The following is a 72,089-nucleotide window of genomic DNA, read 5'->3' as shown; positions in this document are numbered from 1 at the left end:
GCATTTTAGCAGAAAAAACTAAACGCGCGTTAACGCTAGGAGAGCTAAGCACTTGAGTGCAAATTCATTTAAAAGACCAGAATAAATTATTATTCTGGCCAATGAAATTATTTAACACCCAAGAGCTTGACACCTGTAAACACGCCTAAAAACTTATATAAAAGTGTAGAGGACACTCTTACAAGCATTCTTAGGGATCATGTACACTGCAGCTGCTAAACTGACGTTCAGGAGCTGTTCAGCATTTCTTTCAGCAGCCCCTGAACTTTCCCTAATGTTTTCCTATGGGTCCATGTACACATAGTCGTTTACAGTCGTTTACAGGCTGTTGAGTTTACAGTGGTTTTTTTGAACGTACCAAACTTGCGTTCAGAAGTAGATTTTACCCGCGTTTCAAATGCCAAATGCTTGTAAATACATGTAAACGTGGTTAACCGCATTTATAAGCGTTTGCGTTTAGAAGCGTTTTTTAACTATTCCATGTCCAGATACTGTCCAGAGCCTTTTATCCTCATCAGAAATGCATGCAAGGTGTTTTCCATGTATTCAAATGGACCCAGTACACCAGCGCAGTCAGTTCCAGGTTTTACGTGAAGGAAACAATGGTAGAACTTGCTGCATTATGCTCATGATGGGATCCATAGTGAATACAACCAGAAAAGACAGGTAATCTCAAAACATACTACTCTCTCTTCGTCTGCTCTCTCTATTTCTCTCAAAATGTATAAAATAGTACATTTTTAGTGCATTCTGGGCATTTGGGAAGGTCTCCTGAGGTTATCTTTAAAAAATGCTTCTAAACGCAAATGCGCATAAACGCGGTATGCAAACGCGGCTAAACAGATGTTTTTTATCCTACGTTTTCCAGCAGTTAGTTTCCATCGTTCAGAAGAGTTTTCCAAACGCCCGTGTACATGAGCCCTTATCTGCCAAACCATTGTTGCCAAGAGGAGGAGAGTTTTTAAAACGTTCTGTGTGCATGAGGCATTATATTTACACATCTCAACAAATACTACTGTTTGGAGTAAACTGAACTTTTATGCTTCTCCACATTCTATTATTATTATATGTACTTATATAGCGTTGTCAATTTTATGCAGCGCTTTACATTTTACATTCACATCAGTCCCTAATCCTCAAGGGGTGTACAATCTAAGGTCCCCAACTTACAATCACACATACTAGGTCAAATTTAGACAAGATCCAAGTAACCTACCACAATGTCTTTGAAATGTGGGAGGAAACCAGAGGGAACCCACACAGGCACAGGGAGAACATGAAAACTCCAGGCAGGTGGTGCTGTGGTTGGCATTTGAAGCAACAACCCCTAGTACCCTAGTACTAGCCACTGTGCTTCCCTACACAAATAGACATCATAAAAATTTCCTGTATAAAGCAAACCATCCCTAGGATTTCCTATCCTCTCTTGTAAAAACCATTGAGCCAATGTAGAAACCCTCTCTCCCCAAACATCAAAGAGGAATGCTAAACATTCCTGACATGAGTATGCCGCCTTAGGGGGCAGCCCTTGCAAACCTCCATTGTTTAACAGTTTGGCCATATTGGATGTGGCCCAAGAGGTACCTCAAGGGGTCCCCAGTGGATTACCAGAATTTTAAGGTCCATTTGTGTTTTCTTAGTCAAACATTTAAGTTTTTTGCTAAAACTATTTTTAAACCTGCATTTTTTTCTTATTCCTGGGACTGTTTTCACAGGAGGACACCTTCCTCCTTTAGGGAGATTTCTTCTAACATCCTGTTGTGTCTGTGTTCATGGATTATAGCATACAATTTGGGAAGTAAAAGCCAGATGAACAATCTGGCTAGTTTCCATTCATTCCAAAACTAGCAAAATGGTTTGGCTGTAATTCCAGTTGAATAAGAATTAACTGCTAACACTACCTATAAATGAATATTTACCTCTAAGATCTTCTGAGATCTTTATTCCGAGATAAAACACTTTGGGTAAACATGGTGGTAAAGATAGATACCACACTCACAAAAAGCTCCTCAAGCTGAAAAAGTATAATCAGGTAACACATACAGTATACAGTATATCCTTCAGGCACATGTGGCATGTAAATAATTTATTTGGCAGCAGGAACATATCCTATGGATACAAGTAAACTGAGTGTAGAGGAGTGAAGACATACAAATCATTGACTGGATGCCTGAGTTTCTTCACCCGACAACAGCAAACAACAAAGGTGCCTGTTCTCTGTCTACCACCCGGTGCCAACTCTAGACACTGCCTGGGGGACAGGGGTTGGGGGGACTATAACAGGTGGACATCTTTAGTATAGTTTGTCTTGCTACTGTACAGACTGTGTTTTCTGTCAAATAGAGAGTGTCTCGAATATGCAAATATGCTGCAAATGAGCAAACCTGTCAGCTCAGTATCATTTAAAAGACATGCAATTCCTTTTGTAACAAATCAAAATTTGGACTAAATGTTCATTATCCGGACATTCAGATGTATCCGAATTTTCAATTCACTGAATCGAAAATAATATATAATAAAACCAATAATCCGAATTTGAAAATGAATTCGATTTCAAAATGGAAACATATTGCAATAAATACAGTAAGGTATAAAAGGGAAGTAATTTGAGGAGTCCTACTTTTGCTGCTTTATAGAACAGAATAAAAAAAGAAAAAAAAAACAGAAAATAAAATAATAGAAAAAAAACTGAATAGAATAGAATATAAAAGAACAGAATAAAACAGAATAGAATAGAAAATAATAAAATAGAATAGAATAAAATAAAAAAGAATATAGCTGTCTTCTGAAATTTAAATTTCGAATCGATTTGAAATTAACAAATATACGCAACAAATCCGAATATACGAAACCAATTCCGAAAACAATTCATTCTAACATAATGAATATGACAAACCAAAGTTATTAAGTGTTCTTGCATGGCAAGTCCACTTACTGTTTTCTCACATATATATTCTTATTATTATAGCCAAATTTACCACCCTAACTCCTCCCACAGTTTTTACACTACATAGACAGTAATATACCGAAACGTGCGGATTGTTCCCGATTGGTGTGCTATTACTTTGTGGAACGTTTCACCGAATGGTTCACGAAATATCGGCGTTTTTGTGGTAAAATTGGTCCCATAGGAATGAATGGCGGAATATTCAAAACTAGAGTGGGAGCTGACAAATGCTAGAGTGTGAGCTGAAAAATCAGGACATGATTTCTAAACTGCCATCACGCCCTCATTTTCAAGCCCACCTCCACAAATCTTATATCAAAACGTTCAGCTATCCCTGCTGCCACTAACAATGGCCACAGCTAAGCCATAGTCCTCATAGTGTTCACAATATGACCATTTGTTTGCACTCATGCCACCCATTGACATTCATTAAAACTCCACTCTAGCCACCTCAAATTTGAAGGGCAATATCTAAACTGCGACTGTGCCTTCATTTTTAATATTTCAGAGACATACTATGCATCAAAATGTAGGTCTGGGTCTTGTGATTCTCACAATATAAAGCTCTTCGGTGTAGGATTTATAATTTTTAAATTACAACCGTTTGATGAGCTATATAAATAATTAAAAGTTGAAATGCATTTCTCACTCTATCAAGCTTGCCATGTGCACTTTTTAAATTTGATCAATTTGTTAGTGTAATGTTTACTATCTTTACTCACTCCAAACACTCCACACAGTTACTCTGCCCACTCCATAAAGTTACTCTGCCCAGTCCAACCTTTTCACAGTTACTCCAGCCTCTCCAACCACAACAGTTACTCAAGCCACTCCACCCAGTTACTCTGCCCACTCCAGTTGTAGACTACTGGTGGAGGCAAGAACACTTCACACAATTTCCCCCAGAAATTGTAGCTTTTCTAGTTAACTTAACAAATGTAACAAAACAAAACTAATTTTTCCACAGTGCACATCTCTATCATTTAACTTCCTGCCTTCGCTGTCCAGAGGAAGAAGTATTGGTCAATACCTTTCTCTTATATTAGGAAGTTGACAGGACTAATCCTAGTCAGTATTGGAATTCCTTGTCCATCATTTCATGGTAGAGGCACAACAACACATAAGAGTTCCAGAAAATGTTCTTGGCAGATGAAGGCCTCTCATGTACTAAGCACTTACAAAAAGATATATACATGAACATTTTTCCTGTGGGTTTCTGAACTTGAATGTGCACAAATAAGCATGGGTGTCAATATGGGAGGAACAGTTTATAGGGTGATAATGAAGTGGCATGCGTTGCAGCAAAGTCACCTTTCCTACCTGATATAAAACCCCAAAACTCTGAGACATAGTTTAGATTTTTATTAAACAAATGAAAAATCTCATAACTTATTAATGAAGAGCAGTAAATAGATTATTAAAACAATAAGAACATGGCACAATAATAGGCTAAATAAAATAAAATGTTACATGTTATTACATGAGTAGCGAATGATAAAAAAAAAAAAAAAAAAAGAGTGGCATTAATAGAAATTTTAAACCATTTCTTACCTGGCCATTTCTTACAATGCACCTTCTCATTGATGATCCAACCACAACCATACCTGCCTCTTGCTCTTCCTGATTCACATTACCACTGGATACATCCAACAACATAACCAAAAGCCATAAATAGGAATATGCCCCCATGACTCCACCAAGCCACTCCTATCTATTTCAGGCCCCATATTACTGTCAGGAGAATGTTACCTTTAAGTCCTGACACCCATTTAGAATGTTAAAGGAAAGTTGGACAAATCTAAAGCTACACGGAACATTGACAAAAATTAAGACGCTGGTAGATGCTCCAGCAAACTTGCATTGTTCTATTTCATGAGGGGACAGCACATCGTAAATTAATGGAAGGCATTGCAGCATTATTCCTTCCAATGGAGCTGACCCTGGTACTGACATTTACTAATGTGAACATATATGCTACCTTCCTACTCAATTACTGGATAAACCGGCATCTTCTGGCCCATTTAGTAACCAAAAATACCCATTATTGATCACCACAGCCAAAATAGAGTGCAAAATATAAATTTCGAGGGTGTTGGAGGTTGTGAGGGTAACTGAAGACACACATTTCTAAAGTACCTCCCCCCCTTTATAGTTTTGCCAGTGTGCATAAAAGGGACTGAAAGGTCTTGTACTAACAAGTCCTTGACAATGGAACTATTGTATTATGTCTCCATTTATTATGTCTCCATTTAGTGCTCCAGGTTGCACTGTATAAAACTGTCTGTAAAAGGGTGGATGCAGATGTTATTATTCAGTGATACTTTTATGAGCACTAAATATATGTTGGATGCTGCCTGCTTTTTTTCTGTCTGCTCAAACTGCCCTTATCCCAAAGAAAACCAATACTAAACTAAAAAGACATTTTGCTACACTATATTGCCAAAAGTATTAGGACACCCCTCCAAATCATTGGATTCAGGTGCTCCAATCACCTCCATGGCCACAAGTATATAAAATCAAGTACCTAGGCATGCAGACTGCTTCTACAAACATTTTTGAAAGAATGGGTCGCTCTCAGGAGCTCAGTGAATTCAAGAGTGGTACCAAGATAGGTTGCCACCTGTGCTATAAGTTCATCCGTGAATTTTCTTGCTACTAAATTTTCCACGGTCAACTGTTAGTGGTATTGTAAGAAAGTGGAAGCAACTGGGAACAACAGCAACTCAGCCACGAAGTGGTGGTGGGCCCCATGAAATGACAGAGCGGGCTTAGTGCATGCTGAAGCGCACAGTGAGCAGACATCACCAACTGTCATCAAAGACAGTAGCTAAATACCTCCAAACTTCATGTGACCTTCAGATTAGCACAACAGTGCGTAGAGAGAGCTTCATAGAATGGGGTTCCATGGCCAAGTGCAATGCGTCGGATATAGTGGTGTAAAGCACGCTGCCACTAAACTCTGGCGCAGTGAAGACATGTTCCCTGGAGTGGCGAATTACACTTCTCTGGCAATTCGATGGACGTGTCTGGATTTGGCGGTTGCCAGGAGAATGGTACTTGCCTGACTGCATTGTGCCAAGTGTACAGTTTGGTGGAGGGGGGATTATCGTGTGCGGTTGTTTTTCAGGGGTTGAGCTTGGCCCCTTAGTTCCAGTGAAGGGAACTCTTAAAGCTTTAACATACCAAGACATCTTGGACAATTTCATGCTCCCAACTTTGTGGGAACAGTTTGGGATGGCCCTTTCCTGTTCCAAGATGACTGCACACCAGTGCACAAAGCAAGGTCCATAAAGACATGGATGAGTGAGTTTGGGGTGGAGGAACTTGACTGGCTTGAACAGAGTCCTGACCTCAACCTGATAGAATACCTTTGGGATGAATTAGAGTGGAGACTGCAAGCCAGTCCTTCTCAGCCAACATCAGTGCCTGACCTCACAAATGCTCTTCTGGAAGAATGGTCAAACATTCCCACAGACACATTCCTAAACCTTGTGGACAGCCTTCCCAGAAGAGTGGAAGCTGTTATAGCTGCAAAGGGTGGGCCAACTCAATATTGAACCCTACAGATTAAGACTGGGAAGCCATTAAAGTTCATGTGCGTGTAAAGGCAGGTGACTCAATACTTTTGGCAACATAGTGTATTTCTGATCTCTGTTTCAGAGTATACTAGCTGCCTGCTTGTCATGCTAAACCTCTGGTTTCAATGCATTCTGAGTCAATGAAAGAGGGCCCGGACTGGGACAAAAAATGGGCCCTGGCATTTTAGACTGAGCAGCCCATTTTTTTTCAAACCAAAATACAAATAATGACAACTACCGGTTCCTTGATGTCTTTAAGTTATATTTAGCCTGCTTCAGTCACTGTAATTCATCAATCATTCGGAATTATGGAAATACTCTGCTGAGTGCCGGCATCTCTATTGAGCACCACGAGAGGTGACACATTGCAGCGGGAGGATTTTTCGAGCAGAGTAAGTACCTGCCTGTGTCATATTTCCTCCCTGAAGGCCCGCACCAGACCTGATATGGAAGTAGAAAACAGAATCTGGGTATGCACATCGTGTAACAGATTCTGTTTTCTGTCTTCCTTTGCTGTTTTTTACAGGTAGCTACCACTAAACGCCAGCATCATGTTACCGCTGTCTGGTTGGTTGCTAGAGGTTACTGCACATCCATCCCACTCACTGATTGGTGGCTAGAGGTTATTGCACACCATTACTGCTCACTGATTGGCTTCTAGAGGTTACTGCATATCATTACTGCTAACTAATTGGTTGCTAGAGGTTACTGCAAATCAAGGATGAAGATGAGGATGATGATGACAGGGGGTAGGGTGATGGATGCCAACAGTGGGGTACAGAGGGGATGATGATGACAGGGGGTGAGGTGGTAGGAAACTGGCAGTGTAGTACAGGGGAAATAAGGAGTATGATGACAGGAGGTAGAGTGGTGGAATGCCAGGATGATGATGAAGATAATGATGATGTCAGGGGGTCAGCAGGTGACATCATCTGAATGTGTGAAATGGCATACATATCATCAGTGATGAGTGTGTGACATCATGGGAAGCCAGCAGTGGTGATTTTTGGGGCACCCTTGGTTGGGGATGACATCATGAGGCGCTGTCAGTGTCAGGTGGATAAGGACTGTTATGCAGTACCTTGAGGCTCTGTCAGACTGTCTATCCTAGAGAGGAGATCAGGGAGTTGCAGCAGGCATCATCCGGGTGGGTTTTTCACATGGCAGGAGGTCCAAGGAACAGGGGTAGAGGGAAAAGGGGTCACCTACTGACCCTGGGCACTCGGGCAGTGCCAGAATGATCAATCCTTGGCCAGAAAAACATTTTGTGGGCAATACGAGCTCAAGGGGCTGGGGCTGCTGGACCATATGACCGTGCTAAGCAATTGCCAGGAGCCATTGCAAAGATTATGCTTTTAGACAGCTTCCAGGGCTGTGTACGGATATTTCCAGGGTGTGGAGATGAAGTTGCACATAAGTGCAAAGTGGATGGAAACATCAAGGAGGCTGTGAAGAGAGTTTTCATTTTTTTTTTTAGGTGTGAAGGTGGAGATACCCTCTGAAGACAGCTCTGCTTGTTAGGACAACATGTGGTCCAGCAGCCCCGGCTCTAAGGCCAGTCTGGGCCTGATTGAAAGGGATGCACATCAGGATTTCTGAGGTCACTGCCTATTCAATAGCTGCATGCTTGTTTCAGGACATGGACTTAAAAAGTACTGACGTCAAAGCCAGGCCAAGCAATTAGCAGTAGCAGAAGAGGAAGGGGGGGGTACACAGGGTGTGATAGAAGAGAGAGGAGGAGACACAGAGAGGAGGGGAGGTACAGAGAGTGTGATAGAAGAGAGAGGAGGAGATACAGAGAGGAGGGGGGTACACAGAGTGTGATAGAAGAGAGAGGAGGAGATACAGAGAGGAAGGGAGGTACACAGAGTGTGATAGAAGAGAGAGGAGGGGATACAGAGAGGAGGGGGGTACAGAGAGTGTGATAGAAGAGAGAGGAGGAGATACAGAGAGGAGGGGAGGTAAACAGAGTGTAATAGAAGAGAGAGGAGGAGATACAGAGAGGAGGGGGGTACACAGAGTGTGATAGAAGAGAGAGGAGGAGATACAGAGAGGAGGGGGGTACACAGAGTGTGATAGAAGTGAGAGGAGGAGATACAGAGAGGAAGGGAGGTACACGGAGTGTGATAGAAGAGAGAGGAGGGGATACAGAGAGGAGGAGATACAGAGAGGAAGGGAGGTACACAGAGTGTAATAGAAGAGAGAGGAGGAGATACAGAGAGGAGGGGGGTACACAGAGTGTGATAGAAGAGAGAGGAGGAGATACAGAGAGGAGGGGGGTACACAGAGTGTGATAGAAGAGAGAGGAGGAGATACAGAGAGGAGGGGGGTACAGAGAGTGTGATAGAAGAGAGAGGAGGGGATACAGAGAGGAGGGGAGGTACACAGAGTGTAATAGAAGAGAGAGGAGGAGATACAGAGAGGAGGGGGGTACACAGAGTGTGATAGAAGAGAGAGGAGGAGATACAGAGAGGAAGGGAGGTACACAGAGTGTGATAGAAGAGAGAGGAGGAGATACAGAGAGGAGGGGGGTACAGAGAGTGTGATAGAAGAGAGAGGAGGGGATACAGAGAGGAGGGGAGGTACACAGAGTGTGATAGAAGAGAGAGGAGGGGATACAGAGAGGAGGAGATACAGAGAGGAAGGGAGGTACACAGAGTGTAATAGAAGAGAGAGGAGGAGATACAGAGAGGAGAGGGGGGTACACAGAGTGTGATAGAAGAGAGAGGAGGAGATACAGAGAGGAAGGGAGGTACACAGAGTGTGATAGAAGAGAGAGGAGGGGATACAGAGAGGAGGGGGGTACACAGAGTGTGATAGAAGAGAGAGGAGGGGATACAGAGAGGAAGGGAGGTACACAGAGTGTAATAGAAGAGAGAGGAGGAGATACAGAGAGGAGGGGGGTACACAGAGTGTGATAGAAGAGAGAGGAGGAGATACAGAGAGGAGGGGGGTACACAGAGTGTGATAGAAGTGAGAGGAGGGGATACAGAGAGGAGGGGGGTACACAGAGTGTGATAGAAGAGAGAGGAGGAGATACAGAGAGGAGGGGGGTACACAGAGTGTGATAGAAGTGAGAGGAGGAGATACAGAGAGGAGGGGGGTACACAGAGTGTGATAGAAGAGAGAGGAGGAGATACAGAGAGGAGGGGGGTACACAGAGTGTGATAGAAGAGAGAGGAGGGGATACAGAGAGGAAGGGAGGTACACAGAGTGTAATAGAAGAGAGAGGAGGAGATACAGAGAGGAAGGGGGTACACAGAGTGTGATAGAAGAGAGAGGAGGAGATACAGAGAGGAGGGGGGTACACAGAGTGTGATAGAAGTGAGAGGAGGGGATACAGAGAGGAGGAGATACAGAGAGGAAGGGAGGTACACAGAGTGTAATAGAAGAGAGAGGAGGAGATACAGAGAGGAGAGGGGGGTACACAGAGTGTGATAGAAGAGAGAGGAGGAGATACAGAGAGGAAGGGAGGTACACAGAGTGTGATAGAAGAGAGAGGAGGGGATACAGAGAGGAAGGGAGGTACACAGAGTGTGATAGAAGAGAGAGGAGGGGATACAGAGAGGAAGGGAGGTACACAGAGTGTGATAGAAGAGAGAGGAGGGGATACAGAGAGGAGGGGGGTACACAGAGTGTGATAGAAGAGAGAGGAGGGGATACAGAGAGGAGGGGGGTACACAGAGTGTGATAGAAGAAAGAGGAGGGGATATAGAGAGGAGGGGGGTACACAGAGTGTGATAGAAGAGAGAGGAGGAGATACAGAGGAAGGGAGGTACACAGAGTGTGATAGAAGAGAGAGGAGGGGGATATACAGAGTGAGAGACAAGAAAGAGGGGGACACAGAGAGAGGGGGATACACAGAGTGTGAGAGAAGAAAGAGGAAGAGATACAGAGAGATAGAGGGGAATACACATGGAGTGAGAGAAGAGATTGGAGGGGATGAATAGAGAGGAGACAGAGGGGGATAGAAAAAGAGAGAGGGGGAGACACACAAAGAATTAGAGAAGAGAGGATTGGATATGGGGGGGTCCATAGAGAGTGAGAGAAGAGAGGATTGGATATGGGGGGTACATGGAAAGTGAGAGAAGAGAGAAAAGGGGATACGGGAATGGGGGGGGGACATAGAGAGTGAGAGGAGAGAGGATTGGATATGGGGAGGGGGGACATAGAGAGTGAGAGAAGAGAGAGGGGGGATAGAGAGAGAGGGTACACAGAGAGTGAGAGAAGAAGAAGGGATGGGGGGGTACACAAAGAGTGATAGAAGAGAGAGGAGGGGGTACAGAGTGGGATGGGAGTACACAGAGTGATACAAGAGAGAGGAAGAGATACAAAGAGAGAGGGGGGGGGGGGGTGGTTACACAGAGAGTGAGAGAAAATAGAGGAGTATACAAAGGGAGAGAGGGGGATACATATAAAGTGATTGAAGAGATAGGAGGGGATAAATAGAGAGGGGGATAGACAGAGTAATAGAAGGGGGGATACAGAGAAGGAAGGGGGTACACAGCAAGTGAGGGAGATCTGATTAATGTACCATTTGAGTTGAAATTCTGATTGCCATCAATCTAAAACATGAGCACACATGTTGCAATCCTGACATAATGGAACAAAGTGATCAATTAGAACAGTAAATCTTACAGGCCATGGTGCTCTCTTTATTATGCATTGCTATGTTTAGTCCTGGAAATGTGAGAGCAGTATGTATAGACAGGAGGTGGTAACAGAGCCTTCCCCTTCTCACTTACCTCACATTACCTCGGCCAGCACATGCTCCATTACTCTCTATAGGTGTGTCACACAAGGCCAGATACCAGCAAAAAGGTAAACAAGTGATATAGGCAATTTAGGACCAACAGTGTGAAAATAAACACTGGCAGTTAAGGGAAAGAGCAGGCATAAAGCACAATAACCTTCTAAGGTCAATTACTAAGATAAAAATTATATGTTTGAGACCATTAAGTGTGCGAATCTGAAATATCTGCAATGCGGGTCCTGTGGAATGTCAGACAGAAGATAACAATCGGAGATGCTCAGGAGAAGCATGAGGGTTGATGAAAAACATGATAGAATGTAAACACAGGGCCCAACCAGGACACACAGTGAGTTATCATTAGACATTAGGGCTTCATTGCCATCAGAAATAGGACAGATATGCAGAGACCGGTTGCCATAGAAAACACCTACATGTTCCTTTCAGACATTATTATAATGGAGTCCTGACTAGCAGGTTTTACCTATGATCCCAAACACACATACTGTACATACCTATTGTAAACTATGTACACATTTGTATTGCAGACTCGCATTAGGTAAACCTACTGTTCAGTGCACATAGTATGACTCTAGTGAACCGAACAATGGTCAAAGAAACCCAAAAACTTTTAAGAAAAATCACATTTATGTTCTAGGTATCGCGCCAATCAGCTCAGAGGCTGAAGTATGCATTGCAAGCAATCACAATTGTTAGTAAATGCATTGTATGCATGCAGGAGCTGGTCAGCCATGCCAACTCATAAAGGGAGTCAACCTGTCTTTAACCACTTCAAGTCCGGACACTTTCACCCGCTACCTGTCCAGGCCAATTTTCAGCTTTTAGTGCTATCACACTTTGAATGACAATTGCGTGGTCATGCAACACTGTACCCGTATGAATTTTTTAGCATTTTTTTGAGACAGATATTTCTTTTGGTGGTATTTATTCACCACTGGGATTTTTATTTTTTTGCTATATAAATGAAAAAGTCCAAAAATGTTTTTAAAAAAAGTGTTTTTCTTATAAAATTTTGCAAATAAATAATATTTCTTCATAAATATTGGCCAAAATTTATTCAGCTATCTTTTTAGCAAAAAAAAAAAAAAAAACCCAAATTAGTTTATAACCAAAAATTATAAATTTTTCAAAATTTGTATGGTTTTTTTTCAATATTATTTATGTTTTATTTTATTTTATTTTTACCATACTGTTACCCTAGCAGTACAGTGTCACCATAGTGACACTCTACTACTTATGGGAGGGGATGAAGATTTTTTTTTTCTTTTTTTACACTGATTGCTTTTACACCCATAAGGCTGTAAAAACAATCATTTGTCCTTCTCTCTGGATGCATTCTTGCAGCCATTGAGAAATACTGTGAGAGCTGTGATTGGTCACAGCTTGTCCTATGGTACAAGGCTGTTGTGAATAGCCGTGTACCATGTGACCTCTGTGATCATTCACACATCTCACAAGTAGTAAGCAATGATGTCAGGAAGTGACATCTTGCTTACTACTATTCATGTGATCACCGATTGGTCAATCAATGATCACATGAATCGGGACCTCACACAGAGGTCCCATACAGCGATCGGTGTTCTGCTGTGTCCTCCCAGGGAGAGTGCATAGGCAGGGAATGCGGGTGCTGTTTATAAACGGCAATCCGCTTCGGCACTGCTCCCGTCCGTCCGGCAGCAGCGTTTTGGCAGCAAAAACGCCGAATGCTTGTAAAAGTGTCTAATGCTTTAAAAGCTTTTACAGGTGTCAAGCCCTTGGGCTTTAATAATTTCATTGGGCAGAATAATAATTTATTCTGGCCACTGAAATTAATTAGTGCTTAAGCACTAAACTCAACTAGTGTTAACATGCATTTACATGCATCAAATGGTTTTTCTGCCAAAACAGTGCTGCTCCTGGACGCACTGGCCCTGGGTTTTTTCTTTTACAACTCTTAAAAGCTCCTGCCACTAAAAAGCTTTGAACCACCTGCTATCCACCTTATAGCAGAAGGACTGCTACAGGGCGGCATGGCTGCGCTAAATCACATATACAGTCAGGTGCATAAATATTGGGACATCAACACAATTCTAACATTTTTGGCTCTATACACCACCACAATGGATTTGAAATGAATCAAACAAGATGTGCTTTAACTGCAGACTGTCAGCTTTAATTTGAGGGTATTTACATCCAAATCAGGTGAACGGTGTAGGAATTACAACAGTTTGCATATGTGCCTCCCACTTGTTAGGGGACCAGAAGTAATGGGACAATTGGCTTCTCAGCTGTTCCATGGCCAGGTGTGTGTTATTCCCTCATTATCCCAATTACAATGAGCAGATAAAAGGTCCAGAGTTCATTTCAAGTGTGCTATTTGCATGTGGAATCTGTTGCTTTCAACTCTCAAGATGAGATCCAAAGAGCTGTCACTATCAGTGAAGCAAGCCATCATTAGGCTGAAAAAACAAAACAAACCCATCAGAGAGATAGCAAAAACATTAGGTGTGGCCAAAACAACTGTTTGGAACATTCTTAAAAAGAAGGAACGCACCGGTGAGCTCAGCAACACCAAAAGACCCGGAAGACCACGGAAAACAACTGTGGTGGATGACTGAAGAATTCTTTCCCTGGTGAAGAAAACACCCTTCACAACAGTTGGCCAGATCAAGAACACTCTCCAGGAGGTAGGTGTATGTGTGTCAAAGTCAACAATCAAGAGAAGACTTCACCAGAGTGAATACAGAGGGTTCACCACAAGATGTAAACCATTGGTGAGCCTCAAAAACAGGAAGGCCAGATTAGAGTTTGCCAAACGACATCTAAAAAAGCCTTCACAGTTCTGGAACAACATCCTATGGACAGATGAGACCAAGATCAACTTGTACCAGAGTGATGGGAAGAGAAGAGTATGGAGAAGGAAAGGAACTGCTCATGATTCTAAGCATACCACCTCATCAGTGAAGCATGGTGGTGGTAGTGTCATGGCGTGGGCATGTATGGCTGCCAATGGAACTGGTTCTCTTGTATTTATTGATGATGTGACTGCTGACAAAAGCAGCAGGATGAATTCTGAAGTGTTTCTGGCAATATTATCTGCTCATATTCAGCCAAATGCTTCACAACTCATTGGACGCCGCTTCACAGTGCAAATGGACAATGACCCAAAGCATACTGCAAAAGCAACCAAAGAGTTTAAGGGAAAGAAGTGGAATGTTATACAATGGCCAAGTCAATCACCTGACCTGAATCCGATTGAGCATGCATTTCACTTGCTGAAGACAAAACTGATGGGAAAATGCCCCAAGAACAAGCAGGAACTGAAGACAGTTGCAGTGGAGGCCTGGCAGAGCATCACCAGGGATGAAACCCAGCGTCTGGTGATGTCTATGCGTTCCAGACTTCAGGCTGTAATTGACTGCAAAGGATTTGCAACCAAGTATTAAAAAGTGAAAGTTTGATTTATGATTATTATTCTGTCCCATTACTTTTGGTCCCTTAACAAGTGGGAGGCACATATGCAAACTGTTGTAATTCCTACACCGTTCACCTGATTTGGATGTAAATACCCTCAAATGGTGTATAGAGCCAAAAATGTTAGAATTGTGTCGATGTTCCAATATTTATGGACCTGACTGTATATATATATATATATATATATCATTTCTGGGAAGGTGGCACGCACATGCCGCCCTACCCGCACCGCTATTGGCGCCTGGGGATGTCAAATCACCGGATCCCGGCTAGCGATTCCCGGTCAGCACTCAGCGATCGTCGGCAAAACTGACAGGGGAGAGACCTGTGTGTAAACAACACAGGTCACTCTCTTGTCAGCATGAGAGATGCAGCACAGAAATACAAAGCAGCATGTCTTCCAAGTAAAACAGCACACAGCACACAATGTAAAACACTCACAGCACACTGTTAACACTTTGATCGCCCCAGATGTTAACCCCTTCCTGCCCAGTGTCATTAGTATAGTGTCAGTGCTTTTTATTAGCACTGACCACTGTATTAGTGTCATTGGGATGTCAGTGGCAGTTACTCAGTTCCCACCCAGTGTCAGAATGCCCACCGCAGTCCCGTTATAAGTCACTGATCGCTGCCATTACTAGTATAAAATAAAGAAAAAGAAAACTTCTAGTATCTATACCGCCATTTGTAGATGCTATAACTTTCACGTAAACCAATTAACCTCCCTGGCGGTCTAATTATGTCAATATTTTTGAATGTCAAAGCAGTACATTTTTTTGCATGGAAATTTGTTGTTTTATATTGTAGGCCTGTAATTCCTAGGAATAACTCACTTAAATCTGTCCAAACAAGAGTCTAGTAAACATCCCGGGTATGATAAAGTTTGAAACACAAAATCATAAAATTCTAATATAACAAATAATAATAAATAATTATAAAAAATAATATAATAATAAATTTAACTGAATAATGTAATCAAACCAAAAACACTGAAATTTGAAATAGAGCTCCAAGTTCGCACATCACTGAGCTCAGTCGCAGAATCGTTTTCAGTGTCTGATGACGGATTTCCCCACGAATCACTATAGCTCAATTCTGTAAGTGATTCTAATTCACTATCGCTGTTTTCTGCCTGGTCTAAAACCGCTTTTGACCTAAAGGGACGCTTTTTGGATGCCATGGATATTCTCAAGTTTCCAGGCAGAAAGAACCATGCAGGCAGGGCACTGGACAAAGCACAATGTATGTGAAATGCTTTGATACAGTAATGTAATCATAACAGATTACAATGTATTGTGTGTATGTCATATGTTTACTTTTTTAAATCTCCCACCGTTTCCGCCCCCCCACATTCGGAAGCTCGCAAGAATGGGAAACCGGAAGACGGATGCCGGCATCGGCCGAAGGACACAGCGGGAGGACATCAGGGGATCGTAGGACAAGGTAAGGATCGGGGGATCGCAGGACAAGCACTACAGTGTAATCCCGAGTGTGGCTCGGGGTTACAGCTTTTGGTACTGTAAATTAACCCCGAGTCACACTCGGGATTACCGCCAGGGAAGTTAATATACAATTATTGGGATTTTTTTTTTTTTTAGCAAAGACATGTAGCATTTTGGCCTAAGTTTATGATGAAATTTGAATTTTTTTTATTGTATGTGTTTTATAGCAAAAGGTCAAAAATGTTTTTTTATTCAAAATTGTTGGTCTTTTTTTGTTTATAGCTCAAAAAATAAAAACTGTGATCAAATACCACCGAAAGAAAGCTCTATTTGTGGGAAACAAATGACATACATTTAATTTATGTATAGGGTTGCATGACCACGCAATTGTCAATTAAAGTAACGCAGTGCCGTATCGCAAAAAATGGCCTGGTCAGGAAGTGGGGTAGATCCTCTGGAGGGCAAGTCGGTAAAAGTCTATGTGTGCATGGAGGGGTGTTTGGAAACTGTAAAAAAACAAAAAAATCTGACACCCCTAAAAGTGTCTGCAAATACACCCTGTGTGCATGAGGCCTAAACCCTCTCATCCTGTAGGATCCCTTGAGTCTTCTCACCTAGGTGTCCGTTTATGACACAGAGAATAGCTGCGATTCAGAGGATCGCAGCTATTCTCTGGTCATTCACAGTTTATGACACTCAGGAGATCAGCGGAGAACATGTTTAGCCCTTCACTGGAGATCTGTGTTCTCCCTCCAGATTCTCCAGCCCTGAGCTGGAGAATCGGAGGAACCGCAAACTAAGCAGTGATAATTTACCTCTGCTTAGTAAACTGATATTTTACTGTAATCTCGCGAGATTATAGCAAAATCAGCCGTTTTCCAGCATTTGTAGACCGTTCTCCAGCGTTTGTAGACCGTTCTCCCTTCATTCGAAGAACTAATTTACACCCCTTCATAAAAGGCATTCTAAGGAGAACTGTGTTCTCCGAGAATGCCGGAGAACTGAGCAGCGATCATTTACCACTGGTTCATAAACGGACACCTTAGTAGAGAACTGATCAGCCCTCTTCTCTGCATAATTGCCATGTTTCTTGTATTTTGCAGCACAGTCTTGATATGTTTTCATGTATAAAAAGCAGTAAATGTAGTTTGCTGTTTTTGTTTCTAAGAGCTTGTTCTCACCTTCGACAGCCCTTGCCGCCCCTCTGAAAAGCTTTTGAACTCTAGAAAGGCTGAGCCGCCACTTAGTGCACGTGGTTGCAGTACGACCTTCAGCTTTATTGGGCCACAGACGGGAGCGGTACCGCCTGCCGAATATGACAGAGGGTTTACTCTTTCTGCAGCTGTAAACTGTATGTGCAGTCTTAAGCAGCAGGTCTTTGTTTAGGTGGGTGTGTGTAATGGTGGTAAAAGCACGACTCAACCGTCTGCTTTTACAGCCCCCTGGCAGCACATCTCAGAGGGGGTCGTCTACCTGGGAGTTTTTGGCACAGGCTTAAGAGGCCACAAATGGCCTACACGTATGCCAATTTTTAAAAGGTTCATTTATCACACCTAAGCAGTGGTTTTTAATGTACTAGGGACACTGGAGTACATGGGCAATTTTATTGTAAAGGTAAACTTACCCTTTAAGAGATATGCACGTATTCTTTAACGTGTAACATTTTGGGTGGTGCAGTCTTGATAGGGCACACTCTCTTCTGTTTATTTTAGGGGATGGCATTCCTGACCTGTGCACCTTGCCAATCATTTTCTTTCTGGAGACCAGGAAACAAGTCTGAGTGTATAGCAACCAACATATCAGATTCCATAGCGCTGCTACTCAGACTCAAACTGGCTATAAACAGAGAACTTTTCTAGCAATCGCACTACTTTCAACCAGGTTCTAAATGTCAAGGCAAATCGATCTGATCATAATAACCTCCTACAAAGTTTATGGGATCGAGGTCTAAAAACATGCAAATAGAACAATTTCCAGTTGTCCATTGCAGCCAATCAGCTTTCAACTGTAGTTCAAGCTTAAACATAAAACAAGAATTACGACAGATTGCTTTGACAAGAAATTAGCACATTTTTCTTTAAAAAACCTGTTGTTGAATAATAAAAAAAAAACATCACTGCAGGATACAACAGTGCAGGCCAGTGGGAGGAATCGTAGAATGCAAGAAGACACAGGCACGAGACACCACCAGAAGTTTTGGGAAGAATTACTCAGTAACCAAGCAAAGATGATCGAGGTTAGGGACAGGTTAATAGAAAGTGTCTTTTACAGATTTTTTTTGTTTTAATTTTTATTTCTGTAATGGAGTCAATTTCAGCCTAAATATTTATATGTTCCTTTTGCAGATTGTCAGTGGGTTGACTTGATCTATTTGATTGAGATAAAAAGCTGAAATTACAATAAAATTGTCCATGCATATTATAAATGTGTGGATACCTGGAGATACAACTGTGAAAAATTAAGTACATCCCATGGAAGTGAACGTTTTCTGACAAAAAAGGCAAACATTAGATTTTTATTTGTAAAACAATGCCTGCAAAAGGTGAAATAAGACAAGAAAAAAAATGCCTTTTATATCATTTTTCAAAAATATTATCAATAGGTGTGTACTTTAGAAAAAGTAAGTATACCCTTGGCATCAAAAGCTATTATTGCCCCCTGTAGCTGAAATGATGTCCTGTAGGCATTTAGTATAACTGTCCACCAGTCTCTGATATCAACATTTCTGATCACTCCATACAAAATTCCTTGGGTGCAAGAGGTTTGTGGTAATCAAATCAGAGCTTTGACTAGGGAAGTCCATAACACTCTATTTCTTTTTTTTTTTGGAGGCATTTGCTTGTGTGCTTTAGATTATTGTCATATTTCAATACTCATTTATAGTTTAAACAGATGGTCTTGCATTCTTATCAAGCACATTTTGATATGACGCAAGATGCATAGTCAACTCAAGGACTGCAAGGTGCCCAGACCTTGAAGCACAAAATCAACCATAACATTTTCACCACCATGATTCACAGTTGTTATGAGGTTCTCTCTCCTGAAATATTGTCTTCAGTTTGTGGCAAACATGTCTATACTGTTACTTTGGCCAGCTCTATCTGTGATTGATCAGTGTCTAGCACATTGCTCCAAAAGACATGGTCTTTGTCTATATCAGTGGTTCTCAACCTGGGGGTCGAACGACCCTTTCACATGGGTCCCCTAAGACCATCAGAAAACACATATTTCCAATGTGTAAAGAGCAGCTACTGTGTAGAAAGCAGCTGCTGTGTTGAAAGCAGCTACTCTGTTAAAATCAGCTACTGTGTTGAAAGCAGCAGTATTGGAGGTAAAACGACACTCATGAATTATAATTACTGGGTAAATAATTTTATGGTTGGGGGTCATCACAACATGAGGAACTGTATTAAAGGGTCACGGCATTAGGAAGGTTGAGAACCACTGGTCTATATGGTCTCTGTCATGGTGCAATCTGATTGCAGATGAATGTACTTTGACCACAACTGTTGCAAGAGTTACCTGAATAATGACATTTTGAGGTTCTAGGAAATGTTTTTTAGCATCAAACAGTCAGTTCTTGGGTCAATCAGTCCTGGCCAAATTATCACTTGTAGATTATTTTGTGTACAGTGGCGTGATCAATTTCAAAACATTCTGCAAACTTTTTAAACTCCTTGCCAGACTCACACATGTCAGTGGCATACCCTAGATGTTTGAAGTTTAACTAAGACAGGTTCTAACCACTGACATCTAATCTAAATCACCGGATGCGAATTTCAGGAATTTTAACTGGTGGTAAATACAGGGGTGTACTTACTTTTTCCATATGATAAATCTGCATATTTGTTCATTTTGAACATGCAACTTAATATAGTGTGTGTGTGTGTGTGTGTGTGTGTGTGTGTGTGTGTGTGTGTGTGTGTGTGTGTCTTTAGGCACTATATAATTAAAGATCTAATGGTTGCCTTTTCAAATATGTTGACAAAGTCAATAATTTCCATGGGGTGTACACATAAGATGACAATCCCCCTGATCATATGTATGGAGAATATTCTAATCTGCACCATAGCCCTGGCTTCTATTGGCTACATAAAACAAGAAAATTGAATTACAAAAGTCAATATAATGGAAATTATTGTAAAAAGGTCCAATGTAAAATTTAACTGTGAAGAGACATAATAAAATGTGTTTGATACTGCAACTTCAAAAGATGCCCATATTGTGTGCACGGATCCTGTAGCCCTATGTTAGGCCTGGTGTACACAGTGATTTGTTCAGCTGGCATGTCTGAAGCATTGTTGGGGAATCTGGTGTTTGAACTGGATTGGATGGAGCAATATTGTTTCTTTTCCATTTCATGGTGTTGCTCTTTGGTAAAGACTGCATGTCCTACTTGGCTAGGTTTAAATTGCCTTCATACTAGCCAATTGTAATAAAAATGTGCTGTAAACAGAAAAACATGGCTGTGTTTGACTTGCATCAGATTCTGACATCTCTGGACCTGTTGCTCTTTAAAGGTAGCTATAATATTATTATTGGTACCTATATAGGGCCATCAATTTATGAAGCACTTTATACACACACACACACACACACACACACACACACACACACACACACAAGTCCCTGGCCTCATGGAGCTTACAATCCAAGGTCTCTAACTTACATTAATTCATACACCTACTAGGGCCAATTTAGACAAGAGCCAATTATCCTACCAGCATGGCTTTGGAGTGTGGGAGGAAACCAGAGGAAATGTGCACAGTCACAGGGAGAACATGCAAACTCCAGGCAGGTATTGTGGTTGGGATTTGAATTACAGACCATCATACATTTTATCTAGAATATATAAAGCATTTGTGGTTCTAAAAGCCAGGTTTTTTACCTTTATGCATTAAAGTAAAAAACCTTCTGAGTACATACCCCCCTCCCCTCGGCCCCACCTTATACATACCTGAGCCCCATCTCGCTCCAGTGATGTGTATGAGAGCAAAGGCCCTCCTGGGTCGCCCTTTCCTCATTCGCTCCTGCTGCTGTCAATCACAGCCAGCTAGCCAATGAGGAGAGAGCAAGAGGCGTGTATGAACGGACAATGTCCATTTACAGGAGCATGGCTTGGGAGCAAGTCTGCTCAAGTGCCCCCACCACAAGAGGCTTGGTTGGGGGGTAAAGGGGGAATGGCAGGAGCACAAGCAGGGGACCCAAAAGGAAAAGCATTGGGGTTGCTCTGTACTGCACAGATAAGTATAACAAGGTTTGTTATTTCTTTTTTAAATGCAACCTTTGGAATCCCTTAAAATAACATGACTGAATGCTCACTGACCATCACCATCACGGTATACACACCAGATTTAGAAGAAAAAAAAAAAAAAGTCAGTCGGGTTTTCAGGTGCTTTTAAGGAAAAAAAAAAATATTTGATACAGAGATTTGTTTAAGAGGAATTTCCCTTGAGTTCAAACTGTATTCCCTTTGTCTTGTATAGAAAATAAAAGCTAAGCATAGTAAAAGCAAGAACAAGTGAACACTGTTCCATACAGTCCAATTCAAACACTGCATTCCAGAGTCTTCAGAAATACAGCATAATTGTATACCAGATGACAACACAAATGGCAGTTACACTATCCCTTAGTCGGAGCAGGCTTTGAGTCAGCTAAGAGTCTTTACGTGCAGACATGTTGGGCATGACCCAACTTCACCGTCTTGTGAAAGCAGATGTGATTAGCTGCTGATTGAAGGCATGTAGATAGCACACAATCTAAACATAGCTAGTGTAACCAAATCTGCCAGGTCTGCAGGGGATATATTTAACACACATAACTAGCACATAAACTCTTATAACAAGGGTCATAAACCCATCCCTGGTGTCTCCAACACAACAACAGACGTATGAGCATGACTCAGTCTTCCGACTGCACTGTAAAAACTAGTGATTAACTTCACTTCCGCCATCCACCCACCACAGAAACAAAAGGCGTGGGGAAAACTTGCCTTACGTGGTGAGATGATGGTACTGTGATAAACATCTTTACTACATTGCAGTAAAGGTAAAAAATAGCAAACTGTATCCCAACAGCCAAGAGTAGCAAACTACATCCTTGTGGTCATCAACTCTCTGCTGAGCAGGCCAAGCCTAGCTTAGGCAAAGGGGTTTTCTCCTGTTCCAGAGCAAATATGGAGCATGGAAACATGCCAGTGGCAATGGAATGGCTGTAATAACGACAAGTGTATTATAAAAACAAAGGAAAGTTATGACTAAGCCATAAATCAATATCCACTGATTAAAATAAGACCAGATCTGTTGTGGTTGCACGTTCTAAATGCTCTTATTGTTATGTCCCTTAAATGAGATGAACGACATACAAAAATAGAGTTTGAAAGGAAAATAGGTATAGGTTAAAGGCAAATAGACTGTTCACTTTGCAAGGGAATTTTTCCTTTGCTTAGTGAATGCACTGAACATTTCACTTTGCAAAGAATACCCAAACACGAACAATGGAAAACAAATTATATTATTATTATTATAGTATTTCCTTGCACATGATTGAATGATGCAAGTCAGCAGAGCTTTAATTCATTCATTAAGCTAATGGAAAATTCCATTGATAAGTGAACAGCCGGTTTGCCTTTAGTAAATCACCCACCTCATAATATCTGCAACAGCAAAACCTGAATTCTGTGTCATTTTAAGATTGTAATGGATAAAGCAAGCAAGGCTAAAGAGGTAGATATGGACACCACAGACATATTGGGGTTGATTTACTAAAGCTGGAGAGAGCCAGATCTGGTGCAACTCTGATGATAAAACCAGGAAGCTGATTGGTTTATATGCAAAGCTTACCTGAACAAGTTGAAGTTAGAAGCCGATTGGCTGCACCAAATTCTGAGTGCACCAGTTTTAGTAAATCTTCCTCGGTGTTCTAGAGTCAAGCGCGCCATAGATAGGTTGAAATTTGTCTGGTTCAGCAGGAACTGGTTAGAAGCCGATTGGCTGCCATGCACAGCTGCTCCAGATTTTGCACTCTTCAATTTTAGTAAATCTACCCATACAGTCTATTGCACACTTACCCTTTGCAGAACACAAGTCTAACCTTGTCCATAACCTACACTATGTCATGTGGGATATTCTTCATACATGTAGCCCAATAATCCTGTTCTGATATGTTATTGTCCTGCACGAGCTGGCTTTTTTTAATAGGACTAGTTTATCAGTTTAAAAGGGTCAAAATAGTTTAAATCAGAAAAAGATGCTCATTGCTTGCTATAAAATTAGTTTTTTTTTTGTAATGAAAAACTAGCTACTTCTGAAGTTGACATTCCCATCTTTGGTTGGGTCTGCCAAGTTGGATAAACTGCTAGTTTCCAATGAAGACACCAGTGGCAAGATCTCCCCTAGCAGTTTGTGCATCTTCCCCTTCTGCGAGGCCATTGCTAAAGCTTCCCAATAATTCTGTTACTTTTCTCCTTTGCTTTTACTGGATTCCATAAGAGAAGGTCAGTATGTGAAGGAACTTGTTGGTAAACACACAAAATAGGCTTTGGGAGAAGCTGGCTTTTAAACAAGCTTTGTTGTAAAGCACTGCGTAAACTGCTGGCGCTATATAAATCCTGTATAATAATAATATTATATGAACGCTTCTACAAGACTTGTGTGGTCAGTTCACTTCTACAGTTACAGTGGATTCCTGTCAAGAGGAGCACAGTGGTCAGCACTTTTACCTAGCTATTGGTTTTAAGTTTGGATCCCACTATGCAATCTGTGTTTGTGAGCGTGTTTTTATAGGGCAAAATGTTTCCACCTAATGTCACCTGCAGATGTGAGCCTAAGCATCTTCTAAATTCATCTCTAGCTCAGCTTGGGGCAGCACAGTGGTTAAATGGTTAGCACTTCCGCCTGGCAGTACTAGGGTCATTGGTTAAAATCCCAGCCACAGCACCACCTGCCTGGAGTTTGCATGTTCTCCCTGTGCCTGCGTGGGTTTCCTCCGGGTACTCCGGTTTCCTTCCACACTCCAAAGACATGCTGGTAGGTTAATTGGCTCCTGTCTAAATGGCCCTAGTATGTGTATGTATGAATGTAAGTTAGGGACCTTAGATTGTACACCCCTTGAGGGTTAGGGACTGATGTGAATGGATAATATATATGTAAAGTGCTGCGTAAATTGACGGCGCTATACAAGTACCTGACATAAATACATAAAAATAAAACTTGCACTTTTTTTACTCCAATAAGCTGCGAACTGGGTTTCTGCCTCATAGGCTGCATCTTTGTTTAGGTGAGCCGTGGGGAGGAAATGCCCTGGCCCTGCTCAATGGACTAACAAAAGAGTGAGAGTTCGGGGTTTAGCCAAGTTTGGAGGACACCCAAGCTTATCTTTAATTACCTGGCAGAGATATTAGGATGTGATCATAGACTGTCAGCTTTTTCAGGGGTTAGGGACTTAATGTATTTCCAGCTGAAAATAAGTAAATGGTCCATAGAGTCTCTTTAAGAACACTGTAAGATGTTGGCACTATAGAATTAAAGATAATAAATAACCATCTGCCTGGGTGCACTGCATACAAAGCACTGTATAACCAAACCTAAAAAAAAAAAAAAAAAAAGTTACATTTATTTCAGCTTACCAGTCCTTAGATGTGGTGGCTGCACTAGTTTTCTCTTTTTCAGTACATTTTCTGAAAGTTTCTGGTATTATCTGTATCAAAATATTTGCTAATCCTACCTGAATGACAGCTTCTCAAACAAAGTTATCCGCATTCCTGGTTATCTTGTGTGAACTACAAAACCCCTCCTCCCTATGTATTGTAGTTGAAAGCAGAGTGTATTTGTAGTCCAAAACAGGACAGCAGTCTAAGGTGACAACCATAATTACAGCACAGTAAGAATGTTGTCATCTTAGGAAGAAGTGAGTTACTGGCAGCATTTCCAAATCAAAGGGAAAAATAAAAAATAAAAAAAAATGTGAAAAACTAATACAGTCACCACATCTAAAGACTGATAAAGGAGCAATATATAAAAATGTTTTGTTTTGGGGTTTAGATAGACTACATGTGTAGCAACCCAAAGATAAATTTATAGGAACATTTGTGATTGCTTTATAAAAGTAAAATTTGACATTTGTAAACCAAAATGACTTCACAAATGCAGGCAAAGCAAGTCCAAAACCTTACACGAGTATAAAGCATCAAAACATAAAGAAAACGACACACAAGGCATGACAGTATAGTAATTAAATAATTTTTATTTCATTTTTGAACAGCTTAACAGTACAGAAGTATTTCCATATACACAGCAAGTTTTATGTATCTGTTTTATATTCTAAAACGTAGATTCTAAAAATGAATGTGCTGAATGCAGTAAAAAGCACCATAATGTGATCTCAACACAGCGCTCAAAAAAAAAAAAAAAAAAAAAAAAGAAAAAAGTGAAACGTTAATATAAAAAAAAGGAAAGAAATGGAAACAAACAAGGGGCCAACTGAAGAGAGTTTTCATTTTGTACTGGACTATTTGTTGTGTCTGATGCTTTCTGGAACTTGCATTTTGGAAGACTAGCAAAAACAACTAAAGAGATACTCAACTTACATGGAACAGAAATGGGGAAAAACAGATAATATGGCTGGCAAATGGTTAGCATGGTCAAATAAATGTCATGTTGCAAGCTGCAGTATCCACACTGTTAACTAACGTAATGGTGGATAGTTCCTCAATCCATTTTACAACCTTCACACACTGTTATATATGGAACAAACTCTATTATACCTAAAATATTGCACTGCTTCCTTTCACAATAGACCTTTGCAAGGACAACAGATGTGATACCCTCTAAAACTCATTTAACTATAATGCTATAGAAATGCATCAAATATATAACTTTTTACAATGTTAAACACTCCAGATGTGTTTACTTTTGTATAAAAATGGGAATAAGGTTCTCTTTTGTTACACAGAATAAGCAGCAATGTATTTTCAGTAAATACCGCCAAGTATAGAGCAAGTAAACCCAACATAGAAGGCAGGTAAACAATGGCAGTCAGGCAGCAAAGCATGCTGGGAGTAGTAGCTCAGCTACAACTGGAATGCTCAAAGACTGCCTAGAACTGCCATTACACTCAACCTAGGCCTTTTATTTTTATCAAATCGTCTGAAAGAAAGTCTGCATTTGTCACACATACCAATCAGAGTCTCTCTGATCATGGGAAAATGAAAAGAAGAATCTGATTGGTAATGATGTCCAACAAAAACAACTCTACATTCAGATAGTTTGACCAACAAAGCCTATGAAGCTTGTTCAGTAACATGGTGCAGTGCACACAATTGTATTGTAATCCCAAGCAAATGATCGCTTTCAGGTACAGCACACGTGTGCAAAATGCACCATACAAGCCCCAACGTTTTCTTCTAGGGAGCTGTAATAGGATTACATTTAGTAACTACCTTGCACTAACAGAGAGGCACTGCAATTCATTTTTAGAAACGGAAAATAACTTGCTGAGGTCAGCTTGAATTTTGTTTTTTTAAAAAATACATTTTGGTAGAAACTGAGTTCTTATTTAAATGCTTCACAAATTTATTATGCAATAAGTTCATTGCAGGCACTTGCCTAAACTTAAAACTGGTCAAATACAATATATATATATATTTATATATAGATTTTTTTTTATGAAACAAATTGGTTGTGTTTTTAAAACTGTACACAAGAATAACACATTCACAAAATTGAAAATGGATAATACTAAGGGGGAAATACATAAAAAAAAAAAAAAAAAATGTAAACAGAAATAAAAAACAGAAATGCAACATATTACACACCATTAGAAGTGCCATATCTGTACCAATCCTAAGGGTTAAAATTTCAAATCTAAAATGGGACATAGTCCCTAGCTGCCCGATTACCATTTTACACAAAAGGATGGTAATAACCGATAAGGGTCTGTATTTTGCGTCAAGATACTGTGTAGAGAGTCTTATAAGGCTGAAAAGGGAGAATAATGCATATAATTTAAAAAATTAAATAGATACATTTATACAAACACAATTATTTAAAGATGAGGAAGAAGAGGACGTATTACTGCCATAGGTACTCCACTGTTTAAATACACCTGTCCCCACATACTGGAGGCAGCCATTTTGTGAGAAATGCGGACTAGAAAGCTATATGGTTTCACTAGAAACCAGCATGCCCTGTGGACTAGCAAAGTTTCTGGCTCTTAATTGAATGTATGGTATATTTTAAGCACTTTATACATGTCACAGGTTTCCGATTCATTGATAGCCCATGCTCACATATAGGGGAACAAAATGGCCGACATAACTGAGTGAATGAGTCAGGTACACAAAAAACTATTTTTACAAGCTACTTTCCCTTCACATTAATAAATGAAATGAGGTTTGTCTTTTGGGCTCTTTATTACCAGTCTACTACTCCCTGTCTATGATAAGCCACCAAGGTTCAACAAACTGTAACGAGATACATGGACAAATACACTGCTAAAAATGTAGAATGAATATGGCTTTGAAGTGATGTTTGGGATAGATTTCCTTTGCAAAAAACAATTGAAGCTGCTTTTAATTCTTACCCAAGTCCAATAAAGGCAGTTTCACAGGTAACGTGTCAGAATACAAAAACAGAACACTAAACTCCAAGGGTCTTATTTAGTAAATCACAAACTGGCTTATTTGATAATAATTAATAAGAAATAATTAAGTGTATGGGTATCCAATATGTTTTCAGGTTACTGGAACCAGACTGACGAAAGATGAAGACTGATTAGTTGCTGTGCGTTACTGCACCGAGGGCTGGACATAGACGGCCTGCTAATCTGGCCAACATTCATGCCGCGGATGGCTTTGCAAACACCACCCAGGTCAAAATGTTTAAATTGACTGAGCGGAGTGGAAAATTAATCGACTGAACATGGACTAAATCCTATCAGATGCAGTCAAGGTATGGCAGTACCACTACATTCAGGCAGGCCGGGTGCTGCAACAGTTGGAGTACAATAGCCATCAGGAAGATTCCTCCATCCATGCCATTTAGTATGGATGTGGGAAATGATCGACTTTCTCTTGTTCAGCCCATGGGCTAAACAGCAGAAAATTCAGTGAGGTCTAGTTAGCTTTTACGGTTTGATTGAATTAGCCCAAAAGTATACAGCAACTATTTAGATTCTGCCATTGTGGTGGAGCGGGCGAGAAAACATTTGCCAATATTGTATTAGCTAAAATGCATTCTGACAATCTCTATTAAATAAGCCTAGCAATGCACTATTATCTCCCTTGGAAGGGTATTTTCTATAACTGGTTATGACAACCAATTGTATATTCAAAACAATTTTATCCTGAAGGGAAAAAAAAAAAAAGGGAAAAGTGACCAGATAAAAGCTTCGGGTTCCTCAGACCCTCTCTTTCTCAGCTTGCAAACCATTCTACTATACACTGCAAATTGTGTGAAGGATACATGGTGTGGAAGAAATTATTGCACGTGCCGAGCTTATTGGCAATGTACTGATTTTGGATTTAGAAACAGGAAAGGACATTAGCCAATAGCAGTTCCAGTCCATGAGAATATGGTTTTGTGATGCTGGTGAGCAATTTCCAGGCATACTCTATTACAATCTGTGCTTCCTCTATGACTGGAAGATCACATTAGCTTCCATTCTAAGGATACAAAAGCCAAAGCTAAAAGTAGAGTTATGCTAAAGGGCCTCGGGCTGAAAAGCATATAAGGAGGACATCCATTACTTTAATAGTATCTTGGCCATTAATTCAGAGAAACTAACCAAGAGTACACAAGCACCACAAACATTTATTTGGGTGTTTAACCAAGGAGCGCTGCAATGGCTTGCACATTTAGCTAGAAACAAATGGTAAGGTGTATAGTCACATGCGCACAGAACAGGCATTTTTTGACCAAGCCACTATTTGATGGAATGCAGCCTATCCATTCACAGGGATTTAGTCATCTGACTAGCTTTTGCATTTTTTGGAATGTTGAGTTGAGGTACAAAATGGCTGCCTGGTCTAAGTGCTTAAAGAAACATGGGGATTTAAAAGTGGGCGCCTGTTTTGCTTCATGAACCCTTTGGCTTTTTTTTTGTTTTGCTTTTTGTTTTTAAACTTGGTGTAAAAGATCAATAATCTGTTAACCTAGCGTGACCAATTCATAAATGGGTTTCAGTAGTACAGTATAATAAAATACTAATTATTGTGTAATACATGCACTTGCTTCATGTGTCATGGTATTAAATAAAGCCCTTTAAGTCCTACGTTAAAACAAAATTATGGTTATTGTAGTCATATAAAAGAGGACCAGTAAGAACTGGTATTTTTCAAGAATCTAAAATATTCCATCTTAATTATAAGTGCAGAACTGCTTGTGAACAGATTAGGTTTACCTCTTTATTATTACATATACTTTGAGTGTGGCTCCTTAGATTGGTGCAGAAGGTCAGAAGACATCTAAAGCATGACAACTGTTACTTTGTCAACTTCCCAACACTAAAACCCATTTCCTAGCTTCTGAGTGTGCAGGGTGTGAGGTCAGGCTTCAGATGACCTCTGACCCAAGGTAAAAACTCAGTCTGAGTAAACATAAATAAAAGGGAGCAAATTTCCATAGTTAAGATTCAAATACTTGGACTCACTCTTTCAAATCCTTTAACATTAAGGAAAGAAAACCTGTAATAGGTAGCAAGATTCTGAATTTTGATCAGAGCACGTATTTAGATTACTGCAATAAAAAAAAAAAAAAAAAAAAAAAAAAAAAAAAAAAATTAAGGAAAGGCAGAAAAAGAGGAGCAAATGTAGCCAAAAAGACATATAAAAGTTTTACAAAACAAACAAAAAGATTTGTGCGCCAATTTCCCTTTTATCATGAAAGCTTTTCAGAGTTCAAATTGTTGTGTACATCGCCCACTGTGAGCAGAAGGGTTGCCGTGTTGCTTTGTATACAAGCACTGTCTGATAGAAAGACATGAAAGGACACAAATGGACCCTGTATGCCGCAGGTTTGTAAGGGAATCTGTTGAATATTTTCCAAAGGAAAAAAGTCAACAGTGTAGGTTATTGCACTATGAGAGGCACATAGCTGGGTAGGATTCACTGTTAAAGGTTTACTCCACACAGAAAAACTATGAGCTGTGAACCTCATTTGGCTCATGTTGAAAACCTTAAAGAGTCTGTGTCGATGGGCTTTTGTTCACCTCAGAACTGCTTCTCTCCCCATAAACATAAATAGGAATACAAAAACAGCTTTAACCAAGTTGTAGCAGTTTAGGAAGTCAACTGTAGGTCAAATGCACCTGGAAGTGAATTTGGAGCTCTCAGAAGCATCTCAAACTGATGTTAAAAGGTGTCAAAAAAGCTGCATTAGTGCTCCACACAAGCCCAGAGCCAAACTCCATATGAGAGGGGAGAAGATGGAGTGGAACTGCCGACACAAGTGTTGTCAACAGCCAACCCCGTACCCAGACACTGTACCATCAGACATTATTCCTTGCTGAAAAGAGAGCTCCTTTAAGAGTTGCTTTACAACTCTAGTTATCCCTGAGTTTGACAGGTTTCTAAGTTTGGTAAGCAAAGAAAGAAAATTAAAAAAAACTCTAAAAAAGGAATGGCTAACCAATGACAAACAATTTTGTTTGCTGACTTTAGTAGCTGCCTAGTGAGTGTTCATTCATCCTTTTAATGCCAAAAACAGTGGGAGATTCCATTGTATTAATCCAATTTCACCAATACACAACTACATGTGACCAAAGCATGCAAAGCAAAAAAAAAAACTGTTGGCATTTTAATTTCCTCAGTCAAGTAACGTTGAAGCAGCCATTTTGCAGCCTCAACTAGTATCAGAGAACATTATACGAGCCCACAGAATAGCTCCCTGAAAAGTGAATGAGTTTTAGAAGCCATATTAAAATCAATTCTTAGACTGTAGTGTTAGATCAATAAATGGGCAAGTGACGAAACAGCATCTTCAACCCAAACCCAAAATTTACTGACCGGGGTCCCAAGGAAAAGATCATTTAGTCAATTCAAGACAAAACTGATAAAATTCATCATACTAGCAGCAGCAAAATTATTTTTTTTTCTGGGTGGCACAATGATAGCCCTCATACAAGTTGTTTATATCCTACAACTAGGCTTCTTCCGGTGAAGGGATTCTGGGCTATGTCACCAATTTAGCATTAGTGTGAGGGGAACAGCTAGGTAATGCTACAGAGTGTTACTAGGGGTAGGGTGTGCGAATGTATTGTGTGTAACTTGACACACTTTTATAATCTGCAAATAGACATTTATATATATACCATATATTTATATACATACAAAAAAGGGATTTTAGAACATTTATAAAAAGCACAAAGTCATAAGAATCTCCCTAATACATCAGCTATACAAAACAAGAATAAATAGTTTTAGATTTCATGTGATTTATTTACAACTAGGTGTGCTTCTTAATAGCATAACTGAACTGTATTCCTAGAAAGGTAGAAAACTAGAATGGAGGGTTTACTGACTGGGAAACGAGTGACAGAGTCACGAGCCACAAGTGACAGTATGAGCTCTTCAGACCCAATGAAAGAAAATGGCCTCTCCCTGAATGGTTTGAGGAATATTTATAGAATACTTTGTGATGATGCTCGGTTCACCCCTGTGTTAATGAGGCAAGTATTCCAGTAAGCCCTTATGTGCTGAAAAGTCCTGGTGGTCCAACTTTGATTTCATTGTGGTTACTGCAGGGTTGGTTGGGTGCAAACACAGTTGAGTGATTTGAGGCAGCGGGAAACAGGGAAAAGAATTCTGGAACATTTGCATTGCTGGTAAATCTCAAAAATATCTTTTTTTTTTTTTTCATGTTAGATTGTACAAGAATTTAAACAAAAAAAAAAAATGCACATTAGTAAACTTAGAAGAGAAAGGATATTGCAAATTCAAAATGGAGGGGCAAAATGAAAGCTATAAAAAGGAAGCCAGGAGCTAAGTCTCTGGTACTATAACATTGTGCTGTTAGCAGGGTAGCTAATGCAGTGCTCCTGGTTATTGCTCCAGTGTCTGTGGGGTGTGCCTGTGACTTAAGGCCTAACACCTCAGCAGTGGCTTGGACACCACAGCAAGTCCTACACTCAGCAGTGTTTAGAAGAAAACCTGTGGCAGTACTTAACACACACTTCGGATTTGGTTTTGCTAAAAACTATTCAAAAGCTAAAAAGGAGTGTCCAGCAAGACATTTTTGTGTTTTGCTCTAAAAGATGCAGAGCAATCCTTGTTCATCTTTCTGTGAGGTAGAAAATAATAAAAATGTCCCATCGACAGGACGCAAAGTAGATATCCTTCAATAATGCATCTGCTCGGGATCACTAAATGCAGTGGCAAATGCTGAGCATTTGAAGTGATTTATGGATCCTATCCAAAGCACTGCTTGGTAAGAGGATGTATATGTGATGTGTTCATACAAACACAAAAAAAACAAAAAACAAAAAAAAAAAAACCCAACAACTGATACCAAACATTTCTAATCTTTTTTTTTTTTTTTGTAAACGGATATTAAAACTTTAATGAAGAATGGAGCCCTGCGTCAAACTCACTCCTTATAATAATAGGGGTGGGGGATCATCTTGTTACTCCACAAACACAATTGTCATGCTCACCTTGGCTCTGTGCAGATCGTTTTGGCTTATTAAGGATATCCATTTAATAGAAGTGTTGAACACCATATCAGAAATCTTTATATTAAGTGGCTCTTTGGGTGGAGGCAAGGTCGAGGAATGTAGGAGTGCAGCCAGATCCCTAGGTCTTAAAAGTACCCCATTATAAAAGGAAGTACATAAGATGCCACTGCATATCTCCTTCTAAAATATGACAGTGTTTTGCTGATCCTTTGGTCTCTGGGTACCTTTTGAGTTACTGGCCCTGAAAAACCATACAGGTTTGAAGTTCTAATTTCACAGGTGGCATACTGATTTGGGTCCGCGATTCAAAGTACTGAAGCCGGAGGATCACCTTAAAAGCTAGGCATTTAATATTTTAGAAAGGGCTTGGCAATGGTAATCAGTTCATCCAATGGCCAGGTTCCTTTAGGCCTTCAACCATAAGGTAAGGGAGTCTTAAGCAGGGGTCCATCTTTCAAATAAAAGCTCAACTCTCTAGAATACACATAGGCATACTGTGGCAGTCTGCACCCACCTACTGTTCCCTAACCCCAAAGCATTTGTCTAAGTGGCGTGAGAGACAGCCACAGGATTCCTAAGACCGGTCTAAAAAAACATGCTAGCCATTTTGTACATGCTGACTTAACATGAAATCAATGTTAATTATGTACTACTAGAAACATGGAACACAATGACCCATAGAAGAACAGTAAATAAGACTCAATTATGAAAAGCCAAGCACAGAAAGCAGAAGAAAAAAAAAAATAAAATAAAAGTGGCTTTAGAGATTTCCAAAAAAAAGTAGCCAGAAAGGTCCAGCTTTGCTTTTCTTTAGACTGTGCTGGGTTCAGTGCAACATTTGGTGCACAACTTTACAGAAACAAAATATATATATTTATATATTAGCAGCAATCTTACTGTTCTGAGCCAGAGTCACTCAACAGAGGTGGAAAGTCCTCTCTAGCTTCCTGGCAGCTTCTGATTGAATAGTATAGTAGCTGTAAACTGAAGCCTTGCCGTGTAGCAAGATGCTTTCAACCATAAATCCTTCATACCGCTCCCAGATGTGTCTTCCAGGTGATGCAAGAACATTTTGGTGTTACAGGGAGAAAGCGAGACCTCTGTGCCGTCTAGTGGGTAGAGATGAAACGTGCAGAAAAGTGAGTAGCACACACTCACCTCTGCATTCACAGTCAACAATCTTTACCATTGCAGAAATGTTGCTCCCCATATACATAAACTACATCGATCATTTTAACTTTTTTCTTTTTTTTTTTTTTTTGAGTGCTTCAAAGTAGGTCTGGAATGTAGTCTCCTGGAGGTCAACTGGCTGATGGGATAGCGTGTGATTTCAAAATGTAAACGGACACCCACATGCCTCTCAGGAGCTCTGGGGAAAACAAAAAAGAAGCGAGGAACAGAGAGCTGGGAGTCGGAGTGGGTTTTTTCACGTGCAAGATTATGGTGTGAATGCAGTCACTAGATAAGACAAGTCTCTGATGTGGGAGCACTGGGAAAGAGGGGGGGGAAGAACTGCTGGGACATTTGAACACCCCCCCACTTTGCCCTCACCTGTTGCTGTTGGTTTATAGGGTAACACTGTGTTTTGGCTTGTCTTGGAGTTCTATTCTTTTAACTCCAGAGCTGGAATACCCTTCATCGCTGCAAATGCTTTGCATGCTTCCCCGCTCATCCAAGTCACTGGCACTGCTGCTGCTACTACTCCAGTCCAGCTCTGCTGTTAAATAGTCTGTACTTTCTACATCCACATCAATCTCCTCTGCAGAGAAAACACATTTAGTGAGTGAGAGTCTAGTGAAAGACATTGTGCACTTGCATACTATAGAACAGGCATTTTATGAACAGATATTCAGCATACAATATTTAAACAGGTTTTGCAGGCAACATTTAAAAGGATGTACTTCTCTGTGGGGAGTCTTTGCACCTTAAACCTTTCATCAGGAAAATCATGCATTGCAGGTCAAGAATTACAAACAGGGGCAGGTGTGAACTGCAGTGTTGCTCATTTAACAGAATCAAGGTGAGGAAGTTGGTTTCAATACTAAAATCTCAATATTAAAATTCTAAATGTAATTTCAGAATAAATTGAATTTAAAATGCAATTATAAATCTGCCGCTATCATGAAAATAAAACCAGGTAATCCTGCCACAAAAAAGTCCTTAAGCTGGCCTTACACTATACCAGATGAAGTTTGCTGCATGGGTGGCCCTGACACCAACCTTTCAGCCTGACATTTTTCATTAGAAAAAACACAAAAGGAGCCAAATGGAGAATTTTCAGCAGAACAGCAACTGCAACCAATCAGATTCAGTCGCTGTTCGCGTATTCTGACAGCTGATGGAATTGGCTTTCAGAATACAATAGACACAGTGGGAAATACCATCATTAACGCTGTATAGCTTGGATGGAGGAATATCTTACTGGCTAAACAAAAAAAAAAAAAATAATCTGTATATAGCAAACTTAAATCAGGTGCTTTCTATCATAAAGGTGACAATGCCTGATCTCGTTTTCCATTTGCAGTCCTGTGTTGTCACCATGTCAACATGTGCTTTCAGTGTAGACTATAAGCAGCTGTGCTGATGTCTTGGGGTAACCATAATCTGCTATAGTCACCACTGAACAGTAAACACGCACCCTTTTCTTTCTTCTGGTTCTGTGAAGTCTCTTGTGTAATCAATGACCAGGAATTCTTTGTAAATATCTGTTTAGCTTACACAATGCCTATTGCTATTGTATGTAAGTGACAGACATACAGAAAATCAAGCAAAATCATTTCATTTAGGAGGAGTCAGGTTGCTGTGTAATGGATACTAACCTCGATCTGAATCAGATCTCTCGGAAGATACTGCGGATCCTATACTATCCATTCGTATCCTCTCAACGCCAAATTTTTCTAGCTGCCTTTTTAGATGTCGCTGCTCCCGCTGTAGCTGCTCTATTTGGTGTTGTGACTTTCTGTCACAATCTTCAAGTTTCTACAAAAGATAAAAAGGAGGCGGAAAATAAAATGTAGCTACATCAACGGAAAGCAACACCAAATTTCCGAGAATCCACAGCGCCAGATATCAGATCGATGTAAGAATTTACCTTTATGTGCAACTTTGCTCTTGTTAAGAGACTTAATGTAGTATGCCTATTGGAATCAGGTCCTAAGGGTACCAATACTTTCAGCTTTTCCAGACATAGCCGTAAATGAGCTCGCCTAGGTGAGAAACACAAAACAGGAAAGGTTTAGACAGAAAATAACGGACATGATCAGATGATCATGAAACATAAAATTGGAAACATCCAGTTTTGCTTAGAAGAGTATTTCATTAAGTTAATCAATCAATAATAATACAAAAAAAATTAAAAATAGACAAAACACATGCAATGGACAATTACAATTCTGCAGCAGTAATTCAATAACCTTAAGATGGTTTTATAAAGTATAAAATATAAGTGAACAAAATGCATGTGCAAATCACATTTCAGGACACATTAAAAAACACATTAATACAGCCATTCTCAAACAGGGTTCCAAGAAACCCTAGGGTTCCTCCAGAGGTTGCTGGGGCTTCACTGGGCTGTGGTTGATTAACCTACCATCTGATGGAATTCTGGGGCCAATCCTAGCTGCCTGAAAATTTGACAACGCTCACCACCACTGTAAGGGATGCATTTTTCCTACTGACAACTAATATTAGGGCCACTTTTCCCACTGATACCCGATATATCTGATTTAAAGTGGTTCCCATAGACCTGAACATTACCAAACTTTCTAAACAAAGGGCCAGTTTTACTGTGATTTTCATGTGATTTTCGCCTTATAAGACTTTAACAGGCAAGTCACAGGTACAAAAGAAAGAAAGAAAAAAAAGCTTTTTGAAGTTGCCTGGCTACGCTCACGCTCAGTGTGATTGGATGCTGAAAAAGCTAGTAATGTAATATGCTGTATTAAGTTACTGGAAAGCTCAAAAACACAACTCCCATAAAAACAGTTTCAAAGGATAGTGTAGGGAACAGTTGGAGCTTCTGTTATTGCCATCTGTGTCCCCACTGGGAAATTTTCATGCAACTTCCCATTTTGGTCACATCTTTTAACTAGAACGGGATGCAAGAGGAAAATTACCCCAATGCAGAAACACATAGCAATAAAAGTGAACACAGATTCGAACCTAAAAATCCTACAGTGATCTGCCTTATTTTAACTATGGAAACAAACTAGTACAAATATGAATGTCAAATCGTGGTTTAGTGGCCATTTAAATAATCACAACAGCTAAATATATTTTCCAGTTCTGAGCCATAAACAAATCATGACCAAGAACCAGACTGCAATGTCTTTTCACAATACCAATTTGCAATTTGAAATGTGCTAAACAAAACTTAGCGTGAAAACAAACTTATTTTTAGAGTTTCAAATTGATCTCAATTTGAGTTTCACAAACAAGTACGAAAACCTAACAAAATGATCTTCCAAGCCTACTCGCTAATTATACCAATTATTAGGGTGGAGTAGTATTGGGGATAGAAGAAAAACAAACACACATTCACACAGAGAAAGGGAAGGACACAGCTCGGCTCTAATGACTCAAAGCAGAGACTGGAGAGAGATGCGACAAGCAGGAAAGAGGGAGGACGCAGGAGGAGGCTGGGACAAGACTGTCAGCAGGTGCACCAAACAAGTCACTGTGCTGCTGCCAACAAATGAATAAACCTGTAAAAAGACTGGACGTACCTGTTTTTCTCCATTTCATTATGGGTTGATCTGAAAAACAAAAATAATCAATACATTACTCACATCCTCCCCAACAATCATGAGATTAATTGCATGTGGCTTAAATTAAAACCCCGCTAAGCACGATTTGGAATTAAAACGAAACCACGTAACAACCCCAGCATCACTTTGGAAAAGCTACAGATGTCCGTGAAAAGACAGTGTTTGCAGTTTGGAGCTAAAATTCAAATAGATGCACATGTACCTGTCATAGAGTAGTGTGGCTACTCCAGCTTAGCATACTATAATTTAATTTACAAAAAAATGCAAAGTTTGTTCAATTTTCTAATAATGAAATGGTATCCAAATCAGTGATTGTTTTTGACCACAGAACGGAAACCTCTCTCATCAATTAAACTCCTGGGATATTGATCCGGTCAGTTAAGTAGCAGAGGGTGTTGTTAATTTGACACCAAAGCAGCTGAAACTGATTAACAACAGGTGCACTAGATGGACAACAATGAGACAACCCCCAAAACAGGAATGGTTTTACAGGTGGAAACCACTGACATTTTTTTCCCCCTACTTATCTTTTCTGACTGTTTTTCACTAGTTTTGCATTTGGCTAGGGTCAGTGTTACTACTGGTAGCATGAGGAGATACCTGGACCCTACACAGGTTGCACTGGCAGTCCAACTCCTCCAGGATGGCACATCAATACGTGCCATTGCCAGAAGGTTTGCTGTGTCTCCCAGCACAGTCTCAAGAGCATGGAGGAGATTCCAGGAGACAGGCATTTACCCTAGGAGAGCTGGACAGGGCCATAGAAGGTCCTTAACCCATCAGCAGGATCGGTATTCTGTTCCTTTGTGCAACAAGGAACAGGATGTGCATTGCCAGAGCCCTACAAAATGACCTCCAGCAGGCCACTGGTGTGAATGTCTCTGACCAATCAGAAACAGACTTCATGAGAGTGGCCTTAGGGTCCGACGTCCTCTAGTGGGCCCTGTGCTCACTACCCAGCACCATTGATTTTGATTGGCATTTGTCATTGAACACCAGAATTGGCAGGTCCACCACTGGCGCCCTGTGCTTTTCACAGATGAGAGCAGATTCACCTTGAGCACGTGACAGACGTGAAATGGCCTGGTGAAGCTGTGGAGAACATTATGCTGCCTGTAACATCGTTCAGCATGACCGTTTTGGTGGTGGGTCAGTGAAGGTTCGGGGAGGCATATCCATGGAGGGACACACAGACCTCTACAGGCTACACAATGGCACCATCATTGCCATTAGGTATCGGGATGAAATCCTTGGACCCATTGTCAGACCCTACTCTAGTGCAGTGGGTCCCGAGTTCCTCCTAGTGCACGACAATGCCCGGCCTCATGTGGCGAGAGTATGCAGGCAGTGCCTGGAGGATAAAGGAATTGATACCATTGAATGGTCCCCACGCTCGCCTGAACTAAATCCATCAAAACACCTCTGGGATATTATGTTTCGGTCCATCTGACGTCACCAGGTTGCACCTCAGACTGTCCAGAAGCTCAGTGATGCCCTGGTCCAGATCTGGGAGGAAATACCCCAGGACACCATCCATCGTCTCAATTGGAGCATGCCCCGACATTGTCAGGCATCAGGCATGCATACAAGCATGTGGGGGCCATACAAACTACTGAGTACCATTTTGAGTTGCTGCAACGAAATTTCAGCAAAATGGACTAGCCTGCTGCATCATTTTTCACTTTGATTTTAGGGGTCTCTTTGAATTCAGTCCTCTGTAGGTTGGTAATTTTCATATCCATCAAATGATGGGGCATCCTTACATTCCTAACACATTACCCAGTCCATATCAGTATAGATATCCAGCACGATATTTTTCCCCATTGAGATCTGATGTGTTTTCAAAGTGTCTATTTCATTTTTTGAGCTGTGTGTGTGTGTGTGTGTATATACACACACACACACACACACACACACACACACACACACACACAAAAATTACATATATACACACACACACACACACACACACACACACACAAAAATTACATATATACACACACACACACACACACACTTATTGTAATGTACATGCACTTCCTGAATCGAATGCAGAATTAAAAACCCTAGGTAAAAAGAAAAGAAAAAAAGGGCAATTTTTCAGGGTTTTCATAAGAAATTTGTCGAGATCATAACAGTACTACTGAATGCTGTGACAAACAAATTTTTGCATGAACTTTTGATCAAAAAAGTTCTAATGGTGTATGGGCAGCCTAAAGCGGTAGCAAACTCCACTTTTGAAGTTGTACCTACAGGTTATCCTAAATTAAGGCTTACCTGTAGGTAGAGTGAATAGCTCCTAAACTTGCAGAGTTGGAGTTTAGGCAAGTGGGTGCACTAGGATGCCCTGGCTGCCATTGTGCTATATGCTGGGGTCCTGTGCACTCCTTTGCCTTTAAGAGGGGTGGGCTCCCTCAGGTCCACCTGGCCTTGATCTATCCATTAAATACATGTGCCTCTACTATGGGGTCTCTCAGAAATTGTAGAGTTAGGACCACAGAATATCAGGGTGCTGTGATGTGGCTCTGTGGCTTACGTATGTATTTGCAAATGTGTGCTAACTAAACCCCTGTTATAAACGCATACTGTTAGACAGGTTAATTCGGTTGTTGGCAAGCTGGCTGGCAAGTTGTCCAAGAACATTGTTTTCTCCCCTTTATTTGCTATGTGATGCCTGTTTATGTGTCCTTGCTATATAAGCCAGTTATAGACTTGGGTGATGGCCATCTTTTTATTTGCATTTAGGAGATATTCACACTGGATGTAGCCGGTGACATCACCAGTCCATGCTCTCTGAAGGGACGGCACGGGTATGCATGTCTGCTGTAAACAGTGACTCTCGTGTGGGAGTGACGTCATTGTGGCTTGGCCATTCAAAGGACCGGAGCCAGTGAACTTGGAAGGAAGACTGGGGGGGGGGGGGGGTCTAAGTCTAAACCAGGGAGAACCAGCTCAGCCTTTTGATTCCCCTTCCTGCTGTGCTCCTGCATGAGCTGCACGGTTAGCAAATTTTGATATCAAAGCAAAGTTCTGTTTTTATGTATCCATTAGAGAAGACGGAAGACTGATGCTGTATCAGTCTGATTGCTGCAAGTCACAGCTAGCCAAATAGAAAATAGTCTCATTTTCTGCACAAAGAGGATTACTTTGACAATCAAAATGCTGCTTAAACAGATAACCCCACTGGCAACTAAGGAACATCCCCCATCCCTCCACCCCTAGCACCCTGACTAATTTTGTGTTTAGCAAAGTTTAATAATGTGATTTACACAAGCCAGAGTAACCTGACAGTTGCCAACAATTGATGTATTATGAATTTTTTTACTCTACTAAAAACTTGCCTACGAGTCTCTGCCTGGACACTTTTTACCCATACAATACTGTGATAGATGTGTTCATGTGCTGAAAGAATGATAATAAGTACCAGTTGTTGCTAAAAAAAAAAAAGTTTTTGTATCCTAAAATCTTTTTCATGTAGTCCTTTGAGGGATACAGGTATAGTAAACCATAGGCGTGTGTTTTTTGCTAGTGTCCACCTACTGAATGCAGCAACAACCCACATGTCTACTATTTAATATATCCCTGAGTCACTCTGAGGAAAATGTTATAATACAAAAATCTTTTGGTTAGTGTATTGAAGGAAACAGGGATATCTTAAATCACAGAAGTGAGTTTTTTTGGCGCTGTCCATTTCTTGAATACTGCAACAAAACTCAAATGTCTATAATTTTACCTAAATGGATAATATTTTGAAAATAAGATTTCTGTACCTACTGTAAAATCTGTTTTCTCCATTAAGAGATATAATAAACCCTAGACATGTGGGTTATAATGCTGCCTTCAGGGAGGTGGACACTAGCAAAAACAAAAAAACAACAACAAAACAAAAAAAATGATCTATGAGCTTATGTCCTTGAATGGATAATAAAATTTACCTAACCATCTCCTCTCCTTGACTCAACCAATATTTAATTACATACAAGGTGTGTCCAGAAGAGAATGAGAATGAAGTTCCTACACTCAAGAAGGGCTCTGTGAAGGGAAAAGCTGTCCAAAGTCACTTGGGGAGAGGTGCCAGATATACATTAGAACACTGACCAGTTGCATTCCAGCCCTGTCAGAGTTGAGACCGCCTGTTCAAGTGCCTAGTGTGAAGAAAAATGCAAGTGAGTTTGGAACAGCAGTATGTGGTAAAATTGTGTGTGAAATTGGGTAAAAGTGTGTTGGAAATGGTGAGGAAAGCTTATGCAGTAGCTGCGCCATCATCTGCACAAGTGTACTGATAGTACAAAGCCTTCAAGAAAGGACGAGAAGGTGTTGAAGACAAACAATGATCGGGATGCCCCTCTTTGTCAAAAATGGATCAGTGTGGAGATGCAGTGAGGTCTGTTATCAACCGTGACCAACGGCTGACTATCAGAATGATTGCAGAGGAAATGGGAATTACCAAGTCAATTGTTCATGAAATCAAGAAAAGTGTGTGCAAAACTTGTTCCAAAGACCTTGTCACCTGATCAGAAGGAACACCGTCAACTCGTTTGCCAAGACCTGTTGGTCCATTTGGAAAGAGAACCTGACTTTTTGGGTAGAGTGACCACAGGAGATGAACCCTGGGTGTTTCAGTATAATCCCAAGTTCAGAATGGCACACACTCACGTCACCTTGCCCCAAGAAAGCTCAAGTGAGCAAATCAAAAAAGGTCAAATCAATGGCCCTTTTTTTTTTGATTCACATGGAATGATCCATAAGGAATTTGTACCTACTGTGAATCAACCATTTTAATTGGAAGTTTTTGATTGCTTGAGACACAGTTTTTCATGTGCGTCCTGAGATCGTCTCAGTTTGGATCCTTTATCACGACATCGCACCGAGTCACAGTGCTTCGGCTGTCAGAATGTTCTTAGCTGAAAAACACATCACTGTGCTTCCCTATCTACCCTATAGCCTGACTTGGCTCCTTGCGACTTTTTCATATTCCCAAAGATGAAGAAGGGTTTGAAAGGACACAGTTTTGGTAGTGTGGATAACGTCCAAAGAGCAACTACACAGACTCTGAACGCCATCCCACTTGAAGACTTCTAGGGATGCTATGAAGAATGGAAAAATCATTGTGAGTAATGTGTACACTCACAAGGTACATACTTTGAAGGAAACAATGTTCAATTGTAAAATTTTTCAGTAAAAATAATGTTTTTGAAATATTCTCCTTACTTTCTGGACACACTTCGTACAATACAGGATGAAGTATCATTCCAAATGTACAAGAGATAATTGGACAAGGAGTGCAAAGTACCTGGTTCCTATGGGCAGAAACAGCATTATCCGCCTTTAGTTCCCAGTCTTAGAATTTTTGTATTCATCCAGTTGCAAGCATCCACAATACATTCTATAGAACACAAATCTTTTGTATCTACTCACAATGGTCTTTTGAAAAACAAATCACACAGCAGCAGGTTGGTCTGTCATTGCAATGTTCAGCAATAGGCGTTTCTGAGCCAACGCTTGTGTGATGTTGAGTCAGGAAGGAAAAGAGCAATGCTCTGTGGAAGCACCAGAGTAAATAGGACATGAGAGTCAGCTGCTCTGGGCTGTTGTGTAGGTGACAGAAGGGAAGTGACACAGTACGGTCAGCCCTTGTGCACCTGACAGAGCCCGACACACCATTTTAAAAGACATTTTGCTCCATTCCTTTCATTTTGAATTTACAAAAAGCGGAACAACTCAGACAGACAATCACTATGGAGTAATAAGCACAGCTAATTAGAAGTATCACACCTCCATCTACAATAAATGATGACAAAAAATTCAAAGAATTCAATACAATCCAAGTGTCTGCCTAGAAATGAAATACAAGAGGCTAAGCCAGGGGTGGGCAAACTTTTTGACTTGAGGGCCGCAATGGGTTCATATATTGGACCCGGGGGCCGGACCAAGAGTAGATGAATGATGTGTATGTGTGATCCATAGTAAGTATAGTAATATTCCCCCATAGTAAGCATAGTAATTAATCCCCCACAGTAATTCATCCCCCATATAGTAATTCATCCCCCATAGTAATTCATCCCCCATATAGTAATTCATCCCCCCTATAGTAATTCATCCCCCCTATAGTAATTCATCCCCCCTATAGTAATTCATCCCCCCTATAGTAATTCATTCCCCATATTAAGCCCCCAAGTCCCCCCTGTGTCAATTCACTTACCTTTGCTCCGCGCGTTCCTCTCGCCGTGTTCCCGCGCCGTTCTGGTGTAGCATGAAAATCTGTCTCCTATGAGGATCTGTCCCCCTCGACGTATCTGCGCATGTGCCAGTTTCAGGCATTAGCAGCCGATCGGCGATCTCCGGCACATGCGCAGATACGTCGAGGGGGACAGATCCTCATAGGAGACAGATTTTCATGCTACACCGGTCTTCAGGGCGGACTGTGAGAGGAGCCTAGCGGGAGCCTAGCTCCACGGGCCGGATTAAAAAGGTCCCCCGGGCCGTATACGGCCCGCGGGCCGTAGTTTGCCCATTGCTGGGCTAAGCCAACGTCAGCCTAATGTGTACTGAATTAAAGTGAAGCTAAAGTATTAAAAACAACATACTGGAAGCAGGCAGGCTATTTATTTTTATTACAGGCAACAAAGCATGTCTCTTCTGTGACAAACGTAATCAGGCCATAGACGATGCGATTTTCTTTCCTGCAAATACGGGTTGCAGGAATGAAAGTCAATCGATTTCCCCATCAATACAGTCAGTGCAGATGGGGAGATCGCTCCCGCAGAGCTATGGTGTTTTACTGGCAAGGGTGGGGGGGAGCAGTCCCTTCCAGGAGAAAACAGTGATTGCTGCTAGCACCTATAGCCACTGGCAATAAACTCATGTAAAAATTCAACATGGTTGTACCCAAGTCATACAACAATTGACTTGGGTACAAAGCAGCCTGCCCACAGATGGTTCAAATCTCGACAATCCCTGCTGAACCGGCCGAGAGTTGAACTATCTACAGTATGGCTGGCTTTACTGGTCTGTTGGCACTCTTCTTTACAATGTACACTGAGCTGTGTATGCGCAACTCGGGATATGATCTCAGCACTGTGTCTGTGTGCCAGCATGAATAAAATCCTGCGCATGCACAGGAGTAATGCCATCCCATGGCTGCCTATCAAGTTGGCCAAAGACCTGACACCCAGTGAAAGCCAGGGAGAAAATGTTTACTCCAACAAGGGACATTGCGGATACTGGATAGCTGTAGGGGAGGCATACGTGGCTTGAGTTAAAAAGGAAGCTCCTGGAAAAGGAATATTGGAATGGTCACCGCTGACCTGATTTTTTTTTTTTTTTTTTTTTTTTTAAAGGCCAAGCCCTCGGGCTGAAATCCTCATATTTTGCTTCAATACCTAGTAACAGACCAAGAACAAAAATGTGGGTCAGGTTTGAAGGACTTCACTGACTACAAATTTCTCCTGGGTCAGTAACTCGTACTAGTAAAGCAAAAATAAGGATGACAGCCTTGGAACCTTTTGGGCTTGTTCACACCATGATGCAGTGATGTCAGCTTTTCTGCATGAGATCTGCAAGGGCACAAAAAAAGAAAAAAAAAAAAACCAAAAAAAAAAAAACCCACACAACTCATTTGTTCTCTATGTGTCCTGTTCACACCACAACACAAGTATCATGTACAGATTTTTTTTCTGTGCAGGAATATGCAACATATATAAAACTCATTGAAGCGCATGAAAACTGATGTAAACCGATGTCTCTGCAGGTGAAATCTGCACGTCCGTTTCCATCATTTTTACTGCACGTATAGTGTGAATGAACCCTTAATGAGAGATCAGCAATGGCAGTTTTCATATCTCAATCCAGATAGGTTTCTTTAATGTGGCCAAAACCCCCATGTGAGTGATGTCATTGTGCTGCTTAGCTTAATGTGGCTTGCCATGAAACAATTATGGGAACTGCCATTGCTGGTGTCCTTCTGAAACTGCCAGTTGCATGGCCGTATGACCAAGTGGATCTAAACCCACTGATTAAACGGTTTTCCAAAACATTTGCTTTAAAAGAATGTCTATGGTGATAATTATCACAGTTACCAGTGTGCCTATGTCAGCTCTCAACCAAGAGTGTCACAGTTTATCATATGTGCAGCTCCAGGGCAAATGCAGATCCAAACAGAAGCTAAAATGGCACCGTTTTGGTTGTGTGCCCCAGAGGTGACTGGTGTTCATCCATGTGTGAATGAGTCCATAAAGGTAAAGAGGACCAAGCACATTTTTCTGGCTACCAAATTACCCTAAGTTACTGTAGACAAAAAGGAAGAATACAATAAAACCACAAGATTATACATCCATGCATTGTACAATTTCCAGACTGTAAAACACATCACTGATGCCCAACTGGAATACCACATACCAAAGCCTCAAATAAAATACCAAAAACAAAAAAAGAAAAACCACACACCTTTAAAACATGGTTGTGCAATTATTTATCTTCACCTTTGTTCATGCAAAGCTTAAAGAGAGGAAAAGTGGTCAGAACCACAAGTAGACATTAAGGGAAATTGATACTGGGCAGCATATAGTATTAGGCAAAGCTTCCACATCCACCCAACCTAATATTTGTCTGTTTTTTGCAGGCTTCATCATGATCTGTTGGTTGGCTTGGGGCACCTCACGAGGTGGATTCTGGTGCCCTCTTAGAGTTGTAAGTGAGAACAAGAACTGACTGTGCGATGAAGTTCTTGTATTGCAGGCATAAATAGGTAGGGGATATGGAGGAGTTGCATATCTGGCACAGTAGGCATTATCCGGCATGGAAGGAGTTATCCAACGGGTGTGTTTCAACCTCCCCATGGGGGGCTGAGTACAAGCAGGGCTCAGCTGCAGGACAGGACCCAAATGGGCCAGGAAAATGTCATGGGGACTCTAGAGCCTGGTGAATACGGGTCTCTGCAGAATGTGAGAGGTCTCAACTCAGGACTGCTTCAATTACTAGGTGGTGGGCAAGGGGAGAAGAAGAATCTGTACAAAATAAAACTGCAGGCTAATAATGCAGGAAATACCTAATTTTCTTAAAGTAGAACTATAGGCAAAACTTTTTTTCCTCCCTCCCCAGTTTGGATAGAGTAAGGGAGGGTTATAACCCGTCAGATTTTTTTTTTCACCATCTGTGTCCCATTGCGGAGATTTTCCTTCATATCCTGTCCTATAGCAAACAGGAAGTAAGGTAATTCCTGCAAATGAAGGGAATTTCCTTGGGGACTGCAAGGTCATCAGAGCTAGTGTCCCCATTGGAAGATTTCCCCTCTACTACTTTTCTGGGGACAGCCCAAAATTTTGGATTTTCTTTAATTACACTGTTGATGATAATGGTAAGCAAGACAAAATAGAGAAGTGTATTTCCTTAACAGGGGCACAGACAGAAATACAATCTGACAGTTGTTCTAATCTATCTCCAAGTTTTGCTTTTGGTTATACTTTAAGCTTTCTTATAGTTATGAGAATATTGTGCCATTTTTAAAATGAAAAAAAAAAAACCAACAAAAAAAACAAAACACAAAAACTATTTTTTGCCTTGCTGTGGATTCAATGCAGGTTTAAGAGTTTTCTTTTATTTAAACCATGGATGAGTAGCTTTCAACCAAAATACGTGACCTCAAATTATCTTAAATCTGGAAAGGTACAAAAACAAGCAGAACACAGCTAAGATAAGGGGCAGGAAAGTAGAACATAAAAACAAAAGAAATAAGCTAGAATGCTTTGCTAAGGCAAGTGGAATGTTTCTTAACTTCTGAGCCTCACAACAATCAGATTACTGGTGGAGCTGTCCCATGACATAGCAGCTGTGACATGCGTTCTTGTTTAAGTGCAGTGATTCATACAGGGACTCTAGAGCATCCTCACTTTGCTTAGTAGACCTGACAGGTACCCAGGCTTCAAGACAAAAGCATTTTCCTCCAGTTAGGACGCATTCCACAAAGATGACATTTACACCACAAAGAGTAAGATTTCACATGGGTGTTATTCTGGTTGGATCAAATAAAATGCCACTTATTACATGTTATTTTTAAATATCACAAAAAAAAAATAATATATTAGAATATATATATATATATATATATATATATATATATATATATAATAAGTAGTTGTTAGTTAGAATAATCCAGTTTCTTAATTATTTCCACTTCATCAGCTCATTTTCATTGAAAAAAATAAATGTACTCAGAAGAACTAGATCGACTATCATTCTATCGCTTATGACAAAAAAATATGCAAATTGATTCAAATATTTTCATTTTGCTTTTGCACCATGACTGCTGGTGGGGAAGAGACAGCTGTGAGCAACATAGACCCATGACTTACTCACATACATAACCAATAAGAAAAAAGAACCCCAGAAAACACCACACAAAAACACACAGACACACACCTCAGAGTAGCCATTAAAGAAACCCTCCACTAAGACAAACAGTAAAGTAAATGTAAAACCAGTACCTAAAATTTCACAAACTTTACCAAATGACTATGATTTCAAAAGTGGTTTTTAATTTAATTTTTTTTTTAAGTAACATTCATTAAAATAATCCTGCCATGAAGATCCTTATTTGGGGGTTTAATTATTTATTGTTAATTTAAGTAAATTTTTGCTTTTTACTTTGTATATTATATGTTGTACATTACCTTAGATTATACACCCCTTGAGGGTTATGCACTGATTCGAGTGTACAACATATGTAAAGCGTTTTTTTTTTTCTTTCTTAAAAACGTAGGGGGATTTCCCTATGTTTATGGTGGGGTAATGAGGGAAAACTAAATTTTTCAGTTATCACTGGATCAAGTGGGGTTATTGGGTGAATTCTGTCCTGTTCCGAAAAGACAACCATAAAAATTTGATTTCAACTCCCTTCCAGGTCATATGATGCCATGGCTTACTGGGTATGGATATCAGTGAAAGCAAATAAAGAATCTGATAACAGCTTAACCCACAATGCAGAGCTGCTGAGAATCACATGACCCAACAAGCCAACTTCACTTGACATGACATGAAGCCAGCACATAGATTGCGGTTTGTTTGTTTTTTTTGCACCATTTTACCATCACCTACAGAGCCACAGACTTCTACTCCAAACGGATCTGAAAATACGGTTGTGCTTGCTTGTCAGAACTGGCCCTCCAGAACAAGCGTGAGCTTAATAACATAGCAGATGTACAACGGATACAGCTTCTCGTGGCCCTAATTTATTCGGCATTTGCACAGTAACAGTACGGCATCAGTGTTTTACACCAGACTATGCACTAGGACAGATGTTAATCCTCCAGGGAGTACAGACCCTACAGCAGCTTAGGGAGCCCCATCAATTTAGATATAGATTAGGAATAAATCAAAGTGTAATTTATCCCTTTACGACACACTAAAGCTCATTAGGAGATAAGGTGCTGTATCTTCTGTTACACAATGGCTTGTCATGCTTTTGGGTTTTCATTAATGGTACGAACAGAGCAAACCAGGATGGACCTTAGATGACAATTTTTATGTCAATTGAAGGGCCTAGATATTTTGAGCATATCACCTGCTGTTCCTTAGGAGAAAATGCCAGCCTCTGCCATTCACATAAACACAAATGTGTGTAAAACTGAGTTTCTAAAGGCTCTGCTGGCAATCAGCTTGTCCCCTGACCGCCAAATGAAGTTTATTATCTATAGCCAGCATTAAAGAGGCCTTGTCACCTTGCCCATTTAGAGCAACGTGACAAGACCTGTTTAACCACTTACTGCGCACTTTCACCCCCTTCCTGCGCAGGCCAATTATCAGCTTTCAGTGCTGTCGTACTTTAAAAGAAGATTGTGCGGTCACACTGTACCCATTTGAAAGTTTGATCTTTTTTTTTTTTTTTTTAGATATTTTTAAAAAATAAAAAAAATTTGCAAAAATGTTATAACTAAAAAACTAAGAAAAAAAAAATAAATAATTTTTCTCCTTCACTGATGTGAGCTGATGAGGCTGCACTAATGGGAACGATAGGCTGCACTGATAGTCAGGGTTCTGATCATCAGTGCCCTGATTATCAGTGTAAAAGTCTCCTACCAGAATTGCTGGCTCTCCCTTCCTTACACCATGACAGCGCGTGCGGAAAGGACTGCCAAAAACCTGCAAATCTATTTACAATGTGATAAGCTGTGATTGGACACAGCTGATCACATGGTAAAGGTTCACAGTGACTGGTCCTTTACCAAGATCACAGAGTCCACCAGATGCGCGTCCCAGGGGGTGCGGTTCTGGAAGGACAGCTATAGACGCCTTCCCAGAACTGCACAAATGTGCTGCAGCCATCTTTTGGCTAGAGCATTGTTGGGAAGAGGTTAAAGCCTGCCATCATACTCACTGTTAGGCACCATTCATACCCCCACGTCAGGTGCACACGCATTTTCACACATCACATATAGGGCAGCCCAGTCATTTGAATGAGTGAGAAACACACCAAAGAAGCTCCTGCACTCTTTGGGTGTAGAGCATCACACATTAGCTGGCAGCATTTGGAATGCCATTAAATAATGGCACAAGCGCGATGCATGATATTCATTCTTTTGTGGAACGCGCAGATATGAATGGAGCCTTACAATCCAATGCGCCTTTTCTGGCTGCAACCTCAAAATACCCAATGTCAGTGCTTAGGAGTGGTGCTGCCAACCTTCCCTGTTATGCAAAAATGCTGGGATCTAAAGACTGGCTCCTAGGCCGAAGCACTGTATCATAGGAGGGGGTAACATACTCCTCCATATGTGGTCTAATTAAGCAGCCTACAGACATGTTGACTTCAGCCATTTTGGCTGAAATCGACTGGATGAGACTAAAGATCTCATGTCTGTGGAATCTCCCTGATAATAACAGTTGTCCGATAAAGGAATAAATGATCAGATAGTTCATAAAACCTGTCTAATTGCTATCATTAGCCCAGTAAAACCTGCCAAATATATCATCATTACCTAGACTAATCCACCTTTGGCTCTAAAGACAGCTTGCCCAAAGGTGGTTAAATTATGCCTGCATAAGGGACTGCCCTATCAAGTCTAATGGCAAATGGAAGATGGAAATGTAACTTTAAAAAAAGAGAACAGTCATATTTGGCAATCTTTAGGGCAGTTATCCTTTTTCTTCCTTCACTACTTGTCAAGCTGCTGACCTGGAACAAGCAAGTACACATCAGATGCTGGGACACCCCAGAGATACATGAACATTCCAGGCTTCACTTTCAAAAGCAAGTCAGCAATGGCATATCCCATTTCTCTATCCTTCAAAGTGGAACTTCACGTTCACCATTTCTAATCTTTATGCAGGTAGCACTAGTACATAGATAAGATAGTATATCATATTTACTGGTTTAATTAATTTTTTTTTTTTTTTTTTTACATTTCTTCAGTTACTTTCAGGTTTCCGGGCTTAGGCAAACGATGTCACACATCCCAGGAGTCTTCAGGAGGGGAGGAGATGTTTTCTCAGCTAAGTACATCCTCAGGCCTGCATGCCTGAGCCAAGTGCAGATAGATACCAAGAAGTAAATGCTACATGAACGATCTGCCCTTACAAGAAGTAAATGCTACATGAACGATCTGCCCTTACAAGAAGTAAATGTTACATGAACGATCTGCCCTTACTCAAGATGGCCACAGACAGAAATGCTAGGGACTGTTTTTCAAAGTGATTTGTCAGAAAATAAAGCCTGGAGACATGGACTGAAGGGAGAGAGTGCTTTGAATATGAAAAATGAATTATACATTGTTTTTGGTTTGTAGTGCTCAGATGTAGTTCTGCTTTAAAACAGAAGGATCAGTAATCCCATTTAAGTCGAAAACAATGGAAAATATAACCTTGTGATCAATATTCTGATACGGACAAAGAAAGAAGACAACACAAAGAGCTTTAGATTTATCTAAATTGCTCCACGCAGGAGGACCAGAAACATATGGGCATCAGATGTCCATGTGAAAAGGCCCATGCTCAGCTGATTTCAATTGTTATGTTAATATGACTGTATGAGGAATGGTCAAAACAAAATTACATGAATACTAAAGGTTTGTTGCTTAGTGCATAGATATTAATAAAGCTGGACATGGACATCAGATGAATGCCTACATGTACAATCCATATTCTACAAGATTACAGCATACACTGTAGATGCACACTTATCACATAAAATTGTATACCTATACATTTTGCCAATACCACACATAATAAAATCAGCAGGTCTGACCAACATTAGTCTAATGCCTACCTGAAGGAAAAAGCACATTGAATACTGATGGTTGAATGTAAATTAACGTTTCTTTGATCCTGTATCTACTATAACAGTGTTCTTGCTGATTCCTTGTCCTGCAAGAATATCTCATTATCATTTTCTGATAATATGCTCAGATAACAAAACTAATCCAGCTATAACTCTACTAGAATGAAAAATGCTCATTGAGCAAATATCTGGTTTAGGTCACCCATTATGGCTCTCAAAGATCACGGCCAAGAGTGCCACGAAACAATAAACCCCAACACACTAGGGTTGCTTTACTAAAACTTTAGAGTGCAAAATCTGGTGCAGCTCTGCAGAAAAACCAATCAGCTTCCAGGTTTTATTGTCAAAGCATAACTGAACAAGCTGAAGAAGCGGATTGGCTACCATGCACAGCTACACCAGATTTTGCACTCTCCAGTTTTAGTAAATCAACCCCATTGTTTTTATCTTATATCCACAACCACATCAATTCCCCTACAGTGAGAACATGGTATAGTTGATAAAGTGGGAGAAAACTACTTTGGTTGAATTTTACCTATATAGGTAAACCTATAAAAGGTACGGTAAATATCTCCTAAACATGCAGTCTAGGAGACATTTACTCTGGCAGCAGCCGGTGAAGTCACCAACGCATGCGCTCTTAAGGAATGGTATACCTGTGCTGTTCCTTCAGAGCCCTGTGCCATAAAGAATGACATAATCAGGGCTCACGGCTTGGCCATTCATACTGCTGAAGCCTGCAAACCCAGAAGGAAGACTGGTTGAAGATGGAGACACCTACATCGGTGACATTGCGCTGCTGGAGGGCTTCGTTTTCAGCCAAGTCTGTCATAATGTGCTAGTATGCGGTGCATACTAGAATATTAGGATTTAAACTGCCCGGGGCACAATTTTTGTTTTTTTTTTTTGCTGCAGTTTACTGCTGCTTTAACATTGCTGCTGGTTTAATGCTGACACTCATAGGAAATTTTCTTTTCCAAGAGAAACTGATTAGTGGTAATGTATCAAAGCTGGCTGTTGATTTTATTTGACTGCCATGGGCATCCCATGAGTAAATTCAATCACCTTTGCTTTAGTAAAAGTGACCAGAGGCATGGCTCTCAGGAACCTTGACGCAAGCCTTCAAAGTGCAAGACTCGATCAGTTAGCACAGAAGTGTTACTGGCCTTTGTCAAAAAGTAATAAAAAAAAAAATTCTCAGAATATGGTTCTTCCACATAGGCATCAAAAAAAACGAAAAACAAAATTCCCAGCACACTTACCAGCTAAACAGAGGGTTTAGTTGCACACATTTACAAAGATACAGTATGTGTAAGCCGCATTGCCCAAGTCCAGGCTTCTCTGTACAGTCCTAACATCTACAGTTTTAGGGTCCCCAAGTTGGAGCATTAAGGGCAGGTTTGCCCGGAGGGAGCCCACTCATCCTTAACCACTTGCAGGAGCGGGTGGCCATTTATAAATGTTTTCCCCCATCAGTTGCCTGTGCGCGCTCCCAGGGAGCGCGCGGCACCGTGATCCGGTGCCCGCTGTGTCCTCCGGACACAGCGGAACACCGATCACTGTATGGGACCTCTGTGTGAGGTTCCGATCATGTGTTCACTGATTGGCCAATCAGTGATCACATTAATGGTAGTAAGCAGGATGTCACTTGCTGACATCATTGCTTACCACTAGTGAAATCTGTGAATGATCACAGAGGTCACATGGTACAAGGCTATTCACAACAGCCTTGTACCATGTGACAAGCTGTGACCAATCACAGCTCTCACAATATTTCTCAATATCTGCAAGAATGCAGCCAGAGAGAAGGAGAAATGATTGCTTTTACGGGTGTAAAAGCAATCCGTGTGAAAAAAACAAAAAACAAAAAAAACCCATCACCCCCCACAAGTAGTACAGTGTCACTATGGTGACTGTACTGCTAGGGTGACAGTATGTTAAAAAAATGAAATAAAAATGTGAAAATATTTATTAAATTAAAATTTTTGGTTATAAACTAATTTGGGCTATTTTTTTTTTTTTACTAAAAAGATAGCTGAATACATTTTGGCCAAGATTTATGAAGGAATATTATTTATTTGCAAAATTTTATAAGAAAAAACACTTTTCCCCCAAATGTTTGGATTTTCATTTGTACAGCAAAAAAATAAAAATCCCAGTGGTGAATAAACACCACCAAAATAAAGTTTTATCTTTTTAAAAAAATGCTAAAAAAATTCATATGGGTACAGTGTTGCGTGACTGTGCAAATGTCATTCAAAGTGTGATAGCGCTCAAAACTAAAAATTGGTTGGACAGGAAGGGGGTGAAAGTGTCCGGACTTGAAGTGGTTAAAGTCACAGGGACACACTGGCCCAGCAAGAGCACAATGGCAGCTGATGTGTCAAATCTGTCCCCTCACCAAGTCAGTGAACAAGCTATACAAAAAGATGGCAACCACCCCAATTTATAATTAGCTTTTATTCTCAAAACTATAGAGATAGGACCGCAGTATACAGAAGTACCTTGACATGGGCACTGCCGCTTCCACATATATTTGCAAATGTGTGCAACAAAACTCTCCGATTTCATGTGAATAGTTAGCCAGGGTCAGTTTGGTTTGTTTGCAGGCTAGCTGTTAATTGTGCTGGGAAATTTGTTTGCAATGTCTCTTAGATTGTAAGCTCCAAGGAGCAGGGCCCTCCTATCCCTCTTGTATTGAACTGTATTGTTGCTGTATTGTCTCCCGTTATATTGTAAAGCGCTGAGCAAACTGTTGGCGTTATATAAATCCTGTATAATAATAAAAATAATAATAATAAATATTGCCCTTCCATGTGTACCTTACTGCAAAGACTAGTTATAAATTGGGGTTGCTGCCATCTTTTTGTATAGCTTGTGCGCCGATTTGTAATGAAATTAGGTGTTAAAACAGAACCCTCTCTACCATCAATTATGGGGCAAAAATTAGGGTAAACCTCAAAAAATTTGGAATCTCACTTGCTTTCGATTTATGTTAAGAGGCTAGGCTGTATCTCACTGGAAAAAACGAAGGAGCCTATGTAGTAGCCTCAGAGCTGCTTAGAGGCTCATTTCTGACAGCAGATCATAGCTGGCTGGGATGGTCATGGGCTCTCCATTTTCTAGCTTAAAGTGTAAAACCTCTTTAAATGGTATTAGTCTATTACAGGGTCAGGAAGGATTCCTTTACCCTGTTAGGCAAAACAGTCATTGGTTGTCAAGTGGAGTTTCCTTTGCCTCTCCCAGGACCAGCACTAGAATGTATAGTCACATGGTAGACCCTAGACAAGGATGGAATTCAGCTGCTTATTTACTATCAGCTGTCAAGCTCAGACTGCAGCTTACTGACCACTTATCAGATTCAGATTTGCATTTTTCTTACTTACGTAAACAGGGCCACAGTGGCAAAATTGACATTTGACAGTTCTGGCATGTGGGATTTTTTTCATGACTCTTGTTACTGCTGTAACCGTTCACACTGTAGGTTCAGTAGTAACGCTGCAAATTTAAATGTTAATCAACCATTTTTTTTTTTCAGGGTATCGGCCTAATTATATATGCGATTACCATAGTAACTATTTAGGAACACTGTCACATCCAATTTGCGTCAGTGCTGCAATGTTCTGGGCTCAGGTTTGTTGCTGGTCACTTACAATTAGATCTGTAAGTAAATTATTGAAGGCCTCCACATTTTGTGTTACATTGTATAAATTAGCAAGCAAAGCAGCCAGTCAGGAAAAATGGCATCTCATTTGCCCAATGTTAGTTTTGTCCCAGTGTCGCCGCCTTTCACACAACCAATTTGGTGGTGACAATTATCTCCAGGGATGTCCCATTAGGCCCGAACTCTGTGTGACCTCCCCCCCTTTACTGTGAGAGCATTCGCTGTATTATCAAAGCTCCTTGCTGGGGGAAGCGAATTCTCGTGGCTAGGGAATCCAACGGCGAGCTTGCCCATGAGCGCACAGTCATAACCTAATCCCAACTGAAGTTGCCATAGTAACAGTGTGACAATCCTGCCAAGTAAAAAGGTTCAACATCCAACATTTTACTACATTAAACAGAATCCATACGGAATCTGTGCTGGAGAATTTCAGGAAGACGTGAAAGTAAAACATGTCAGGGGGCAAAAAAAAAAAGTATACAAAATAAAGCGTGATGCAAAAGAAAAAAAAAAAATGAATTTTTTCCCAACTTTATACACATAGAAGGAAATTAACAAATGCTGCCATACACCTAAAAAAAGTATTTTTATAGGTCTAATTATTATTATTATTATACAGTAATTATAAAGTGACAATGGTTCGCTCAGCGCTGTACATTACAAAGGGGGACAGAACATGTGACAGAACAATACTAATACAATGCAAAACATGAGGGGATCGAGGGCCCTGCTCTTTCGAGCTTACAATCTAGGAGGGAGGGGATGGTGGCACAGGAGGAGATAGCTGTGGGGGATGGAGTGGTAGGAAGAGTGGAGGAGGTCAGCAAGTTAGCAGGGGGTGGGGTAGGCTTCCCTGAAGAGATGGGTTTTCAGGGTGCGCCTAAAAGGAGAGGAGAGTAGGTGATAATCTGATGGGTTGGGGCAGGGAGTTCCAGAGGATGGGTGACACCCTGGAGAAGTCCTGGAGGCGGGCATGGGAGGAGGAGACCAGGGAACTAGAGAGAAGGAGGTCTTGTGAGGAGCGGAGTGTGCGTGCTGGGCGGTACTTGGATATTAGGTCAGTGATGTAGTTCGGGGCAGTATGGTGGACGGCTTTGTACGTCAGTGTTAGGATTTTGAAATTGATCCGTTGCGCAATCGGAAGCCAGTGGAGGGATTGGAAGAGGGGGGTGGCGGAAATGGAGCGGTTGGAAAAAAATTAGCGCTTCCTGCAACAAATTAGTAAATATGGCTCATGTTAATTCATTAATTTGTTGCATGGTGCGCCAGATTTTCATATGTTTATTCTGATATGTGACAAAATTATAGTAAAAAAAAAAACCAAAAAAAAAAAAAACACCAAAACACCACATAAAAAAACCCAGAGGCAATCTTCCACTGGGATTGTCCTAAATATTTTCCTCTCTTGCTGGTTGCCCCTACACATCCCCTTGTTCTTCCTGTGGTGCCGATCATCACTACATCACTCCTCACTATTTATTTATTACAGATATAGTGCCGACAAATTAAACAGCACTTTACATATATCTTGTGTATCCACATCAGTCTCTGCCCTCAAGGAGTGTACAATCTAAGATCACCAACTCACATTCTAGGGCCAATTTGGACAGGAGCCAATTAACCTACCAGCATGTCTTTGAAGTGTTGAAGTGTGGGAAGAAACCAGAGTTTCCAGAGGAAACCCAGTCACAGGGAGAACATGCAAACTCCATGCAGGTAGTGCAGTGCTTGAAATTTGAACCAACAAACCTAGTGCTGCCAGGCAAAAGTTCCAACCATTAAGCCACTGTGCTGCCCACAGTATATACACACACCACTCTGGCAATGGTGTAGCTTTTAGAACCTTTTTTAAATTTGAACATTAGCACAGCTGCTTCTTTATTTTAGCACACACCAGAGCACTTGTAACGTGATTTTGTGCTGCTGGTACAACACATAGAACGTGTGTCATGGTATTGTTATGGTTCACAAAAAACATGGACTTAAAAGTAAGTAATTTGCTTTGATCATGCTGAAGGTGTACAAGCATGTTTCCGGAAATAACCATTAGTGCTCAAAATAAAACACACCCCTATCAGAAATTTGCAAAATGGCACCAACAACTTGGATTGGGAAAACTCGTTCACACAGTTCGGACAGTAAAAGAATGTACTAAACTGAATGGTCCAAATCATATTTTCTGGCTGGGGGCTATGCCTACGCAGTTTACAGTGTCTAAAGTGGTCTTCACAATTAGGACTTTGACTGCCCACTGTCCCAATGGCTTCTTCCACTGCCCAGTAAGAATGAGCCATGTTTGGGCCTCCCGCACGGATCCCAGTTCATCTCCGCTCCAGTCCTGGAGCTTTCATTCACTTAAACAAATCAGCTCCCATGCTTCTATCCTCACAGTCTCACTATAGCACTGGGGCTGCATAATAGGGGCCCCATGTACACAGATGACAATTCATTCTTTGCCCTATCAAAAGCAAATGGTCATGTTAAAATGGTTTTAAAAGTCTTACATACTGAATTGCCTGGCCTCAGGTGATCCACAGAGATGCAACAAATCCTCCTCCATACATACACACGCTGTACTTGTCTGTCTATCTGCACTTTTCTCTTCTCTAAAGACAGTCAAAGTGCTGAATTTATAAACCTTGTCTGAGAGTTCAGAAAAAAAAAAAAAAGGAAGGAGGCAGAAAGTTGAAATGACTCTCTACAGAGCTCAGTGAGGAGAGTTCTGAAAGCTGATTGGAGGGAATAAACAGACCCCCTCAATGCAGCTCACAGAAAAAGAGTGGAGGCTGTCACTCTGCTGGAGCTCCCATCCCTGTCACCATTTTACTCTGTCAGAAAAACTTGTCAGATGTGACTTATGCTGATAGCAGAGGAACAAAGCAGCAGACAGAAAAAATACTTAGTGCTCTTAAAGTGTTACCATTCATGTGACGTGATGACCAATCAAAAGTCCTCTAGCTGGAACTGTCATATCTGCCAATTGAGGAAAGGAAGAGGCGGGGGATTTCAAATCCCCATTGCTTTCTCTCCTCTCCTACCACGGAGACTCAGCATGGGATGCCTGGGTTTCCCGCACTGCTCTTGTGTGAACTCGGGCTATGACACAGGAGCAGTGGGGAAACCGCATGCGATTTGCACAGGAATCGCATTCCCAGTCAAATCCCATGCTAATCTTTGAGGTGCAATTTGCGTCCATTAACGCAAATCGCATCACAAAGTATCAGTTAAGATATCGGGAGTATTTTCACTCAGTATCGTATTGCTAGAGAGTAGGGATGCACCGATACTGGTATCCGTGCATCCCTACTCTCTAGCAATACGATACCGAGTGAAAATACTCCCGATATCTTGAGAGTAGGGAAACACAGATACCGGTATCGGTGCATCCCTACTCTCTGCACATGCTCAGTTTAGTGTGTATCGCTAGAGTGACTCCTAGACCTCTGTACTATCAGCAGATGGATTGGGACCAGTACAGGAAGGGGAGGATCAGAAAAGACGGGATCAAACTGCTTTTTTTTTTTTTTTTTTTTTTTTTTTTTTTTTTTTACACAATGCAGAGGATTAACCCCTTAGGTTCCACAGTGAGTATAACAAGCATGCTTTACTGCATTTACAAACTGATTTTACTGATGTGGGTTTAGTAACACTTTGATTGAGACAAGTACACACTATAGAGGGATATGCTTTGTTCATGTCTGAGGTTCACAACCACTTTGATGTTGCTGTGCGAATGTCTGAATTGCTGCACCGAAGGTCTATGTCTATTCCGTCTTTGTGCATGGGGACATAACCTGGTTTACTATAGATGCACAGGGACATACCTTTAATTGTGATGTGTCTACTTTTCTGTATTCAATGCATGTAAACACAGGGTTGTGCGTGTAAAGCAGCAGACAAGTGCAATATGGGATCGATAAGTAGAGGTAAATACATAAACATGGTAGGGTTTGATTCCATTCTATAAAGCAAAATTAAAAGCTGTCCAAGAGCCAATTACTAGCGTATCCTCCATTGGGCGACATTTCCACTAGAAATCCTTGGACCATGGTTAAAGCGATAGCCCTACTTGTCCAGTAGCAGATGTCAGTGGCGAACAAAGGATCTTCTATTGTTTTATAGACAGGACACCAAAATCCAGCACTGTGGCTACAACCTGAATTGACTACATTTATAGGGCAGTGAGTTTATTGCAGACCAAAGTAGATACATTATACACACGTAGACGAGAACGTCTTCCATAACTAATCCTATTTCTGCACAGATGACAATCGTTGTGCCAGTCTCACATTGCCCTAATATGTGTTATTTTTTGCTGCTCGATTCACGTCATGCCGATCTGTCCTTCATTCTCACTGCTTCAGCAGCTTAGATGTATTTTTCACAGGAAAACAAGAGCAAAAGCCACCAGAGGTTTCTCAGTGAAGGCACAAATCCATGGGGGTGAGCAGCCTGCCAAATGTCACATGTGGATTGCATGTGAGCACTGAGAAAAACCTCGCACTGACTGAGGCATATTGCAGAATTTCACAGGCAAAAGAAGAAAACACAACTGAGATCGTCTTACCTGCTACTGCTGCTTTTTTTCGATTTGCTTTTCCTCTTCAAGCTATCCCTCTCTTTGCTATTGTAAGGCAACATGGAAGCATAACCATGCTCGGCTTCTGTGCACAGCAGAAGAGACATGACAAATTAGTGGGATGCTACATCAATTGTCTTCTCTACAACAACACTAGAATGACGGCACGACTGCTGGAGAAAAGCAACATCTGCAGGACAAGGTAGCTCAGGTTCCTTCCTCCAGGAGCAAAAAACATACAACATACACAGGTACAATGCTTGAAAATCTCAACATCCTTAAAGGAATAGCACACGGTAAAAAAACAAGGAAGGGAGGGTGGGAGGAGAACATCATTCAAACTTAGACATCCATGTATGACTTGAATTACAAGAAATAGATTAGGAGCCTAATAGGTTTATTAATCAACAGATGTCAGAAGAAAATTAAACAAAAAAAGGATTATTTTTATAGTAACGCTCCCCAACATATATGTGTTCTTCAAAGAATGATGAACCAAAACATTAAAGCTGGCCAGAGATGGATCAAATTCAGCAGGTTCCGCAAGGACTAGCCAAATTTCAGTCCACGTGTGTTCATGCCTGTTTGACAGAAATAGATCATTAGATTGACATTTGTCAAACGGACTTGCTAAAAAGGTTTTCCCAATCAGCCGGCTACAGATCACATTGCCACTGGAATTTAATACGACATGCAGTGTTGGACATGCCACCTGTCAAACTCTCTTGTAGGTGAATGGGACAATGGCATATCTACAGGGCAAATGGTTGATTTTCATAGGTCCTGCAATGCAATATCGCTATTCCCCAGCATCTGGAGATGCCTGTACACCTCAGATTTCTTTTTAGGAAGGGGGGCAGTAAAAAGAGAACCACGATTGGACTCAAAAGGTCAATCCTGCAAGAGAATAGGTAGAATACTCAACTCTCTGGTGGCCCATGGCTCCTACCACTCCTCTGTTCCTCCAGCCCCTTATGTTAAGGCACTATGATGCACCTCGTAGTGTCTTAGGGGGCTGAAGGATGGAAGGAACCACAGTACACACACATTTCACACCCATGGAAGTGTCCAATGTCAACAAGGCTGAAAGGGGCTGCAGCATTGGAATAGAGGTGTCCTAGAAGCCACTGGCCATCAGAGAGGAGAGTATAAACATTCGCCTTTTGATTCAGGATTACCCCAAATTAGTCTCACCATGCATACTTTTCAAGAATCCGAATGTGCAGCATAGAGGCTGAACACGTCAGAATTCACGTACCCTCTGGAAAAAGCAAAGATTGATCAGATCAAGTAAAAAAAGTGGCCAAATCTATACCTTTAGAACACTGATTTTTCAGAACCTTGCACAAACCTAGCTTTGGCTGGCATTTTTTATTGAAGCATGCAATCCAATATCCTAGCACAACTGGTGCTAACAAATCTTGGAAGTTTGCTGAACAATCTTAACACAACCTGTGGGATCAGGCTGCAACTGGTAATCAAATTGGCAGGGAACGTGAAAAGTGCAAACACGACTGAGGTTGTGCCATATGTGCTTTAATATGAAAGTGCCCATAGGTGTACACCACAGCCAGTTCTGCCACACTCTGTACATACATATTGCTGACCAACCAGTAAAGAGCAGATCAAGTCACGTTTCTCCAATCAAGAAGTCTATGGGCTTCCAATGAGAGACACTCCTAATGGCAAAAACTTATCAGATAGGGCTGATTTTGGGCCAGTGCTCTATTGCTCCCCCTACAAAAGGCACCAATGTCACTTGCAATTCACACAGACATACTGTATTAGGTTTCACATTATATAGGTATTTTCTTGTTCTGTTATAAATAATTTTTTTGAGCGTTCATTATCTGTAAACACATGACCACCATCTATCAATCACAAGCACAGATGCCAATTAAGCTACCTACACACTAGCAGTGTTAAGTTGCTTCATTGTGTGGTCAAGGATCTGCCATGAATGACTACAGTACCATGTGTAGCCGGCCACTGGTACTGCTAAAAAAAAAATAAAACATCCAGAACAACCTCTCTCAATCTTTTTATCACAGAGGAACCCTCAAAATAGTTTTCAGTCCTTAAAAGGGACCCTCCTAGCAGGACGTTGACAGTAAGTTGATCTAGAAAAATAATAATAAGCAAAGAGCCAATTTGATACCCAGACCTGTTCTAGAAGACAAAAATTATTTCCTGTAACAATATTTGTTACATTGATGGCCAGCGGAAGAAGCGCTCCATTACATTCTGCTACCAGAAAGCCCACCTTGATAACAGCGAATAAGATCACTGGTGTCAGGGTTTAATTAAGAGGCAGAAATTGTTAATTGTTCATGGAACCCTGGCTGAGAATAGCTGATCTAGAAGGAACCCGTAAACATGGTAAGCCTATACAAATTCCACATATAACTGGAAGAAAACCCAAACTCCAGTGCTGCAAGGCCTCAGTGCTAACCCCTGCACTACTATACCATATAGGCATATTAACTGCTGCAATCATTCTGCTCAATGCTATTGTAAATAAACAGAAAAGGAAATATTTTTTTACAGATCAAGCTAAACTGCAAAATAAACTATTCATACGGTAAAAATCAACATTGACCTTCTACCATGAGCTTTACACACCAGTGCTAGACCAGAAGACATTTCATGGAAGGTACATACATTTACTATAAACTACACTAAATACTAGTTAAAGATGTTACATGGTAAAAGGATTTCAGTCCAACATTGCTTTCATTTAAAGAATACATCTAACTGCATTCATAAAATTTGTCTGGAATTAAAATAAAAAGCAAAAACGTCAAGAAATGTAAATCTGAAATTGAAACAAAAACAAAAGTAAAAAAAAAAAAAAAAAAGAAGACGCAGCAACTGCAGTAAGAACGCTTCATTCAATTTCTACATACACAAAACAAAAACACCTTTTTTTTTTTCTGACAGCACTTCCCCCTCCCCCACTGAAATCTGCTCTATTGACCACAAGTAACACACACAATAATTGTCTAGGTGTGTATACAGCCGATGTATCCCAGACTGCAGACCCCTGCCATCTCTTAGGAGGTCACACAATATTTGGCCCCAGCATTTTTTGAAATGCAAATGATGCCTATTTTTAGCTGGAGCTTCTATTCCTCCATGGTGGTAGCACTCTGAGAGCCCATGCAGAAAGGCAGGCTCCATTTTCATCCACCACATTGCTGCATGACGTGAATTATTCAATATATTAGCATAATAATAGGCTCCCAATCCAAAAGGAAAAAAATATTTTCGGAATAATTAACAACTATTATTGAGATGCTGCTCAGTAATTACTGCTTTCACTATTACACAAGCCTTCTGCATCGCCTTTCACTCATGAAGACATGTGTAGGGTTGCATTAGCCCTGGCTGGACATATGTTTATTTTGCAAGAATTAGCTGACAGTTCTCCTGCAATTTCAGCCGGATTTAAAAAAAACTCACAAAACACGAGTGATGGTGTGCTGTGACATGCAGTTGATGTGACCGAGGACGCTGGAATCTCACATGAATCACAGGAGGCCTATGGATGTGATGAGCTGTAGTAATAATCATCATCATCATAATAATACTACATGTAGATCTGATTATACAGCTGTGTACATATGATCACTCAGCACATGTACACTGACACGTCACAGGCTAGATTTTATTAACAAGAACTATAAATAAAGTCTCTCGGCCACATACATCTAACATCACATGCACATCAGCCACGCATGGCCACATGCACCCCTGACAGGTTTCCATCCATACTGTCAGTCATTGTCAGAGGCAAGGCTCACAACACATGGAGGTAATGCTTGTATGAGGAAACGCACACAACCCCTCCACATCGCGACAGAACGCATACCCCCACCGACACACGGCGACAGAACGCATACCCCCACCGACACACGGCGACAGAACGCATACCCCCACCGACACACGGCGACAGAACGCTCACCCCCACCGACACATAACGCATACCCCCACCGACACACGGCGACAGAGCGCATACCCCCACCGACACAACGCATACCCCACCGACACACGGCGACAGAACGCTCACCCCACCGACACACGGCGACAGAACGCATACCCCCACCGACACACGGCGACAGAACGCATACCCCCACCGACACACGGCGACAGAACGCATACCCCCACCGACACACGGCGACAGAACGCATACCCCCACCGACACACGGCGACAGAACGCATACCCCCACCGACACACGGCGACAGAACGCATACCCCCACCGACACACGGCGACAGAACGCATACCCCCACCGACACACGGCGACAGAACGCATACCCCCACCGACACACGGCGACAGAACGCATACCCCCACCGACACACGGCGACAGAACGCATACCCCCACCGACACACGGCGACAGAACGCTCACCCCACCGACACACGGCGACAGAACGCTCACCCCACCGACACACGGCGACAGAACGCTCACCCCACCGACACACGGCGACAGAACGCTCACCCCACCGACACACGGCGACAGAACGCTCACCCCACCGACACACGGCGACAGAACGCTCACCCCACCGACACACGGCGACAGAACGCTCACCCCACCGACACATGGCGACAGAACGCTCACCCCACCGACACACGGCGATAGAACGCATACCTCCCCCCCTCCACATGAGAACACATACCTCCGATACATAACAGAATGTATGCCTCTGATACAGGATGATAGAACGCATACATCCGGCACAAGACAATAGAATGCATAGCCCCCCTTCACAGGATGATAGAATGTATACCTCCGATACATGATGATAGAACACATACCTCAGAAACAAGACGATAGAACGCATACCCCCTCCACATGATTTTAGAATGTATACTTCCAATACATAATTAAAGAACACATACCTCTGTCACATGACAATATAACACACACCTGCAACCAATTACAATATAACACATACATCTACCACAATGACATACACGTACCTCCAACATGAGACGATATGTCATCATGTGTCAGAAATATACACTATATCGTCATATGTCCACATTATGTGTTAGGTCGTCATGTGTTGAACGTATGCATTATAACACTCGCCTCCAACATAGGATGGCATAACATGTACCTCAACATATGATGACATAATGCATAACTCTGGCACATGACGATATAACACATACTTCCAACACATCATGGTATACACGTACCTCTGCCACATGACAACACACACCTGCAACAATGACATACACATACTTCTGAGACAACACATACCTGCAAACACATAACAATAAAACACATACATCTGACACAATGACACGCACATACCTCCGACACCACACGTATGTCATCACATGTTGGAAATATGCATTATATTTTCATATGTCGGAGGTACGCGTTATATCATCATGTGTTGGAAATATGCATTAGATCTTCATATGTCGGAGGTACACGTCATATCATCATGTGTTGGAAATATGCATTATATTTTCATATGTCGGAGGTACGCGTCATATCCTAGATTGTAAGCTCGAAAGAGTAGGGCCCTCTTACCCCTTGTGTGCTGTTTGATGTTACTGTTCTGTTTCATGTATTGTCCCCCTCTATTGTACAGCGCTGAGCAAACCCTTTGGCGCTATATAAACTCGATAAATAAATAAATAAATATCATCATGTGTTGGAAATATGCATTAGATCTTCATATGTCGGAGGTACACGTCATATCATCATGTGTTGGAAATATGCATTAGATCTTCATATGTCGGAGGTACACGTCATATCATCATGTGTTGGAAATATGCATTAGATCTTCATATGTCGGAGGTACACGTCATATCATCATGTGTTGGAAATATGCATTAGATTTTCATATGTCGGAGGTACGTGGTATATCATCATGTGTTGGAAATATGCATTATAACACATATCTCTGACATAATGCATACCTCCAACATATGACAACATAACATGTACCTCTGACATATGACAATATAAACACATACTTCCAACACATCATGTTATACACGTACTTGTTACACATACCTCCGACACACAACCAAATACCACATACCTCCGACACAACATATCTCAGCAGCACCTACACATGATGTACTCACTAGGCATGTATACACACGTATGATGTGTACATCACAAGTCTCCATTCACAAATCCTGTACATAGACAGATTTGTAGGCAGCTCTTTCTTTCACCATCTATGTATGTATACTAGTCTGGATGTGTACACCCTGCTTGATATACAAAGGGAGCACATTGTGTGTGATTAGAGGGGAGTGTGTGTGTATATACACATACATACACACACGTACATACATATATATATACACACACACACACACTTTTTTTTTACATATAATAGACTATATATATAAAAAATATACATACATGCGATATATTTCTGACATGTGATATATATTTGTTAGGACACTGATAATATATCGACCACACAGAACACTCAGAGGGTTTATTGTGTATAGACTTTGTATAGAGAACGCAGACATCCTGGGGGAGGGGGTTGGTGTTTCGGTTTGCTCGGACTGACAATAACGGTCACAGGTCAGGCAGGTGTGAGGCCTCCATGCAGGGAAGCACTACAAGTCCCAGCAGTCAGTGCTCTCCATGTTGATCCTTATAGTCCCCCCCTCCCCCAGCAGTGACACACACACATACAGCCCCCGGATGACGTCCACAGATCCCCCGCTCACCTCTCTCCCTCCGCTCCAGATACTCCGCCGCCTCCAGCAGCATCTGGATGTTGACACAGACCGAGGTCGCCATTTTCCAGCACCGAGGAGGAGGAGAGAGGAGTGGTGGTGGCAGGGCACGATGTACCGGCGGAGGTGATGGAGCAGAATACTGACGGACGGGGAGGCGTTCCGTGTGTGCGGCGAGCTTGGCGCTCCGTGACTTCACCGTGTCCCGCTGTCTCACTGACCGGACTCTACCGGAGGAGGGGAAGCGCTGGGATTGTTGTTTATCGGCTCCTGTAAGCGACGCCCCTTTCTCGCCTGCACCGACACGCCCACTGGCACAGTGGCGGCCACAGATTGGCGACTCTGCAGCGGCACGAAGTCCGCCCGCGAGGCCTCATTGGCTCAGCCTCTAGATGGGGCAGGCCAATAACAGCGTCGCGAAGGGAGGCAGGTACTGCTGTCAACACGGGCCGGCAGTGATTGGGCTACTGCTTTGACAGGGCTACACCCAGGGGTGCAGAAGCTACGCCCATTCGCATCCTCGCACATGATTGGCACACTTCGGGAAATGTGTGCCAGCCATGGAGGTAGTGACGTCATCGGACCCAATGTGTCTCTCTGCCAGGCTCCTGTGCATGGAGCTGTGCACGGCCAGGGGACTGACCTCCCATAGTCAGATATCGGATTGCTGCAATCAGAGCCATGCATGTGGCAGGTGAGCTCTGACAACAAATCCTGCGTGCACGTGCAGGGACATCGGCCTCAGAACTCTGGAGAACATCACAGTCCTACAGAGGAGAGACCACTTCACCCCGATCATCAATGACTGGGCTCACAGGGTGCTATGACTGCCCGGACGCACACAAACACCCAGCTAATATGGATAATGACGTCATTCATATATATATATAATATAAAATATATTTGTAGATAAGGTTTGGCATCTGCCTGCTCTCAGATCCCTCCATTCCATTGCCTGCGATGGGCTCTGTGCTGCTCTGCTGCAGGCATAGGGAAGGAGGGGATGACGTCACCGCTGGCATGCTCCTGTCACTCGCAGCAGGGACCCCTCTTGTCAGTGACGTCGCCCCGGCATTGTCTCTGGAAATAGAACGGCATTACGTAATGTGGTTGGGCCGGGTAGATCACGTGAGCGGGGGGCTTGTCATCCGGGGCCACGTGACTGGGAACGTGGAACTGCTGCAGTGCAAAAATCAGCGAAAACAACGGCGTCATCCGGCTGGTCACGTGACCGCAGAGCCAGGCGTGCTACATATACATACATGATGTGTGTGCATGGGGCTCCCTTCCACTGTGATTGTGATGGCGGGGTGAGCTCTCTGTTCTAGATCTGATGGGAAGGGAGAAGACATTTCTCCGCTCTCTCAGCCAATAGCAGCAACGTCAGCTTCCAAGAAGATGCCGAAGTACTCCCTCCTCCTCCTCATCTACACACAGGACCACTTCACACCATAACACGTGCCTGCATGGTGTCTGACATCCCTTTCATTTCAATGAGCTGCCAAGTGCGCAGAAACGCTGATGCAAGGTTAAGGGCCAGTTCACATTGTATGCGTTTCAGTTGCTTTTTTTCTGCATCCAAAATGCACAGAAAGTAGGTTATATGGTGGTCAATGTTATAGTTCACATCAGTGCTTTTAAAGCGGAGCTGCACCCAAAAGGGGAAGTTCCGCTTTAAGGACTGCTTCCCCACTCCCCATTAAGGATTGGCACCTTTGGGGGGGCAGAGGGGAGCGGGTACCCGAATCTGACAGGTACCCGCTCCCACTTCCGGTCCGACCACCTAGGCGATCGGAAGCGGAAGGTGTCCTCCCTCCCTGTAGTCTTTTGGGACATGTGACAGGTCCCAGAAGACTACAGGACCATTCAGGAAGCGCAGTGCTACTCACGCATGCGCAGTGGGTACCCGGCTGTGAAGCTGCACAGCCAGGTGCCCACACTGAAGATGCCAGCCTCCTGGAATACAGGATGGCCGGTGAAACGGGCTGCGGGGGACACACCACGGGACTGAGGGATAGGTAAGTGGCTGTTTTTTAAAAGTCAGCAGCTACAGTTTTTGTAGCTGCTGACTTTTATTTTTTGATAAGTCGAGTGGAACTCCGCTTTAATGTATTGCAATGGCCCTGGTTCACACCAGTGCAGTCAGTTTATGGTGCAGAAAGAAAACAGATTGCATTTTTCCTGCACAAAACTGTACTGGAATGCGGTAAAATGCACATGTCCCTATTTAAATTGAAGAAAAAGGGGAAAAAATGATCTGGAGCACATAAAAAAATGCACTGGAATGTGTCAAAACAGCATGGAACGCACCAAAATGCATCAAAAACACGCATGCAGAGATGCATCCGTAACGTATCTGCGCTGCGTTTCTATAGTGTGAACCGCCCGTAAGTGCTAGTTCACACTAGATGCAGTCCAGAGCAGTTTTTTTTCTGTATTAAAAATGCATGCACAACGCTTTCCATGTATTCCAATGGCCCTAGTTCACAGCAGTGCAGTCAGTTTATGGTGCAGAAAAAAAAGAACATACTGCATTTTTCTTGCACAAAACTGTACTGGAACGTGGTAAAATGCACATGCCCCTATTTAAATTGAAGAAAAGGGGGAAAAAGGAACTGGAAATGCATAAAAAACGCACAGAATGCATCAAAAACGCACATGCAGAAACGCATCCGGAATGCATCTGGACTGCGTTTCTATAGTGTGAGCCAGCTGTAAGGACTAGTTCACATTAGATGCAGTGGAGCGCAATTTTTTTTTGCATCAAAAATGCATGCACAGTGTTTTCCATGTATTCCAATGGCCCTAGTTCACACCAGTGCAGTCAGTTTCTGTTGCAGAAAGAAAAGAACAGGCTACAATTTTCCTGCACAGAACTGTACTGGCACACGGTAAAATACACTGGAACACACATGACCCTATTTAAATTGAAGAAAAAGGGGGAAAAATGATCTGAAACACATAACAAAATGCACCTGAACGTGTCAAAACAGCATGGAACGCACCAAAATGCATCAAAAACGCACATGCAGAGACGCATCTGGAATGTATATGAACATGCTGCATTTTTTCTGCAGAGAACTGTAATGGAACATAGCAAACTGCATTAAAACTGCACTGGAATGGAGTGTGATGTGAACTGTAAGCAAAAACACATCCGGAGTGCATTTTTGTAGAGTGAACTGGCCCTAAGCCTAGGTTCACATCGGTGCATTTTCTGCAGGGCGCATCTGCACCAGGTACTGTAGACCTTCCATTTGTATGGGATGCTGTACCTGCAGGAAACACAGCGAAAATGCACCACATCCCTTTGCAGAAGCCGCAGCCACTCGGAAACGCATTTCTGTACACAGGAAATTGTGTTACATATCCCAATGCTTGGGGGGTCCAATTAAGAATTAACAGCACCCCCATATGTCTGCTAAACAGCAGTGCGTCTTGGCTGTGGGTGCAGGAACGTATGTGATTTACATGCATTCCTGCACCCACAATAGTGTGAACCTAGCCTTAGGTGGAGAGACGTCAGTTTTTCTGCATGCGTTCTGCGAGGACACAAAATCAATTGTTCTCTGTGTGCCCTGTTCACACCACAACACTAGTATCACATGCAGATTTTTTTTCTGCGCAGGAATCTGCAATGTGTACAAAAGTCACTAAGACGCACATGAAAACTGATGTCTCTGCGAGTGAAATCTTTGCGTCAGTTTCCATCAGTTTTTCTGCATGTATGGTGTGAACGAGGCTTTAAGGTGGGACTAAAGGCCAATTGACACCAGTGCATTGATCTGCGTTTTAGCACAGCTGTAAAACACAGATCAGTGGAAGAACATCAACATGTATGCATTTTAATGCAGCGGATGTCAACACAATGCACAGGATATCCTATGAAAATGCAGTACGCTTTAACTCACACTAAAATGCATGGCAATAGACGTAAACAATTTATGTCAACGGATGTCAGCAGGTGACTAAAATGGATGGAAATGTACATTCATTTTCTAGACGATTTAGTGAAAGTGTGAATTGGCCCTTACCCAAGGTTGCCACCTAAGCATTTTTTGCAGCATTTTGCAGAAACGCACTACAGTCCATTTAACATGATTTCTTATAGGTCCGGGTTTTCACCCGGTGCGTTTTTTGTAAAGGCTCAGGGACTCTTTAGAACACAAAAAGTTGCATTGCATTAACTTCAATGGAAACGGTGCAGAAAACATTCAAACTAAAATAATGAAGTGCAGCGCTAAGAAGAAAAAAGTCAATAGAGTGATAATCTGGTATCACAATGGTGTATTGTAGAGGTACGGAATCCCACGGCTTCCACTTTATCAGAATGACAGAAATGCGCACTCACCGGAAACGCATGGGTTATGCGCATGTGTGATTATGCATCACGGGCAATGGGAACATCAGAATCCAGGCAGCCAGGCGTCTCCCTCACGGTGGGTCATCACAGACTCCTGTACCAGGTCCGGGGGATCCCCTTAAGGTAAGCCAGTTGTTCCCTTCTCCAGGAAAAAACCTCCTCTCAGGATGGCAAAAGTGCTTTCTCTATGGGAGTGAAAGCTCCAGATAGGAGCCCCAGAAAACAAATGCCCAGAATAGTGTAGTATGTTCAAAATCTCAGGTTTAATCATCAAAATAGCAGCAGGGCAGTAAGCATATGGTACATCATGATATGTGAAGTACATAAAGTAAACAAATGCAGTACTGACCCCCAGTGGTGTAAAACGCCGGGCCTCCTCGTGGCTCCGGCGGGTATAAGACGTCACGCTCTGTGCAGTTCCTCCTTAGGCCTTTCGTGCTAGAGGCACATCATCAGAGGGGAGGTGCAGAAAACATGTAGTGCGTTTCTGATGTGTTTTGCGTTTTAAATCTGCCTAGCAACAACAACAAAAAATAAAAAACACAAAATGTGGCAAAACCGCATGTGCAAAAAGAACGCAAACACACTGCAGAAACAGATCAAATGCAAACTGCATAGGTGTGAACATAGCCTTAATCTATCAATTTAACAGTTTAAAAAAAACAGTTACATTGCATCCATGCCAGGAAGCACGGTGGATAAGTGGTTAGCACTTCTGCCTGGAAGCACTGGAGTTGTCAGTTCACATCCCAGACACGGCACTACCTGTCTGGAGTTTGCATGTTCTCCCTGTGCCTATGTGGATTTCCTACTCTGGTTTCCTCCCACACTCCAAAGACATGCTGGTAGGTTAATTGGCTCCTGT

The 72,089-nt window shown here is 41.6% G+C and overlaps 1 protein-coding gene across 2 annotated transcripts; it reads right to left on the bottom strand.

Moving 5' to 3' along the window:
• Window positions 1-25,413: 25,413 nt before the first annotated feature.
• MXD1 (MAX dimerization protein 1) lies at window positions 25,414-67,168 on the bottom strand. Of its 2 annotated transcripts, XM_089687179.1 has the most exons (7): window positions 66,853-67,168; window positions 60,126-60,222; window positions 37,584-37,613; window positions 35,951-36,065; window positions 35,679-35,838; window positions 34,411-34,618; window positions 25,414-33,968 (listed from the first exon to the last, which is right to left on the bottom strand). In XM_089687179.1, the coding sequence occupies exons 1-6, from the start codon at window positions 66,923-66,925 to the stop codon at window positions 34,425-34,427; spliced, it is 669 nt and encodes a 222-aa protein (XP_089543305.1). In that variant the 5' UTR covers window positions 66,926-67,168; the 3' UTR covers window positions 25,414-33,968; window positions 34,411-34,424. The 2 variants fall into 2 exon arrangements, with proteins under 2 accessions (XP_089543305.1, XP_089543304.1); XM_089687178.1 differs by having other exon boundaries at window positions 25,414-34,618.
• Window positions 67,169-72,089: the final 4,921 nt, after the last annotated feature.

The sequence above is a fragment of the Staurois parvus genome, unplaced genomic scaffold (genome assembly GCF_062004578.1).
Source record: "Staurois parvus isolate SC_StPar_1 unplaced genomic scaffold, SC_StPar_1.0 ptg000420l, whole genome shotgun sequence".
Taxonomy (NCBI): domain Eukaryota; kingdom Metazoa; phylum Chordata; class Amphibia; order Anura; family Ranidae; genus Staurois; species Staurois parvus.
The sequence above is the reverse complement of the archived record's forward strand: the minus strand, read 5'-3'. Positions and strand labels throughout refer to the sequence as shown.

Excerpts from the sequence above, each read along its gene's own strand:
- MXD1 (XM_089687178.1), bottom strand. The coding sequence starts at position 66,925 with ATGGCGACCTCGGTCTGTGTCAACATCCAGATGCTGCTGGAGGCGGCG. Across the intron at positions 37,614-60,125 it reads AAAAAAAGCAGCAGTAGCAG|ATCAACCCATAATGAAATGG; the intron begins GTAAGACGATCT and ends TTTGTTTTTCAG. Across the intron at positions 36,066-37,583 it reads AATGAAATGGAGAAAAACAG|GCGAGCTCATTTACGGCTAT; the intron begins GTACGTCCAGTC and ends TTTCTCACCTAG.